The sequence below is a fragment of the Rhyacophila brunnea genome, unplaced genomic scaffold, assembly GCF_057557595.1.
Source record: "Rhyacophila brunnea isolate RB1 unplaced genomic scaffold, BYU_Rbru_1.0 scaffold_22, whole genome shotgun sequence".
In the NCBI taxonomy this organism is placed as follows: domain Eukaryota; kingdom Metazoa; phylum Arthropoda; class Insecta; order Trichoptera; family Rhyacophilidae; genus Rhyacophila; species Rhyacophila brunnea.
This window is the reverse complement of record NW_028232882.1, coordinates 9,815,755-9,887,843: the sequence shown is the minus strand read 5'-3', so window position 1 is coordinate 9,887,843 and position 72,089 is coordinate 9,815,755. Positions and strand designations below refer to the sequence as shown.

General features: G+C 35.0%; 2 protein-coding genes across 3 annotated transcripts in view; one reads left to right on the top strand and one right to left on the bottom strand.

Annotated features, from left to right (window-relative positions):
- Positions 1 to 8,933, bottom strand: part of LOC147070026 (uncharacterized) — a 259,354-nt gene extending 250,421 nt beyond the window's left edge. For both annotated transcript variants that reach the window (XM_085949958.1, XM_085949959.1), the window contains exon 1: positions 8,183 to 8,933. The gene's annotated coding sequence lies outside the window, so the exon portion shown is untranslated. The remainder of the gene's footprint in view (positions 1 to 8,182) is intronic.
- A 27,744-nt stretch (positions 8,934 to 36,677) lies between these two features.
- LOC147070025 (uncharacterized) lies at positions 36,678 to 66,379 on the top strand. Its single transcript, XM_085949964.1, has 3 exons — positions 36,678 to 37,010; positions 64,736 to 64,862; positions 65,885 to 66,379. The coding sequence occupies exons 1-3, from the start codon at positions 36,969 to 36,971 to the stop codon at positions 66,100 to 66,102; spliced, it is 387 nt and encodes a 128-aa protein (XP_085806090.1). The 5' UTR covers positions 36,678 to 36,968; the 3' UTR covers positions 66,103 to 66,379.
- The last annotated feature ends 5,710 nt before the right edge of the window (positions 66,380 to 72,089 follow it).

Here is a 72,089-nt window from a genome sequence, read left to right as displayed (position 1 = left end):
TATACGAGTATTATCTATATCAAGTTGGAGCTGACGACAATCGTCCAAGGTGACAACTTCCAAAAAGAGTTTCAAGTCATTAGCGAACAACAAAAATATAGCATTTTTACTAAACTAAATTTACGATAGAATCCTACAAACGTCAATGTCGTCATTAAACATAAGGACGCTTTAAGGAAATATTCTAAGGCGCTTGTTATTTATAGCACAATATACTCGTAAAATGGTGACGTTGAAAATCATGTAAAAATTAATAATTATGTGTTATACCTACTCTCCCACGTATAATTTAATTTAATTATTAATAGCCAATTATTAAATTGACCCAAATATTAAAATGTAAACCGGTAACAAAAAAAACCGACTTATTTGAAAAGTGATTCATAAGTTTCTTCATAATCCGTTGACAATATAATCAAAATGCTGCCAGAGATATTGTCGAAATGCGAATCCAAAACTCATAATAAATTGATTAGGCTTTGCAGCAGTTAATACACAACCGGGGAGAGAAAGTTTCCATTTTATTTAATCAGTTAATGATATTATGTACTGCAATTCTATTATCATTTTGTATAATCAATACCTATATAAATAACAGTATAACCAATACCTGTCCAAATAAATAACACTTAACTGTAATAAGTGAACAATTGCCCAGTTTACTGAATTCACATTGTGTCAAAATTTCAAAGTTTCCCAACAAACGATAATCCTGGACAATAATTTACATACTTAGCATAACGATACCAGATACTCTTGTAATATTAAACGTTTTTATGAGAAAATTAGATCTGTTAAAGTGTGAAAAGGCTAGATTCAACGCCTGCGATGTACTTATTAAAAAAAAAATGGTTCTGTGTAGAGATGGGAAAACTGGTCAATTTTGAAGACTCAGTATACTTACTACCAAAAAAAACATAGCATAGAAACTTGTTCCAAAATACTTACTAGTATTTGGAATACTATATAGAGCGTTTGGCGTGCGTATGCGACAAAAGTTACATACTCAACTGAAACTAAAACCAACTCCTTATTAGTATTTGAAATACATATCGGCTCAGGGAACTCAGACTGTGTATCGGCTTCAATAGAATCGCTAAAAATACGCTGAGCTCCGCTTGTCGAAAAGTCTCATTCATTATAAAATTTTAAACACATTTTAAATTTATGAGTTGTTTTTCTGTTAGGTTACAATATTCTTGTTAACAAAAATTAATAACAGTGATTTTTTTAAATTTTAAACATGTTTTGAGCGGTCATATAACAAGCCTAAGCCTGTGCGTCATCTCACCACTGTGCTGCGACACAAAATTTATGACCTATTATTCATACATTCGAACGCAATAGACTAATAAATTAAAATAATATATATTCAAGTGCTATCTCGTTCGCGCGCATTTAATGTCAATAGTGTTGAAAGTCTACCAACTGGCGAGTGCACAGAACAGCGACTCGCGATGATACCATCACAAGTTTTTTGGAATAAGTTTATTGGGCCATACATACTGAGTATGGGTAGTTTCATCCGAAACTTGCGTACACAAACTGGTTTGTGTACGCAAGTACGCAAGTAGTGGTGGTAGTATTTCCAACTCACCTCTAGTTCTGTGTTAAAAAGATCGTGTTCAGAAACTTGTACGTATGTAGTTCACCGTATCACACTTCACCGTGGAATGTTGTATCGGTAATATATGGCCGTATATTAAAGACCGTCAAAACTCTTTGGGTCGTATGGTACCTACCTATTGACATAAAATTCATTTATAAATACAACACGGTTCTTGTCGGTTTACACTTTACAGGAAGCCAGCAGCAAACAATTTTTAAAGTAGCTGATATACTTACCGGATTATTTGTTAGGTTACGTTAGGTTAGGTTTTCATTCTTGAATTCATGAATTTTGCCAAAATCAACTATGAAAATTGAATTAATATTCATATTGAATCTAATAAAATTGGAAATCGTATCGTATACGGTCGTCTCTTTCCGATAAGAAAGCTCACAGAGAACTGTGCCACGGTGAAATGTTTTGCGTAACATACCTAACAGCTTTCGATTACAGATGTAATCATGAAGAGGAGCTTCATTTTGGTGGAACATGAACATTACTGCTTGCATTCTCCATCCTCAGATAATCTGCGCTTCGATTCTAACAATGAACGTTCACTGGTGGTAGGTATTTATAAGCAACTACACGTCATGTCACTTATTAGGTATGATGTGCGGTAGGCCTTAATCATTATTGTATTGCAAGGGCATACTTTAGCAAACTTGTAATAGGACCATTTTTCTTCCCATCCAGGATCTTGGTCTCTAAGTTTGAAATATGTAGGTACCTATGCATAACAATGTATCTATAATGATTATAAAACCATTGTTATAAATTAAACGTTTACAAAAAGCTACTAACAATGACATGAATATCCAATAAAAATAAAATATCTATAATATAAGGTACTTGCAATGAATAAATAATTGATGTCCACAATAATGAGGACAATCCACTGATGTTCGTGCATAGGACACAATTGAATTATTATTTTTTCTCCGTCATCAAACTGCCTTGCAAAATAAATAAATATAATTACCATATCGAATATTGCGGTTACTTTAGCACGCGATTGTCTATTGGCGAATCGCAGCTGCGTCCAACCGGTGATAACTGAGAGGGGTAAGTTACAATTTTACTACTACGTTCAACGTATGTTTTCGCGAACGCAAAGTCTGCATGTTAAGCGCGAATTATATTATGGTGCATGTCGCGGACTATCACGTGACGTCACAGTAACCTGCCGCTACTGGAAAAAGTGTGAATTGTCGTTTTTCTCGATGTTTAAAATGTTATCAGACTGACGCTCCCATCCCGTTGCACATTTTGAACCACTGCAACCACGAACTGCACTGCATCGACACCTGCATGACTCAATGAACGTTTTAATCATCTTCTACATGCCTACACTTTTCGACTGTCATGTCAAAATCACTTTTTTTTGTTTTTAGCTGTTGGCGCTATGTATTTTCTATAAGAATGTTGTCTTTTATCTATGGTCTGCAGGTTGGGTTCTTTTGAAAATATAATCTATGGATGTCATGTCGCAAATAATTTTAACGTACGCACACGTAGAAACTGTTAAAATAATTGAAATTAGCATGAATAATTAAACAATAATTCAAATTACTAATACATTATAGTTGGCACTCTTCATCAGTGTCATTCTTCAGTGAATTTACAGAGATGGTGATCGTTCATAATATTCTGCAAAATGAAGAAACCATAGACTAAATTTGTCGCTGCGACAGCGTGACAGTAGGCGTCATGTAGGTGACATGCACATCAATTTAATTCGCGCTTTAATGGGCATAAGTGCTTTATAAAGGTTGAAAAAGAAGAATATCGGGTAGGATAGGAGTCTGAACATTACGTACACTTTGTATGATAGGGTATTTAGGAAATTGTGATGCCGTATCTTTCCTCGTCACACGAAGTACACTCTCAGTAATCCGCCGCTCGATTATCCGACAACTACTATAATAATCCGCTGTTATTTTTACTAGTTGAAAACACAAAATCAAGCTCTATAATTCGCCGGTATTCGATAATCAAATTCAGTAGTCCGCCGCGTCCAAGTATACAACGCAGATGAGACGGATTTAGTTTGGAAACTTGTCCTTCGTAATGTACATCGCGAAGAAAGTAATGTACCAGGGAGGAAAGTGCCCAAGGACCGCATCACAATAATTACGCCGAGCTCCAATGCAACCGGGACACTTAATCTGAAGCTTTTGGTCATAGGGAAAGCCAGGAATCCTAAGCCATTCAATAATATCTGCCTCACTGAATAACTAACTGGTTGTGTCAAGTGATTTAATGTTTAATATTTAGTTAATAAACTTAGTTTATAAATATGTATAATTTAGTTAGTAGTTATAAATAAAACCGTAATTTTCTAGTTAGTACTAAACTATTTTTACGAAATACCTGTTTTAATTTTGACCATATTTTGTATGTTATGCACTGTAATCCGCCGCTTTCACTAATTGAACACTTGTCTGGTTTTTGGGGTGGCGGATTACTGAGGGAGTAAGTACTATATACTAATCACGTAGGTAACATAACTTCGAAGCTTGTATTATAGCTATTGTATTAAACATCTTCGTTCTAAAATTGAGAATAGAACCATATTTCATTTCCTAAAACACCCGCAGTTTTCAATCGTTTTTTTCATAATACATATAGGTACTTTGATGTGTGTTTAACATTACACTGTAAAATAAATTTGGTGAAATTTTTTAATATAATTTTCAAGTGAGTGTGTACTAATCTTGCGAAGTTACAAGATTTTACGATCAATATTTCCACTTACATATTTTTACAATGTTTTTATTATCTATTACAATCTCAAATTAGTACTTTTATTTGACATTCAATAAATGCCAAATAAAATCAGGCTGACACAAATATATTACCTGCATCTTATTTGTACTTATTTTCCACCTGTGTAATATGGGGCTTTTCAATTCTTAGAATTCAATCTGAATTTCATTTGAGTGTAAATCGCACGCAACACCCAAACTGCAGTAACGCAAATGAGAGAATGAATCTCAAAGTTTTTTTCTTTCTTAAAAATATACATGCAATAGCACCGAATTCAAAGCCCTGGAAATATAATCATGTGATTGATCTTAAAATGGATTAATAACAACATAATTAAATTGAATTCGACAACCTTAGAAAATATATAAATAAAGTCGACAATTACGCAATACGTAAAAAACAATCCTCAACTAGGACGATGGTGAATTAACAATATCTCAATCGTAGGATTTAATTTTAAATTATTGTTTCTAAATGTTAATTTAATTTATTTTAAATCGACTCAGTCAGCAAATATGTTCAGCAAAGTCAGCAAAGTCAGCAAAAAAAGTAATTTTTCACATAAGTCAGTTTTCATAAGAAACTTTTTAGAAAAGGGTTTATTTGATTTATATGGAGAGACTTAATTAGTTAACTTATTACGTAAAAGTTTTTCTCAAAATTAATAACTATTTAACACCCGGTGGAATAGGTAGTTTATTCCCTGGGCAGGTACCTAATTAAATGTTATATATTTCAGGTACACATTATAATATAATTACATTAATTAAATTACCTGTAGGGAAAGCTACTAACAGGTACGTATACTTACTTACCTCACTAGTGAGTAAAGCAGAAACCATAACCCCCGTTTCAGACGGGACACCGGTGTCGCGCTCGTATATAATAAGAAGGCCTTTGTATTCGAATAAAGGGCTCTTTGTATTATGTTTATGAACGCCCAGAACTAATGAGTCAACGCATAATTTCGCGATATAAATTAGAACATAAAACTGGCTGCGGTCATAAAAACATGTGTATCGTCGGCTTGAGAACGTAGCGACCGATGGAAAAGTGTACCGGACACGCTTTGACTCATTAGCTCTGGGCGTTCATAAACATAATACAAAGGCCTTCTTATTATATACGAACGCGACACCGGTGTCCCGTCTGCAACGGGCCTTATCGAATAAAATTAAGTTGAAAAAAACATGGAAGTAATTAATAGTTGAAGGCATTGTTTATCTAATAATCAGCGTGATTCATTCATTAGCTAGTATGGCGGTGGGTTTTAAAGGACACACAAATAAAAACGAAACCATATCGACTGTGGAAAGGCAAAAGGAGTTAATCCACACTAATCAAATTTTACAGGAGGCACAAAAAACGTTTTGATAATGATTTTGGGCCAAAGTCTAAATATAAAATAGACACAAACTTGAAGTGCATGATGATTAATAATTTGGTGTTTTTTTCCCCCAATCTATAATTAAATAATGAAGTTATTGAAGAAAAACTAATAAAAATGAGGGTTAAGTCATTTTACCTGACTAAAAATTAGGTAGGTATTAACATATTTGGAGTAAGACACATACATTTTACATGCTATTTATGTTATTACTATAATATATTAACATAAAACAGTGCATAATAATGATATTAGTCTATTACAATGATATTAATCGTAAATTAAAGCAAATTGAAAATAATTTCAATTGAGAAGTGTTTTTGACACATCACATAACCTATAAATCGCACGGCGGTGTTTTAAGTGAATTAGCAAATATTGTATTACTTTTCTCAGATATTATGAAATCGTCAAATCAATTAATCGATAATCGACAATTAAAACACAATATAAGTTGTAACAGGCCATTTCATACCGATATAGATAGAATTTACAATAGCTCTTCTCGTGTGTGATATAAAAACTTCAAGATGTAATTTTAAACACTAACAGTTCTTGTCGGGATTATTTGTTGCGTCCATATTAACACCACACATTTCAAGAATCATTTTGCTTCGTTCTGTTACCATTTTCACTCAATGCTTAAACTTTAAATGATTTTTTATGAAAAGACTGTCCAAATCCGTGTTAACTGTCAAACGACCGACCGAGAAATGTATGTGGCTTAAGTCTTCCTTCTGGTTCATAACTTACCTGGTCGGCCGGCAGAGTTAAGTAAAACTACCATTTTTTTCATACATTTGCAACGTAAGATGCATAACGCCTTTTTCCTTTCCGTAAAAGATTACTTGAATGACTAATAATGTCATTGATGTGGAATAAATCCTTTTACCTGGACGCAAATTTCAAACGCCCTTCTTTTTTAAAAATTAAAAGCTAAAATTTGATAATAATTTGGCATTTTGCAGCTTACATCCTTTAGACAGAACGTGTATTTAGTTGTGTGCAATGCTATTTTTCAATAAAACCTACTTTGCAAAAAGTGAGGGTTAAATCCTTTTGCCTTTCCACAGTCGATATGGATAAGGACTGGCGCAAAATCGCGTTCTCTGAATAGTTTGTTTTTTCACGACAGAATCGTACCGGCCAAGCGTCAATCCATACAGCGATCTCAGCGATATGCTCAGCGGTTTGAATTTATCTGCACTCACATAAGGGAAATGGATATCATCCACAATCATGACGAATGCATAATTATTATACAATTCTGTGTCTTTGACTAACAAAATCTTCAACGAATCATATTATTTACATTTAACAAACCTTCCAGATGGTAGATATTAATAGAAGATAGTGTATGGATCTGTGATTACACTGTATGACATTATGTTAGTAATAATAAGGTATGACAATATGACGTAACCTTTCTGTAATGTGGAAAAGAACACGTCTTTTCCTTGACTTACCATCACCTCTCCACATCCTAATTCAGGACGTATACCGTGGCGTAACGAACGTGCAGGTCCCTTCAAAGTTATGCAGGGTGGGGAGTATGCTAAGCAGTAAGTATTAGAATATTGTGATCTACAGTTGGCTACATATTTTTTCTAGCTTATACCTAGGTATGTGGAAATGAGAATTTCGCCATTCCACACTTGCGAAAAAGTGAATTTAGCTAGACGTTGTTTTAATAATTGTCATAATAGAATCTATTTAGCTCATTCGGTGAACTTCAATGAAAGTTTTTTTATTATTTTTCTACTTACTCTTCTGACTATACTGTTTAATTTATGATGTCCCCTACATTAAGTATGGAAAATAAATCAAATTGAATTTGAATTTTATTCAATGCAAAATGTTCTACATTGTATTGTTTTCTAGTTTGAGCAGGTAACAAAGATTTGGAGGGAGGCCGAGCGAGACAGTCCGATACGACAGGAGCGATTTAAACACTGTCAGCGATAGCGGTCAGACAAAGTATGGACCTTACTCAAATGTTCCGTGATACCACTACATTGTGAATGATTCCCAGTTTTATTAATTTTATTCTCAGCCTTTGTTGTATTTGGGACACAATTTGTCTCTTTTTTACTCACGTGATGATTAAAGAGATGCCATACCTACCTACCTAGATTAAACATATTTTTTCATTGACCACGAACAAGCAGCCTAGAGTCTCTGCTAATTCAAACAAAACAGTAAAATTTTGTGTCTGTTGCCAATATTTATTTATTGTACATATTGTTTATGATTCGCAATAATTCGCAACCCTCCTTTTGTCTATGCCACTGTTAACAATAATTATTCCCGCATAGTACCTACATAATTGAAATAACAATACATTTGTAACGTAAATGCAGAAACAGTAGGACAAATGTTAATAAAATAAACAGTAGATAGTGTTTTTTGTATAAACTTACCAGTGACAACACGAACTTAATCCAAGGGCTGCTGAACTGTCAGATTGAAAATAAATCCAACTGTCATCAAAACAATCACAAGCAATATTCAACAGCACAACTTCTCGCAATAAAATGGCTAATTCGATAACTTTTCAACTTCAGATTCTAAAATGTAATATAAATCGGTTCGGCAAATAATGCTAATGAATAAAGAAGTATTCTCGTTTTCACTGCAAATTACTGTCGTATTATTTTTGTAATCACGATTCACAGATTATTTCAATAATCATACTTAGATAATTTTTATTGTAGATGCATAAGTCTTTACACTGGACACAAAAAATACACAATTTTTTTTAATGATTCAACTCAAGGTTTATTATTTTATTACATTACTTATTAGTTTCCTCAATATATAATAATGCAGAAGTTTATCATTCACGTTATAAATTACTGCACCTAACTCATTTTATATTTTGATATGGTAATAAATTTAATAACCTAGAAACGTTAAATTTAATAAACATAAGACAATTAAAAAAAAAAAAAAACAATTGAGCTCGATCTTTGAAAACTATTATCGGTGGCAGTTCACGTCACATAAAAACTTTCTTTCACCGTTGTTTACTTCGATACGTCACATTGTGAATAGTTTATAACTTTTTCGAAAGGAATTATTGTTGTTTATTGAATTAATTCGCGTGTTTTGTCGATGGAAATGCTCGCAAATCGATTGTAGTACAACCACAAAGACAAACTTTTATAAACTGACAGCCGACGCGAACGAAGTTTTGATGGAAGGAATATTGCAAGCAAAAACAGCTGGTCGTGGTTGGATTGTGCTCCCCTTGCCCCCCTTTCACTGCTTCGCGGACGCGACTCGAACGGTATTGGAAGTAAATTAAATAATTATTATAAAATTTATTTGCTTCACAATGAAAAAAATAATTACTAATTAATGTTATCTACAAAAAAAAACTACAAACTAGGAAAGTACTAAAACACCATTGCAAACACGTATCGATTTTTTTTTAAATAGGTATACCTGTAGTAATAATATTCTTCAGTAAGGAATGTGAACGAGGTGCGATTCGATTTCATAACCAAATCATATTATGTATACAACATGGCCCCCACAAGGGAGGGGGGCTGACAGGGCTCTGGGGGGGGGGGCGGCGTGGCGGGTCGACCTGATAAGTAAGATAAACACACATCACTATTTTGCCCTAACGTGGAAAAAAGTCGCCTGCGGCGCTATTTTATTTGTATACTCTTATAATTTTAAAATGCCTAGTTGCGTGATGCAATTTTTGATTAATGTGTATCGATATTCGACAACTCCATAATTCAAGTGGATTTATTCAACAATAGAAATAAAACTCGCTAAAGATACACCGAATACCCTTAATTTTACCTGAAACAACATTTAGAAAACAATTCTGTAAAAAGTCCCACTGTCTTATACCCTAGCGATGGGCGGGGGGGGGGGGGGGGCGCCTAGGATCCTGGCCTGGGGGCCCGCTTCGAGATGTGGGGGCCATGGCATACAATAGTTATATACCTAATGAAATTGCCTAGCCAATATTCCAATTTTGAAACATACTATTTTCTTGTGAATACTCGATAAAGGATTTTCAAAACAAATTAATCTAGTGTTTGTTGATTCGCTTTACGCACTAAAAATAGCAAGACACACACATCATCAATTTTCTTTGAAGATTTAAAAATGACCCTCGAAACTGTTCAAAGATTCATACAATTTTATTATCAAATTATACCAAAGAAAATATATTTCTCACAAATTCAATATACAATATTACCCAAACCATAATAAAATCCCTGCAATTAACATAACATACGTCAGAGAGATACGTAGCTAATAACATTTTTAGTAGGATGTGATTTTTGGTTTTTATTTTATTTATTATTGTGGGCAAAATCAGTCAGCTCGTTGGCCTTCCACGTCCCTAAGCCCGCAACTGGTCCCACACCATATGGGCTCCCATAGTGAGCAATACCGGGCAGCTAATAGATTAATTATGATGTTTAGTCAACATGTCAACAACCATGACTACAGAAACACCCCAAGGGTAGACAATTCAGTGGTTAGGGGTCGTAGATAAAGGAAGGAAAAAAATAATACAACTTTTAAGAGCAGGTTTCGTGGAAAGGAAATTTTTTCGTCTGCGCAAGATGCCTCCAAGAATCCCTGTCGTTCGCCAGTCTTCTTGCATCGTTCCAGGTCAAACCATCATCCCGTAGCTCCGCCGTATACACGCCCTGCAAATTGAAAAATAAATGTCATAACAGTAGTGTGAAATTGCCTTTTTGTGCTTCAAATTCATACATTTAGTTTCAATATTTTCAATACAGTATAAAAGAAGGTTTTTTCAACATCTTCTCATTAATTCATTCATCATCATCATTATTTGGCTACTGACGTTTGGATTACTTCTAAAATAAACTGATAGTAGTAGATACTGATCACCAGTGTTACTATCAACCAATATCAATAAAATATTACGAGCGGTCAGGCCTATCAACATAGTTAGATATTTCATCCCTACGTTTCTATGGTTTTTATAAAATATATATGTGCTATCTATGAATTACTATAAGCTTTTAGGATCGGACATGGTCGAAAGAAAAGAAGAAAGAATCAGCGTAACATTTACCCAAAATATGTTATGTATTTTAAATGTTCAAAATCATAATTATTAACTAGTATTATGAACAACGATATATTTTTGTTTAGCATTCAAAGGGTTTTAAATCGCAAAACGGGCACTAATAATTCATATTTCCCGACTAATTACTACTACGAAAATGTAATCTGAATCACTGCAATAAAATTTATCTGTCAGATAATCTGTGTTTTTAGAATGGGAACTGTAAAAACGTATCGACTTAATTATGGATGGGCAAAAAATATTGGGAATACAATTCAATAATTATTAATTCTCGAATCTCGAGAGTCTTTATCGAAATATCAAAAGCTCGAATCGGAGATCTGATTTAAAATATTCGAATTTATTTCATGATATTATCATATTTATTATTTTCAGTTGGGAATCATCGGATAAATCCACCTGTAACAGTGTCTACAACCAGAGCGTTAACGCGGAGCTCGGAGCAAGAACACGCAGCAGTGGAGCAATGTGGTTTTACCCGGAGCAGAAGCAGAGCCGGAGCACCACAAATTTGCTGTGCTTCATTGCTCCGGATTTTTTATTATTATTATATTATCATCCTAAAATGCAATAGGTATACCTAAATATTATATTTGACACTTTGCAACGCACACAGCCGAGTGATAAATAACCTAACATTTTTTGAGACTTTGGAGACACTTAATGAAAACGACATAAGTATAATAAAACTACTTATTTTTTATTTTTTTTAACATTTATTGCATATTAAAACTTTTTACCCGGAGCGGAGCAGACCTTGGAGTGGAACTGGAACTAGTATTAGGTCCCAGAGCGGAGCTGGAGCGGAGCAAATCAAAAAAAGGTCTGCTCCAACCCTCTGTTTACAACCACATCGAGTATGAATCAGGCAATAGCCTCTGTGATTGATGCTTAGGTCCAAACGAAGAAGGAGAATAAAATATTTAGAAACAGCTAGATAATAAGATATACGATTAAATACCATGAACGGCATAATATTAAACCATACAAAATTGATTGTTATGACCATGGCCCCCACAAGGGGGGGGGGCTGACATGGCTCTAGCCTGGGAGCCTGGGCTCTGAGGGGGCCCCGCGTGGCGTGACTACCTTATAAATGAGATAAACACACATCACAAATTTGCTCTAATGGTCAAAAAGTCACCTGCGGCGCAGTTTTCCTTTAAGAATATTAACATTTAAAATATATGATTGTGTGATGCAAATTTTGATTATTGTATGTCGATATTCGAAAATTTGTGTAAAAAAATATATATGAAAATTCAAGTGGATATATTGAAAAATACAAAAAGTCGCCCTTAATTTTACCTGGAACACCATTTGGAAAAAGTTTTTGTAGAGCGTCACACTGCTTTTAACACTCGCGATAGGTAGGGGGCCCGACAAAGATCCTGGCTTGGGGGCCCGCTTCAGGATATGGGGGCCATTGTTATGACAGTTAAGCATAATCGTAAACTGAAATGCCTATATTTTCCAAAGATGTTGCTGAAACCCCGTTAAAATACTTGAATTGTTTATTATTATTATTGCACATAAGTAAAAAAAAAAAATATGACACAAAATCTGTAATATTTTATCTAGTATATATTATAATATATTCTGGCCTTTATTCAAGAGGGCAGTCATCTATTCGAGTAAGGTTTTAAAAATCGAATTTTATTTTTGTCGAACCAAGAAAACATCGTCACTTCTTAGAGGTAGGTATTTTTCTTTGGGAGGAAATGAAAATGCTGTCTTGTTTTTAGTATGTGCCGTAGAAGTGTGCCAACTTTTATTTTGGACGTATTTTTCTAGATAGGAAAACAGAGAAGGGAAAAAAATTTAAAGGAAAATACTATAATGTATAGAGCGAAAATAGGTACCTATCTAGGTACTAAATTTGAAAAAAAAATAGCCAACATTAATTTACAAAAGCCACGGGGAAAAAACGAGCCGTTTTTGATTGATTTACTTCAATTCTGGAGGGATCTTTAAAAATTCGAAGAGATTAAAAAATGGGCCTTGTTTGATTCTTGATGGGCTTTTTTTTATTTCGGTGAAAACACTATCTTAGTAAGTACAGTGCAACTTTTATAACAAGTCTTTTACGTCACCACGGTTGTTTCTGGAACTAACTTCTTCCCTCCATAGTTACTCTACGGCAGGGGAGGGCAAACTGCGGCCCGCCGAGTATTTTTTGCGGCCCGCCATCATTAGTTGTACTTCTGATTACAAATAACTTTTTTTATAATTTTTTAAAAAAAATATTGGCAATAGATTAAAATTTAAAGAATTTGTTGTTTCGTTAATGTATTATCTCAGTACGTCTTCCTTGCGTCTCGTCTCACACTATGTAACCATTATTTTCTATGTTGAACATCGTGACACATTTAAATACTTTTAACTCTGCGTTGCAAGGAAAAAAAATATATGCCCACGGTATGGTAAAGAGTTTGAATGGATTTCAATTAAAACTCAAGTTGTTCCTTCGACAAAAATATCGAATAACAACGTGGATCACTTTCCAACTTTTAAGTTGCTGAATATACCAGAATATAAATTTGAAGAATATGGTAAAATTATTAAAGCTCTGAATGACGATTTTTTACAAAGATTTGGTGACTTCCGAAAAATTGAGACAAGTTTAGCAACAGTACGCGATCCATTTTTTGATAGTGTACCTACTGACAGAGCTACAACTTGAGATAATTGGTCTGCAGTGTGACACTGATTTAAGAGAATTGCATCGTCGTGAAGATATCTCCAAATTTTACAATGCCCTTAATTCAGACAAATTCGACCAACTTAAAGATTATGCAAGAAAAATGTTCGTTGTTTTTGGATCAACCCATATATGTGAACAAACATTTTCGATCATGAACCTCAATAAAAATTCTTTACGATCAAATATCTCCGATGCCCATTTACAAGCAGTTTTAAAAATATCAACCACAAAATTAACACCTGAATTTGAAAAAATGTTGAAAAATGTACAACACTTTCATTCTTCTCATTAATTTTTTTGTAATGTTTATTTTTCGTGATAATAAATAGTGTATATCTAAAAATGGTATTTTACTTGCGGCTCGCCGCTCATTTTGAATTCTTGAATTTGGCCCTCCATCCAAAAAGTTTGCCCGCCCCTGCTCTACGCGCTACTAGATACGTTACCCGTGACTGTTATTCAGTGTGTGTTTGTTTCGCGCGAGTATTGATAACATTAAAATGTCTAAAACTTTACGGAAACAGACGAAGAACATTTTTAATTAGAATGTAGTGAAGTACCTACCTAATCTGAGGAGGAAAAACATATTAGAAAAACATATATTTCTCTGAATCAGAGATATCTGCTATGACATGTCAACACTCAAAAAATACGTGACGTATTGTTTTAGGGTTCAAAAATTACGTGACGTAACACTGTCAACATTTGCAAGCGCTGTGGCCTAGAATACTGAGATAATCATGGCCCCCAAATCCTGAAGCGGGCCCCTAGTATATGGTCTTTGGCGGGCCCCCTTACCTATCGTTAAGGATAAAGTCAGTGTGACGCTCTACAGCAGGGGGGGGCAAACTGCGGCCCGCGGGCCGCATGTGGCCCGCCGGGTATTTTTTTTCGGCCCGCCATCATTAATTGTACTTCTGATTACGAATAACTTTTTTATAATTTTTTAAAAAATATTATAATAATAATAATAATAAATATTATAAATATACCTATAGATTAAAATTTGAAGAATTTGTTGTTTCGTAAATGTATTATCTCAGTACGTTTTCCTTGCATCTCATCTCACGCTATGTAACCACTATTTTCTACGTTGAACATCGTGACACATTTAAATACTTTTAACTCCGCGTTGTATGAAAAAAAATATATGCCCATGATATATATGGTAAAAAGTTTGAATGGATTTCAATTAAAACTCAAGTTATTCCTTAGACAAATATCGAATAACAACGTGGACCACTTTCCAACTTTGAAGTTGCTGAATATACCAGAATATAAATTTGAAGAATATGGTAAAATTATTAAAGCTCTGAATGACGATTTTTCACAACGATTTGGCGACTTCCGAAAAATTGAGACAAGTTTAGCAATAGTACGCGATCCATGTTCAATAGATGTTGATAGTGTACCGACAGAGCTACAACTTGAGATTACTGATCTGCAGTGTGACACTGATTTAAGAGAATTGCATCGTCGTGAAGAAATCTCAAAATTTTACAATGCCCTTAATTCAGACAAATTCGACCAACTTAAAGATTATATGTGAACAAACATTTTCGATCATGAACCTCAATAAAAATTCTTTACGATCAAATATCTCCGATGCCCATTTACAAGCAGTTTTGAGAATATCAACTACAAAATTAACACCTGAATTTAATAAAAATGTTAAAAAATGTACCTACAGCAGTTTCATTCTTCTCATTATTTTTTTTGTAATGTTTATTTTTCGTGATAATAAATAGTGTATATTATCTAAAAATGGTATTTTACTTGCGGCCCGCCGCTCATTTTGAATTCTTGAATTTGGCCCTCCATCCAAAAAGTTTGCTCCCTCTGTCTACAGTATCTTTGTCTAAATATGAACGAGGTAAAAGTAATGTGTATTTTTAGCGATTTTAATACAACCATTGAAATTATGGAGTTGTTGAGTATCAACACACAATTAAAAATTGCATCGCACAACCACATATCTAAACATAATAACATTATTGAAGTAAAATAGTACCGCAAGCGACTTTTTTTTAAATATTAAGAGAAATTTGTGATGTGTATTTATCTCACTTATCTGGTCGACTCGGCATGCCGGGCCCCTCCTGAGCCAGGGCCCCCAGGCTAGAGCCCTGTCAGACCTCCCCTTGTGGGGACCATGGAGATAATAATATAGAAGTTGGTCTATATAAGTAACTTTTTAACAGGAAAATTTACGACATTTCCGAAACACCTGGAAAAGGTAAAAAAACACTAAGAAAATATGGTACCGTAATTATATCGGGTCTATAATGAATGACCAATTTCAAATGGCAAATGAATATGTATCCACATTTACTGTAAATATTTGTTATTTTATTAACGCTAATGAAATGGTGACCCATAAAACAATTATATTATTATGTCCCCCATCGGAGATAACATATTTCAAAATTATACAAACATAATTCAAATAGGTTATCGGAAATGTAAGTTATCTCATTTTGATGACAAATTGCATTGAATAGTTAAAATATTTTATAGCATCTACATTATATAACATAATGAAACCAGGCACATATTTTTGGAAAGATGTGTTTCACACGTTGAATTATCTACATTCTACATAATAATAATTATACTGTTTTGTAACGTTATCATTTTTTTATGAAAGTTTGGCAACCATTCCAATGACTGATTATTTTATATACATTTGACACTGGTGTGGCATCTATCGGACTTTATGAAAAACGTTTTCAACACGCGATAATAAAATTTTGTAATCTGAAGTTTTATACGCCAACTTTATTCATAAATAATTACAAACTGTTTTATGTTTAGTTCATAGATGTCATATTATTTTTTTATGAATGTGTCATATGAACAATGAAAAATTTCTACATACATAAGTACCTAACATAAAATATTTTACAGAGCCAATTCGTATTTTGAGTACCTATTCAAACGCAAACCTCAAATTTCTAAAACAAAAAATTCTATATTATAAAAAGCAGCTGAAATGTTTTTAATTGCATTTTCGTTCGTTTTTGACATACGATAGGTACAATGGCTCGTGCGTGGTACAGATTTGTATTTTTCATTAATCTTTCTATTTTATAAAGTCGATTTCAACAGCTGTAACATCGATTCCGAGCTTTCAATTAATGTTATATGTTTGAAATGGAAAATTTAACGAACCGGAGCGCTTAACAATTTTCCGGAAATATTAATAAAATTGAAAATAAAAAGTGTGTTTTTCCTCTCAAAGACTCAATTGAATTGATAAATCTTAGCATAGAGGCGTAATACATTCTCAAAAATGTATGCGAAATTAAATAAATATTATATCAAAAAATACTACATAATTGATAACTATTCAATAAAAAAATATACCTACATATTTGGTTTTACATAAAATGTGTGATAAAAGTAGGGTTTGGAACTGTAGTCTGTATGGGCAACGGTGAAATAAGGTCGCCAAAGGTACCCAACCTTTTTGAGGTAGGGAGCTACTTTTTATCTTATTTTTCGTGGAGATCGACTTCTATTAAGAATATTATAAGACTTTTGTTGAGTGTGTGCTTTTTTTTATTTTATCAAAGTTCAAAATATTCATTTTAAAAACAAAATATCGTTAAATATCTACAAAAACAAAACAATTTTAATATTTTTGTATTTTTTATAGATATGGGGAAGTAAGGAAGAAGAATAAAAAAATCTCCATACGGTTTTTCATTAATTGAAATACATTTAATTAATAAGATATTTGACATTGTGTATCATTGGTGATCGTTAAAGCATTCGACTTATAATAATTAATTGTTGCAAAAACGTAAACAGTCATCAAGGTTGATCGTCAAACGTGTTTGATATTTTGATAGATTAAGATTAAATAAATTTCATATGAAAAAATGAAGATTCACATAATTATGTATTTCCAAAATGATGAAATTCGAAGATAAACATCCTTTAAATGTGAGTATTTTTCTCGATTCAGTACTTTCCATAGGTAGGTATATCAGAAGATTTCAATTGTGTCAACGTAACGTCATTTTGCAATTCAATCAACTGTAATTCTGATCGACCAAATGTTGCTTTGCGATCCACCCAGCGCACAAAATAGAAAATTTTACGAACCGGAGCGCTCGATCATTTTCCGAAAATATTAACACATACCTAAATTTTATAAAAATAAGATTTTTTGTTCTCAGACGGCCACATTATTTTTTCCACGAGATGGAGCGATATTTTTGCCGATTTCATGAACCGGAACGGTGCTCCGGTCATTTCGAGCCCTGGATCACCGGCTGGGAACCCTTGGGCTACATCGATGTACGCGCGAAAATTAAGGTTTGGGAAGACGCGGCCTGTGGGTCTATTCTATACTTTTATCGACAGCTTAAGTGAAAGTGATAAATACGACGGCTAACTAGGGTAGGTTTGTATCAAAGTATTAGCACTTATTGTAACAATTACAATAAGTTGGTTGTATTGTTGCAATAAGTGCAATATTTTTACAGCACCTCTCTTGGCTGTGATAAAATTTAGAGCGAGATAGACAGTTTTGACTGTTTAGTTTAGACGGCTAACTTATTGTAAAAATTATTATAAACTTCAATACAAATATGTAATAAATACCATCACTTTATCACAGCGGTCTATGGTCGCCGTGTGTATACAATTACAATTTAATCGATTAATCGTACCGATAAAACGGTTGTGAATCGCTGTTTGAAATGAATGAAAACATTTACATTCAATACCTACACGCCTGCTTTATAAAAGACGGCCACAAGGCCCCAAAATGATGCCATTTTTGCTTATTTCCAGCGAGTCGGGGCCATAGATAATATTATAATGTCGGGGCACACCTTCAAAATTCCGACAATCACAAGAAGATATCAGCTAACTTATTATTAGTTTTATTACGTGGGTACGAGGAAGTAGTAATAAAACTATTAATTAGTATGTTTATCTTGCGTAAATACATAGTTTATTATAGTAATGTAATATGAAATATGAACGATGGCCGATGAGTGATTAATCTATGATTTTATGACATAATTTTTATTATTTATGGTTGTGACTCTATTTTGTCACGAGGCATCGTTATCAATTTGTTATGATTTATGATGCTATTATTGTTTATTAATATTTTACAAATTACAGTTTTAACGCTCACCAAATGTAAAATATATAATATAACTAGCTGACCCGGCAAACGTTGTTCTGCCATATAAATTATTTCTAGTGAATATTTTGGTTGTTAAATAAAAAATAACGAATGTATCGTGTGTGTGGGGATGGGATCTATGACAGAAAGAGGAATAGAGCGCTGTAGACGATGACCGCCGATAAAAACAAAAAAACATCAACCATTCATTTTCTCAATTCAAAATGAGTAATGATGTTCATAATGAATGAATTACCTGTGACAGGATCTCGTTGTTTAATGTTTATGCAATATCCGTCTTGTCCCTTCCCGAAAATTAGCGGATATTGGAGAGCGTCGTATGAACGGTGTGTGTCAGCGATGAACTCCAGATTATTGTTTCTTCTTCCAATCACGATTTCTCGCGTCGATGTGCGGTCGCCAACCATGATTCCAGCAATGTCGTCAACAACAGGCGCATTGAATCGAAGCACGTGCTCTCCAGCTGGTGTTTTATCAGGATTCATGACAATAGCGTGATTGTCACTTTGCAATTCGTGCATGTGTGCTTTGAAGAATTTCAATAATTCATTGTGCTCATTCAACAGGGCGTCCAGTTCGCCGATGATGCGCCTGGCATTAGGCGAATTGAGGCTATTGTAGCCGCAACGTGCATCCACATGATTGATGTCCTCACCGCCCATGAAGTAGATTTGTAAAAATTTATGTGGTTCGTTTGGCATTGGCAGCAATGAGCCTACTTTGTGGTATACTTGGCCTTTGATTTTGAACGTAGAATGGAATTGTTGACCATTTGCCGCAGTATTGTGAACTATTTCTGTTGCTCCGAACGAAGTCTTTTGGAAGCATGAATTGAATGTGCGAATGGACTTCAGGAACAGGTTTGAATCTGGAACCGTGCCGATGAGCAAGCCGTTCAATGGTTCTGGTGGTATCTTAATTTCTGGTAGTTGCACTTTTCCTGATGCGCAACACATCCCGGCTGACTCATGTTTGAATTTGAGCGCATGACAATGGGGACATTCTTTGTCCATAGCACCAATCAGTACTTTCGGATGAGCGGAATATTCAATATCTGGCTCGTACTCGAATGCGAGACGAAAGAACGAAGCGGATGTAAATGTTCGATGTACTTGTTGGCGTTGTCGGTCATTTGCTCTGCGTGTGTTAACTACGAACCGGCGCGCTTGGCTCCGTTCCAAATGTCGTTGTTGATTTCGTTCAGCTCGTGCATCTTGTGATTGGGATGCACGCAATTGCGACATGCTTACACGCACGTTTTTGTTATCTTGTTGGATTTGTTCGTCTGTTCTTTCTGCTCTACTATTTCGCATATTTGTTGCTTAATTCGTTCGACGGCCCAAATGGCCCCCCTTGCGTCTTGATGGCATTGTGCACTGTAATACACGCACATAAAAAATAGATAAATTAAAATAAATCGTACAAAATTTTGCACGCACTGCGTTGTGATATGCCGAATGAAATTTCAAAATGACGCGACGCTTCTCTTGAATTCTTCTCGGACGTAGCGCCATCTGTCATTCAACAACATAAATAATTTCGTTCTGTTTGAAATACGAACGACGGTTAAATTTGTTCATACAAAAATAATAAAATCACGATTAAAAAAGAAAAAAAATTCTGGATAGAGATACCCTAATCACCTATCGGTATGAAATATACTTGTTGACCTATTCTCAAACAAATATACATAAAAAAATTCATAAAAATCGATCGAGCCATTTCGGAGGAGTTCGACCACAAACATCGTGACACGAGATTTTTATATATATAGAGATAATACATTATTATATTTGATTTAGTTGACCTATTATTAACCCATAGTTATCGAAATCCTAGAATAAATTACAAAACATCATAGTCCACTGACATCCGGTGGGAGTAGGCAGATTGAGCGTCGCTTGGGGGCGGCAGTTACTCGAAGGACGGAAAATCGAGGAGAATCATTAAATTTGGTATATTATATTATCGAAATAGCTACCCACCTAAACTTAGTAATATGTAACGAAAATATCTTCCAATTAAAAAAATCACCTCACTGGTTGGAAAGAAAATGTATTAATTAACATAAAAGGTTTAACAGTACTGTTTTTTTTGTCGAGTTCGCGATGTCTAGTTTACATCCGTTGCCATTCGACGTCCATGGTGACCAGAAACAACATGTGGACGGATGATAAAAAATACAGTAAGTATAAAATGATTACAAGATAAAAAGAACTTTTTATATGCCACGTTTTTAAATTTTCTGTTGAATCATACAAACTTGACAATTCTATGTATTAATAAAAACTTTTTATTGTAAGTACTTGATAGAAATACTGAATAAATATAGAATACTGATATGTCATTTTGACATTTCATATTGATTTCCATAGTAACGCACGTATATATTAATAATTTAGTCGCTAGGACCTCCTTAGCAACCAACAATAATAACTTTCCATACAAAACAGAATTAACTGAAAATGAATTCAATTCTGCTGAAAGATGGGCAAAAGCATTAAAAGAATGCATTGTCGTCGTGTTCTGATATATTCTAAAAGTTTCAAAAAATGTCTAGCTAGTCGGAAAGTTAGTTAAAAATCTTCAATCGTCCAATACAAATCTTGGACAAACAAGAAAAAAAAGGTAGGTACTGACACAAGAAAAAATTAATACTGGACAAACAAGAATCCGAGCTGATAAAAACGTGGTAAAAATGGGGCGGCATTTTGTCTTTGCGTCATACCTAATGTGACCATTTATTTTTTTCCTCAAAACGGGACACCTACTAATTTTAGGTAATAGTGAGTTGGTATACGAATACAAAAATACGCATATTTCTTAATATTTTTTATTTATTAAGACGATACATCAGTGAAACGGCAAATAATTTTACTTTTAATAACTATAGGTGCGACGAAATTTTGGACTCGGAGAACGAACGTCGAGTTGTGAATACGTCAATTTTTTTCGTGATGGCGACGGGGGTATTAATTCTTAAATCGTGTAAAGATGACTAAAAACGTTACCTATTTACTTAAAAAAAGAAAAAATGTCAATGGATATATTATTATTGTTACTAATAGAACATAGTGCCCACCACCACCCGTCATATATGCACAACCGTGGATATGCACGGCCGCTTTCTATGACGCTTTAAACGTGTCTGAAAGAAGTGATTTTAAGTGCTCATTCCGTCCCGAGACGGAGCCGCACGGGACTGATGCTGCAACCATGCACCTTAGTGCTTAAAGAAGAAAGTTAAGAGAGAAAATGTTTGTTTTTTGGACTGGCTCTGCTGTCCGCTGACGTTAGGCGCTTTGTGTACCCGCATACTGAGTGTCACGAATTGAAATGGATGAGTCTACAAAAGAGTCGGGACTATCCCGCTCCCCATACGACGCTGAAAATTTCTCAAATGCCGCAAAGTTGGCCTCGGTTGCTACCAGATCTCCATGACCAATTGGGCCCATGTGAGGACGGACCCTGGCAAATAGCTCCGCTCGTTCGAATTCCATAATCGGGCAATCCCAGAGGATGTGTTCAACATCTTGGTGGTCATGCCCGCAGGTACAACCCGGCCCATCTACTATCAAGCCAAACTCGTGGAGTCTGGCGGCGAAGTTGCCATGGCCAGTGAGGAACTGGCTAATCCAGTGCGAAGGTTGGAGTCTTCTAGTTTGGTGCCTGCAGAATACGTCTGGAAAAAAACGGTAAGTGTGCCGCCCCTTGGAGGAGGCGGTCCACCTCGCCTGCCATGCCGCAAATGCGGTTTTGTACACACAGTCAACGGAACATTAAATGGACGCATGTTGGATTTATATGACAAATTATATTTCGGTCGGCATGCGTCATTTGCACCCGCGACCCGCAATCCGCGCATCGCCTAGCCGCGATCTTTTTAGACCATGCCTCAACTGAGGTATAGCCATGAACACGTGCAAATAAATAATTTATGTGGTCTAATATTATTTTTCTGAAACATCACGTCAATCATACCACTTGAGGTTCATATCTTGAAAAGTATGTACCTACCAACCTACCTATAACCACATTCATCATAGCGTGTAGAATTATGTGTGTAGGTATCTAAGTTAGGTACTAGCTACCTATCGAATAAAACTGTTTTAAATAATCACACGTCGACGCGATTCTAACACCGAACTTCCGGCCAATCGAGAAAATGTTAAATTTAATCTTTTCGTCTAGTCTTAAGCGAAACAGAATACCTATATTATATTTGTATATGTTACGCTGAATGTGCGAAATTGACTATTACATGAAATGGGCTAAATTTTGGCTAATTCATGTAATAATCAAGCCTGTTGCCTTATTCATGAATTGGGTAAATTTTCTGCCGAGTACGTGAATTCGCCAGGGTATGGAATTCTGAAACTGTCAACATGACAGTAGAAAAAGTTAATTTAATACGGATGGTTTTATTAGTTATAATTGGACATAATATAATATTATTATTATTAGGTTAGGTTAGGTTAGGTTTTGTAATTCTGAATTATCTAACTGAATGTCCATTTTGAGGTTAGCTAACAAGACGTGTCAACAAACTATCACAAACATACAATCGACCATTGCACGATTGATACCCAAGCACGAATCAAATCGCGAATATAGGTACCTTTTAATAAAATTCTTCCGTTATCATATTATAGTTCAAGATTTTTTTGCGCATAGTAAATGGATATGAACGTCATTGTAGTTGTATTATATTATATTGGTATATTTTTATATTATAATCAATGACATTTGACACATTTGGTCAGTTTGATTAGTTGCAAAAAACACCACCGGAGCGCGATCATCTATTTTGACCATAGATAATATACGTACATTTTGACCAATGCATGAGCATTTGACACATTTAGTTTAGTTGAAAGAAATACCACCGTAGCGCTACTATCTAATTTTTCCAATGCATGAACTAGGCAGAAAAATTACTGCCGAATTCACGCACTCGCCAGATATTTTGTCTAATTCATGAATAAGGTAACGGGCTTGCATTTTTGATGATTTAGGCAAAATTTTGCCCATTTCATGTAATAGTCAATTTCGCACATTCGGCGTAACATATATATTATGTATTCATTATATTTTAGCCATATCTAAATCGACGGCTACGGTGACATTTTTGCTCGATAAAGTAACCCCCATTTCCCATGCAGCGAATAATATTATCTGATCTATTATGATGTGACCATTTTCCCGATGAGCACGGTCGCTGCGACTTTATATCGTGCATTAATATTCTCTGCGCATCTATTCTATACATACACAATGCTGTTATCGGCCGCTATCGGCAGCTATCGAGGGAAGTTTTTCATATATTTATATCGAAGTATTATCATTAGGTACTGTAACAATTTTAGAGCGAGATAGGCAGTTTTGACTATTTAGACGGTGAACTTATTGTAACAATTATAATAATTCGATACAAACATACGAAAAACTACCATCGATAGCTGCCGATAGCAATCTTGTATACAGGATAGATGCGCTGGTTATGCTAGTCACACATTACTATGGCTAGCTAGACGTAACTAGTTACAACTCGCAGGACATAGCAGTTTGGTGTACATTTCAGGAACGGTTTGGTCGGTTTGAATATAGGTATATCGGGTGGGGGGGGGGTCGGAGGTGTCGCACTGGAAGGCGCGAAAACTGATATTTGTGATACCTAATGCCGGGTCCACACTGGCAACATGTCGCGCGACAACCTCGTTAAATTTTTAAGAGGTTGTCGCACGACATGTTACCAGTGTGGACCCGGCATAACAGTCACAATTTACGACGAGCCTTAATATTGTCACCAGGATTGTCACTTTAACGTTTGCCTTTATGATGACGAGTATGACGACCATATGACGACATTTCCCCGCACCCTGAGAATAATACATGGCCTGCGACCTGTCGCAACACATAATGGTTGTCGCCAGGACTATTTCCATAATGTTCGTTCAATGTCCATCTGATCTGATATACTGATAGTCTTTGGAAACTTTTAACTCGCGAACCAGCATTGAAAAATAAATAATAACAATAATATATATATATACATTGCAAACGATAGCATGTAATACAAAATGTATGTAAGCTGGGAACTACGAGTTATAATATTATAAGATGTGATAAGATTTATAAGATTAAAATACTTGGTAAATGTGATATAATTACATTGAATTAGAGTAATATCGATAAACTCAATTATAAATTATTATTACCTCCACATTGAGATTACTTAAGTCGGTAGAGGGTCATATCAAATTATCGATATGTAATCGTATTGAATTAAACTAAAATACATACATCACTATACCCAAGGACAGCGGTAGAAAACTTATGGAACGTGTGCCACGTTTTGTACGCGGAACGTCCCTGTAGGCGAAGTCAGGCCTTCGTAAGCCCTGGGCACCTTTATTTTTAGAGGCCCTTGGTCTGATGTCTATGTTTACTTTTTTATGAAATTGTTATCGTCATACTTTCTAGTACCTAATACGTTTTTTGTTTCTGTGTGTCTTTCAAATCAATCGTTCACGAAAGTGCACTCTTTCCATCGAGCTCTTTTATATGAATTTCACCGATTTCTCATTCTAAAGGGGCATATTCAAAAATGTGTAAATTATTTCTCTGTGTCATCATCATCATCATCATCATCAGCCTGAATCTATCCACTGCTGGATGAAGGCCTCTTCAAGCTGCTTCCACTTCTCTCGGTCCTGTGCAGTGCGTTGCCACGTACTTCCGCAAAACTTTATAATTTCATCGATCCAGCGGCCTCTAGGTCTACCTTGCGGACGTTTTGTACTTCTTGGATACCACTGGATACCATTGGATACCACTAGATTTGTCCAACGATTGTCTCTTCTTCGACCTATGTGTCCAGCCCATCTCCGTTTAAGGCTTTCAATAAACTCTATTACATCGCAGACCCTTGTCTGCTTCCTTATCCACTCATTGTACTCTGTGTACTAAAAAGTATATTTTTCCGATTTATTCAATTTCTTGAAATTGAACAGCATGCTGTGAAGTGTGGACTCTTAATGTACCTAAGAAAAATCCAAAAATTACGTGTAGCGCAACGTTGAAAGGAATGTGCACATTGGGCATAACGCGGAAAGATCACAAAAAAACCAATGGATAAGGAAGAAGACAAGAGTTCTTGACATGATTGAGGTCGCTAAGTAGATTCAGTGCCAATATGCTGGACATGTCGCTCGGTGAGTGGACAACCGATTGACAAAAATACCATCATACGGATAGACGAACATATAAAGTTCAGTGGATGTACGTGGCAGCGAAGAACTATGTACCGAGAAGAGTTGAGGGAACTATGGTAAAGCCTTCATCCAGCAGTGGATCGACCACGGCTGATGACGATTCGGTAAACTTTTCATTGGATCGTGATTTCGGAAGAATTGCAGCAACTTTTCTTCATTGGTGAAAAATGAAAAATCGCAGAAAATATTTTTAACTAACTCTATTACCAAAATGGTGTCAAGCTCTTGCGGACCGGTTGGGAATCACTGTACATTAAATGTGGATAGATTATAGAACAGTGATGGCGAACCTATGACACGCGTGTCACCAGTGGCACACGAGATGATTTTGCATGGCACGCGAATGTTTTATTTTGAAGAGAAAAAATGCATATACTTACCTATTTCTAATAATTGAAAAAATATTTGTTTTACAAAAAAGTTTTACAAATAAATAATAATATACTGAATATTAAAACATAATAACAACATAGCCATGTGTATTTTCGTCGGTTTTTAATATTATTTTTACGAATATTATCTACCAATCGATGCGGAAATTGAAACGACGAAATTCATGCATAATTGACAGATCGCTTTGTAGTAGAAAAAATAGCAGGCAAATACTCTTCAAGAATAAGCATTACATTTAATTGCATCACACGTAATATTATTTCACTGACCTCATCAGGCGGCGAGAAGTGTGGTTAAAATGCTACGACGATCTCTTTGAATTTTTTTAAAACAAGTAAAATATATTCAAAGAATATGTTATACATATGCCTTCGGCTAGAAACACTGTGAAAGATAGAACTCAATAATTGTGATTTTTAAACTTTTTTAATGGGATTCCTAAAAACATTTTTTCCCTATGAAGTAGTGCTCGGCACAACAGACTGTCGAAATATAATATTTGGGAAATTTTGGCACGCGTACGTAAAAAGGTTCGCCAACTCTGTTATAGAACCTCATTTTTCTCATATAATTTCTTTATATTTATGTTATTCTTACTCTCTATCTTGTTAGGCTTAACTATATTATAATGTATACATGGAAACTTTGCTGGTTGCAATAACTTTTCATTATTATATTTAAAAAAATTGTAATCAATATGTAACTGTTTGTTTCCTTAATAAATAAAATAGAAAGATAAAAAAATATAACATTTATGGTACCTCCCTGGGGAGCCGCAGACTAGGGCAAAAGGAGGCGCGATCAAGATGATGAATAGAATTTGGAGTGACTACTAATGAAAAGTAAAAAAATGATAGAATTATCAAGCGATACTTCATTGAAACAAAAAATTCAAAGTGAAACCCTTGTTCAATTTTAGTTGAATCGAAGTGAAGAATATAATCTATAACAAACTATATTATATAACTCTGTCAAGCAATGCTATGCAAGTAATGTTGCCATTCGTAACATCATATTTTTGCAAAACGGGATTTGCTGAATTAAGTATCTGCAATTTGATAAACTTTGTGCTAATATAATAAACAAGCATCATCCATCCCTTTAAAAAATAATTTATATAATTATATACTTATAGTAAATTCTTGTTATTATTCTGTGAATTACGATTTTTTGTATTACTTAATACATTCTTTATCATTTAAAAATGTGTGTAATATTTTATGAAATAAGAGGGGAGGCGCCAAGTTAAGATTTTTTTAAAGGGGGGCGTAGTAACATAACATTTGGAAACCACTGACGTCCGGTATCGGAGCCATTTCTTTTCAGAGACCGAAGTCTCCCGATCGCTTGTTCACAAAGTCACAAGGCTATGGTTACGTAATATTCGGATGATATCATGGTGTAGGTAGGCACAACTACATATTATTTTGAATTACGTCACTTTCGAAATGATGCATTATTTTATTGGAGGCCAGAAAACAAAACAAATTATTGACATCATTGCGGTATCTAGTACATTCCATTATTTAATTTGTTTGAATTACATACTATGTTATTTTATTCGCGAAGCTATCATTGACTTACTAATGGACGCATCATTTAAATTTTAAATAAGCGTAAGGCATAAAGCCCATTGACGCAGCGAGTGCGGCGCTCGCGCAAAATTTCTACAAGTGGCGCGTAAATCATCAAAATTACAACGTAATCAAATACGCCAGCGCCCACCGGACTTGACGATGCCTTGCGCCCCGCTTGCCGCATGAGTCACCGTTTTTCGCTTCTCGGCGATACGATTTAATGAAAATACAAAGAAGTCCATTCATTGAACACGGCTACCAAAATTACGATGCTCGAGGCGTCGTCGATCGACGGACGAAAAGCAATTATTTAATAACAGGGAACTCTTTGTTGCGTGTCCTATATTTCGCTGGTTGAATAATGTCGTCGTAAATATTTATTACAAGCCCCGAAATAATATAATATTTTTATTGCTTTGTTATGAGAGACGCTGTAAAAATAATTATTTTGTGCTGCTTGGGCCGCTTATTACATAGGTGAAGGGTAATGCGTGGCGAGAGACGTGTGATTATGGTTATGAATAAACACTTAATACGCCGACTTCGCCCGCTCGACGCGTTCTATGGGCACCATCGCTAAGGCGTAAAACCCACTTAACGGAGCGAGTGGGGCTCTCGCGCGAAAATACAACGTAATCAAATACGCCAGCGCACACTGGGTTTGACGACGCATTGTGCCCGCCTGCCCCATGAGTCACCGTTTTTTGGCTTCTCAGCGATACGACTTAACGAAAATACAACGTAGTCCATTTATTGAACACGGAAAGCAAAATCACGCTCCTCGAAGCGTCGTCGATAGACGGGCGAGAAGCCATTATTTAAGAACAGTGAACTCTTTATTTAGTTATTGCGTGTCCGATATAAATTACAAGCCCCGAGAAATTTAATAATATTTTTATTGCTTTGTGATGAGAGACGCTGATAATAATAATTATTTTGTGCTCCTTGAGCCCCTTATTACATAGGTGAAGGGTAATGCGCGGGTGGGAGGGGGCCTACTCAGTAGTGAGCGCACCGAACGCTTTTTTGGTGGGCTTTATGCCTAAGACTAAGACTTCTCGTCAGAGTATTGCCAACCGTACTATAATTAATTAAGTATAGTAGGTATTTGCACTATAATTTTCGTCTGCGTACTATGTACGATATAAAACAGGTATAGTACCTACGCCTAAAATATTGTAATTTTCAAAATTCGGAAAAAAAACGTTGGCAATAGATAATAAATATGTAGCTCTAAAGCTGCTCCGGAGACCTTAAATACATATCTTTTGAATTTTTGTCTAAATAAAGCTGACGTTAATTACTTTACGTGGATTTTTTGAAAATGCATAAAAGTATTGGTCATTCAACGCGTACTATATTTTTTGCCAAAATATTATAATTTTGAAGGCTCGGTACTATAATTCCACTTTGGAAATATGGCAACACTGCTTCTCGTAAACAAGTGTAGTCGTATGAATCAACTGGGTCTGTGGATACCTCGCTTATCAGTAAATCCGGATATTGTGTGAATAACTTATATACGGTAGAACTTTAAATTGTAAAAAATAACACAAAGAATTAACTTTTAATAATATAATATTAAGATCATTATTTGAAAATGATTTTGGGCATTTGGCCACCGCCCCTGTTCTTGACAAAGCGCAATTTGAAGTCCAATTTTGGAAACTTTTTCAAGCACTACTGCCATTTATCACGAACAATGTTAGCTTCGAAGGCGTTGCTGGTTTATCAACAGAAACCAGTGACTTCACGTAGCCCCACAGGAAATAATCCGGAAGTGTCAAATCACATGACCTTGGTGGCCAACTCACATATATATGAAACGCGTTATATGGACGCAGCATACATTTGGTAAGGCCTTGCCCACATGGCGCGTGTCTCGCCGCGATTGCATGTGGACACCTTGATGAGGTCACCTGTAACTCGATCGCGCGTGGCAGTCATCAGGCCGCGAGTGCATGTGGACGGCTCAATGAATCACATGTATCTGAAATGCGCGCGAGTCAAAACGCGCCATGTGGTCAAGGCCTAACAAAGCACGGTGAGACACGCGCCATCTGGACAAGGCATATCCCAGTGTTGCCATGTCTACTGAAATTTCAGTAGATCTACTGATATTTTTTGCCAATATACTGAATTATTGATTTTTTTCGAAATTCAAGAAATCTACTGATATTTCTGATTTTGTCGATAGGATTTTTTTTGTCTAAAAAGAAGAAAAAAGGAGACGTCAATTATCTTTGGTGCTGTAAAAATGGAATTATTTGGCTTTGTCGATATGGATTTGTCTAAATAAAAGGATATGTAAAAACGGAATTACTTGACTTTGCCGATATGAATTTTTGTCTAAAAAAAGGAGACGTTAATTGCGCTTCGTGTAAAAACGGAATTTATCTGAAAAAAGATCTCATTTATCACTTTTTCCAAAATCTACTGATATTTTATGGAATCTACTGAATTTTTTTTCAAAATCTACTGAAATTTAAAATTTTGACTTGGCAACACTGGCATATCCGTCTAGACGTCTAGAGCCAAAGGGTGGGTTGCTAGTAGTTACCACACTTTGGGAAATACTGTACCTACCAGTTTATAAACAAGAATAATAAAATAATATAGCGAATGAATTAAGCTGCTAATGTTACACGAACTACTTAGTAGACATTGATTTTCTTATAAAAATGAATCACTAACACTTTCCTTAGAAATGCTATAATAAACTCAAGCGAAAGCGTGACACATGAAAAACATGAAAAGCTGAGAAATGTGAGTATTGATTATACAAAGATTTTGAAGAGAAAAATAACATTATTTTATTCCATGCAGTCGTCACTTCGATTCTGACTTGTTGGATATCGACTTCTTAACTTGCAAACCGGCTAACTCCATTTGGGAAAATTGTTCAGGAAGGAGAAAAAACTTAATAATCTAACTATCGACCGGAATTTAACAATATGTAATTCCAAAAACACTTTTTTCACAAATACCTAATCCATACCATAGATCAGTGATCGCCAAACGGTCGCTAACGAGTTATCGGTAGCTCGCGGCGGCATTTTCGGTAGCTCGCGTAGGATATTTTATCATATCAATAAATTTGACATGACATTGGAAAACTATCCAGCTGTACCCACTTATCGTCGAAAATTTTCAAGAAGATGGAATCCCATCAGAAATGGAGTTGATAGAATTTCAATTTGATTTGGCTATAAGTACCTCAGTTGAGGCATGGTCTAAAAAGATCGTGGCTAGGCGATGCGCGGATTGCGGGTCGCGGGTGCAAATGACGCATGCCGAACGAAATATAAGTTGTCATATAAATCCAACATGCGTCCATTTAATGTTCTGTTTATTGTTCGACAGGGGAGCCAGTCCAAAAACAAACATTTTCTTTCTTAACTTTCTTCTTTAAGCACTACGGTGCATGGTTGAGCATCAGTCCCGTGCGGCTCCGTCTCGGGACGGAATGAGTACTTAAAATCACTTCTTTCAGACACGTTTAAAGTGTCATAGAAAGCGGCCGTGCACTTTAACGTTTTTTTTTTTGTACTATTAGTAACAATAATAATTAATATATTCATTGACATGTTTTCTTTTTCTAGTAAATGGGTAACGTTTTTAGTCATCTTTACATGATTTAAGAATTAATACCCCCGTCGCCATCACGAAACAAATTGACGTATTCACACCTCGATGTTCGCTCTCCGATTGCCGGCGAGTCCAAAATTTCGTCGCGCCTATAGTTGAAAATTATTTGCCGTTTCACTGAAGTATCGTCTTAAGTTAAGAGTGTTGCCTCAACTATAAAATCTGTATGGCCTTTTGTCCCAACAGAAAAGTATCCAATTTTAGTTCGAATTGCGCTCAAAACGAAGGCATTTTTTTCTTCTACCTACTTATGTGAATCAACGTTTTCCACTATGATGGTGGTTAAAAGTAAACATAGAAACAGACTCACAGATGTAAATCAATAATTGCATTCTGATGGGAGTGACAATTCTCATCGAGAATTGAAAAAAATGTGGAGGAAAGGGAATGCCATTGTTTTCACTAATTATTTTAACTTTACTCACACTTATTTCAAGATATTTTTCAATTATCATGTTGTTTATAAATAAATATGTATTTAAAGTAAGCATTTTATGCTTTATTGGAAGTCCGATGTACTAATTTATTTTAAGTAATATGATAATATTATGTATGGTATGATCATGGCCCCCACTCCCCCCACATCCTGAAGCGGGCCCCCTGGCTTGGAACTTTGGCGGGCCCCATTGCCTATCGCTAATGATAAAGGCAGTGTGACGTTCTACATTAGCGTTTTCCAAATGGTGTACGCGATAAAATTAATGTGTACTTATATATATATATTTATATATATATTTTTTGTATATTTTAATACATACATCGAGTATTGATACACAATTCAAAATTATGTCGTACAACCATATAATTTTTAATAAAAATAATATTGAAGGAAAATTACGACTTTTTTTTTACTATTAAAGCAAATTATTTGTTATGTGTGTTTATCTCACTTATCTGGTCGACTCGCTTCGGCGGTCCCCTCCTGAGCCCGGGCCCCCAGGCTAGAGCCCTGTCAGCAACCCCCCCTTATGGGGGCCATGGGTAGGATAAAGGACGATGATAAAAAAATATAAAGATGGAATCATAAGTAGCTCACCAGACAATTTCAATTTCTGAAAGTAGCTCACATCCTTATTGAGTTTGGAGACCACTGCCATTGATAGTATGAATAATTAATACTTACACTATTTTAGCTTCAATTTTAAAAGAAAATTTATATAGGGATAGAGCGGAGTTGTTCCATTTATGCGCATCTATTATATACCTACACAAGACTGATATCGGTAGCTATCGAGGGTGGTTTTTATAATATTATGTTTGTATCGAAGTATGTATTATAATTGTTACAATTAGGCGGGTGATTGCGAGAAAACTTAAAAGCGGACGCTAAAGGACGATTCACGTACAGTGACGTCTCGTGGGGGTAGGCAGATTGAGCATTGCTTGGGGGCGGCAGTTACTCGAAGGGCGGGAATTCGAGAAGAATCATTATGTATATAATATAGAAATAGGTACCTAAACTTAGTAATAACGGAAATATATTTCCATTAAAAAATTCACCTTACTGGTAGCAAACAAAGTGTATTAATCAACATGAAAGGTTTAACAGGGCTGTATTTATTGTCGGGTTTGCGATATCTAGTTTACTTCCGTTTTCCTTGGACGTAGCGTCCTTGATGACCAGCAATGACACATGCAGAATTGCGAATTATATTAAATATCATCATCATCAGCCGGGGTCAATCCACTGCTGGATGAAGGCCTCCCCAAGCTTTCTCCAACTCTCTCGGTCCTGTGTCGTTCGCTGCCACGTATTTCCGCCGAACTTTACCAGTTCGTCAATCCAGCGGCTTTTAGGGCGACCTTGTGGCCGTTTCGTACCCCTTGGGTACCATTGGATGACGGCATTTGTCCAGCGGCCATCCTTTCGGCGAGCAATGTGCCCCGCCCATCTCCATTTCAGCTGTTTAGCAACGTCTATTACATCGCGTACTCTTGTCTGCTTCCTAACCCATTCGTTTCTCTTACGGTCCTTTCGCGTGATGCCCAACATGCACCTCTCCATGCCTCGCTGTGTGACTCTTAACTTTTGGACATCTCTCGTGTTGAGGGTCCACGTCTCGCAGCCATACGTGAGCACGGGTAGCACACATTGGTTGAACACCCTACGCTTAAGACATAATGGTAGGTCACTCTTGAAGATACTATTCAGACATCCGAAAGCACTCCATCCCAGCTTTGTTCTTCGAGCAATTTCATCGTGCATGCTTCCGTCTATGGACACCTGCTGTCCGAGATAGATGTAGCTGCTGACTTGCTCGAGTTGCTTACATACTTACCTAATTAATTTATCCGAATATTTTTTCCAGTCACTCGCGTGTTTTGAAAGTTGTCAGGTGTATTTTTTAATGTACCTATCTGAAACCGTGGACTCTTAATATTGTCTATTTAAGTAGAGATAGTATAATTAAATTGGATTAAGTGGTATATATTTTGTTAGTAATGTATCCACACGACCCATTTCTTAGATATTGGTGTCATGAAAGGATGATAAAAAATACTGTATAAAAAAATAGGGTGGCATTTTGGCGCTGCCTAGGGGCGGCATTTTGTCTAGGGACGTCACTGTTCACGTACATACCTCTACATATTTGCTCCGTTTCTATAGAAGGTCTTTTCAACGCATTTGGGTCAGCGTGCAAATTGCATTATATTGATGCAATGTTGTATGGGCATGTCGTAATTCATTACAGTGATAATAATATGGTCTTCCGAATCCCATTTTAAAAAAGCAATCCGGTATACCTACCAGATTGCCAAAATTGAAAGAAAAACAGTTATTCCGGAATAAATAAATACATAATTACTGTGTTTTATTATGCAACGCTCACCTTCTGAATGTCGCTAAAATGGACGACGTTATTTTCTAGCGATGACGCCATGCAGTGAAAAGTAGCCTTAGATCGCTCCACAAATAAGAAACTACGATATCTTCGAGTATATGCTATACAAAAGGCTGCTTTCGTCCGCTAAAACCGCTAACTAGGGTATGTTTGTATCAAATTATTAACACGTATTGTAACAATTATAATTAGCCGGTATTAATTGTTGCAATAAATGATATATTTTAACGGCATGCCACCTGCCTGTGCTAAAATTTAGAGCATGAGCGATAGAGAGAGAACGAGAGAGAGAGACAGTTTCGACTGATTAACTGATTACAATACAATTACAATTATAATATTTCAATATAAAATGTATGTAACAAATACTAACACATCATCACGTTAGCACGTTAGCGGTCGATAGTCGCCTTTTGTATAGAATAGACCCGCTTATATTTTAAAAATATATAATTTTTTTATACTGCATCTCCAATGGATGAAGCATGAAAGCTTGAAAAAAAATGACACTCACTTTTTTGTCGGCTCTGCCGAATGGTATAATCTGTTCTAACGCCATTACAATAAAGGTGACATTGTTATATATATTCCCGATGCTTTTTGTCGGGTCTGTCTAATGGTTCGGTTCGAACGGGTTCGCTCAAATAAATGTTGACACTAGAAACACTGTTCTAACGCCATTACAATAAAGGTGATATTGCTATAAAGTCTACCTATACATGTGCGAATGTCGCTATTTGCGAATTTACTTGCTAGCTACTGTATTGAGTGCGTTGTCCAATTGTGCATCTCCAATAAGTGTGCAGTTAAACCTTTTAATTTATAATTTTATATTTTCTCTTCCTGGTGGATATTTTTAGTGTGGATGTGTCCTACCTAATTCTTCGCGGAATATTTACGATTATAAGATGATATCAAATCGCTCAATCTACTTCTTTCATAAGTGCGAATCTAAAAAAACTATTTAATTTTGTGGAGTAAAATTACTAAAATGAATACCAATTTGTTTTTATGTCGGATTGAAATTTAAACATGGCGCCTTTTTATAGCCGCCATTGATACTTTAATACGAATGAATATTATTTAATATCTCGTATTATTATAATATGACAAGTTGAAGTACCCAGTTTCGTACAAGGTCTCTTTGTTGATCTATATACATTTATCTGACTGGATGAATCAATAATAATTAATAATCACTTTCTTCAATATCAAAATATATGGTTAATCTAGGAATGCAATATGCCAAACTGGGCGGCTCTCGTTGTGCAGTGTATAAAGCGCTGGGCTTCCATCCGGGAGTCCTGGGTTCGATTCCCATAATATATGTAAGTATATGATTTTCTCAAAGCCTGTGTGTTTGTGGTTGTTCAAAATTACTAACAAACACCTTGTACGAAAAAGCAAAGACATGGTTATTAATATTTTAAAAAAAAATATGCCAAACTGAAAATACTTTTGACAGCAGAAAAAGCAAAATACACCAATTTAAAATCGAATAAATAATATGCAATAGATTTGAAGGAACTAACAAACAAACATACTTTGTATCATATATATAATTGTATATACATAATATAATATATTGTATAGATCTGTATTTTTGCTGACAAGATATAGTATTTTATTTAATAAGGAAAAATATATTCGAAAACAAAACAAAATCACAGAATTAGTCATATTTAAGGCATCAATCCACACAGTATTTTCGGTTTTGCTGAAGTTCGGAACTTTGCATAGGGACGTTACTGTGCATGATTACAATAAGGCGAAAGAAAATACCTTCTAATAAACAATTTATGCGATGTAATAAAGTTCGATATAGGTACACCGTAAACGACATATAACTCGATTAAAAAACTATCGCTGGACAAATATAGCCATCCAGTGATATCTAAGAGGTATGGTAATCCATAGGCTGAAGAGATCGACGAGATAGTTGTGTTCGGCGGAGTAACGTGACAACGCAATAAAAGATCTACATCCAGCAGTGGGCTGAACCAAGCTGATCATTATGATGATACCTCATTCATACAATTATAATAAGATGATTTTGTTAAAAGTTGGCTTATAACTTAACAACGATATTTTTAAATTATATAATATAAAATATTTGAGTTGTGTCGCCGTGTATTAAAGCAGCGATTTGTGCGTAAATCCACGAAGAACGAAAGTTGTTGAGCGTGCCATGTTTACAAAGCAGAAAAACAAAATGTCAGTCAGTTACTTTTCTGTCTGCGAGTGAGTCGGTTCTCTGCCGAAAATATCACTAGGGAGACGCCCTTTTCGATTTTTTGTGAATAATCTTCAACGAAAATACTTTAATTCGGTAATTTTTTTACGGTTATCAGTTGAATTGGTACCAGTTTTGTGTGAAGCGACGAGGTTATTCTGGATAACAATATTTTCCTGACAGTTGTTTCCTGTCTTGTCAGTTTGCGCGGCAGTCGTGAGCGTCATTTGTAAAGAAGACTAGTTAATTGTTTTGGAGGAATAAAATAACACAAGATGGCTATTAGCAGACTTTCAATCATCAAATTCTTGGAGCTGGTATGTACTAATAATATTAAATTAACATTATTTTATTACTTTAATATTTTAGTTTTCTCCTCGTGATTTTGATTTTAATTATACTCGACCACGTGCGTTATTTTCTTTGTTGTTTAACTTTTTTCCCTGCCATAACGAGTTACGAGCCGAGCGGGGTAGGGGTAGAACACTTAAGACAGGTTTCAGATAATTTTAAAAATGTTTTACATAACTCGGTCACGTATTTAGGTATTCTTTTTCTCATTTTTAGTTGAACAGCTTGTGACGTATCCAAGGTCAAAAAGCATTTCTGTTAAATACCTAGAATTTATTACACAAGGGTGTTCAATGAAGAATCACGAAAGGGTTGTGAATATTTTTCGGTGTCGTATATAGGTATACGAATATAGGGGTGACACCAGTTGCGAAGGGTGACTTCGTGACTTTTGGAAAGACGTAGGCTGTGGTGAAATCACACAAAAGATAATCCGATATTACTACCGATAAATATGTGTACAGTAGGTGTGTTCTTTAAAAAATGCTACGTTCTTAAGTTTTAGTTATTATTCATTAAATTAATTAAAAAGTAAAAAACGTGGGAAGTTTACATAAAAATAATTACGAGATAAAAAGAACTTTTTATATAAGTACAACGTTTTTAAGTTTTCCGTTGAATTATTATGCTCAACATGCTCAAACTCGTACTTAATATGAAGTAAATAAAGAAACAAACAAACAAAAAATATAGAATACTGAAATGTCATTTTGATTTTCATAGTAACGCACGTATATATTAATAATTTAGTTGCTAGGACCACCCTCTTAGCAACCAATAATAGTGGATTGGATTACGGATTTCTTCCGAAATAACTTTTCACACAAAACAGAATTAACTGAAAATAAATTCAATTTTACTTAAATATGGCTAAAAGTATTAAAAGAATGCATTGGCATCATGTTACGATATATACTAAAAGTTTCAAATGTCTAGCTAGACGGGAAGTTTGTTAAAAATCGATTGCAAGATTTGTACTGGATAAACAACTACCGGACAAACAAAAATACGAGCTAATAAAAACGTTGTAGGTAATATGACTAGAATAATGTTGGATTCATGGAAAATTATTCGTGAACGTATTTCAATTTAATAAAATAATTGATTAACTATTTTTATTTAATTTGTGAAGTATACTCAGATTTACGAATGCATATCCATTACCTCATTCAACCTGACTCAAAATTAGATTACATTTACGTTCTCTTTTTATTTAATTATACATAAAATGATGTCATTGCTATTATTGGAACGATATCATCTAGCACTGCCTGGTAAATAAATAAATTTATTTCTTTTTGATAAAATTTAATGATTTCATTTGCTAAATATCACTTCAATGAGTCATTCACCAAACTAATATGTACCTAGGTTAAAACGTGCTTATTTGACATTGTGAGAAATCGTACATCTTTTTTGATAAAAGATCTAGCCGTCCTTGGGCAGGTATTTAGACTATAAAAAATCTCTAACAAATGCATAGATGTTGCGTGTCCTGTATTTTTTTATAAAATTGAATTTTAAATAAGGCGATCTACCTACAATATAAGTGTAAGAGGCCATCCATGGACTGAAACCGTATGTGGTTTAGATCCGTGTCATACTAAACTTAATATATGTCCATGAACAGAAAAGATAAGCTTAGTACTTATGGCACACGGTTCGAAACCGCATACGGTCAGGGATGGCCTATAAGTAGGTAACAGTCTGTTTAATGTTTAAAAGAGACAATAACTTTTCGAATAAAATAATATCCTATTGAGAGCCGGCTTATATGTGCACGAATCGGGAGTGTACCATGTTTTTTTGTTACAATTTAATTAGTAACATAAGTAGTATAGATACAAATATTATATTTTTTTGATTATTCTAAGTAATGGGTAATTTTTACAACGTTTTTATTAGCTCGTATTCTTGTTTGTCCGGTGGTTGTTTATCCTACAATCGATTTTAAACTCTAGCCAGACATTTGAAACTTTTAGAATCCTATATCAGAACACGATGCCAATGCATTCGTTTAATACTTTTAGCCATCTTTAAGTAGAATTGAATTCATTTTCAGTTAATTCTGTTTTGTATGAAAAGTTATTTCGGAAGAAATCCGTAATCCAATCCACTATTATTGGTTGCTAAGGGGGTGGTCCTAGCAACTAAATTATTAATATATACGTGCGTTACTATGGAAATCAAATGACATTTCAGTATTCTATATTTTGTTTGTTTGTTGCATAATAGCAAAAAAATGATTTGTTGACAATTGCCTTATTTGTCCTATACATAGAATTGTCAAGTTTATATGATTCAACAGAAAATTTAAAAACGTATATAAAAAGTTCTTTTTATCTTGTAATTATTATTTACTAGTAAATAAATAACTGCCAAAATTTCGAAATATTGAAATACATTTTCGTGTCCAAAATAACCTTGACAGCACGATGCCCAAATCCACCATCTCAAAGTATGCTTATTGTGCCTACTCGAAAGTCCATAATTGTGGAGAATATACATGTACAAATTTACTATGTAGGTAATGCAGGTATTTTTAGAAAATAGTGAAAAATATACGGCGATGAGTGGAGTGGCCTAAATATGTCACTCAATTTAGGGGAGCGGCTCATTACGCGAGTCAATAAAGAACCTTCTGCAGCGCTCGCGGGGTATGTTGTACTATCCACAATGAAAAAAGAAACACTCCATTAAAAAACAATACGAAATTGGGTGTATTCTGAAGATATTAGTATAACACAGTACCTATGTGGAATTAATGGACAATGGACGTGTCGTCGTGAGACTAGGACTATATAAAACTAATTGGATGATTTTAAAACAATTACACCCTAGACCAATGTTTCCTAAACTTTCGACATCTGTGTACCCCTTCGATAATTTTCGTAACACTGAGTACCCCTCGTCAAAATAAAAATGCATATACTTTAATAACAATCAAAATATATTTATTTTTTCCTTTTTTAGTAAGTACCTACCTACATAAACAAAATAATAATAAACGAAAATTTCATTCATTCATTCATAGTAAAATAAAATAAATAAAAGTTATATTATAAATAACATTCATTATAATCAATGAGAAGAATGAAATTGTTTATGTTGAGATAAAATATAGATCATCATAATTTGGTTCCTTGGTTTTGTTATTTTAATCTGAGATGCGGTTCCACATCCAAAAGCCTGTTCCCTTTTTTGACTTAATGTGTACAAAATGTTGAAAAAGCAACTTCACATAGATATGAACTTGGAAAAGGCAAGATGTATTTTAGGACTTTCTCTGTTAAAACTGGATACACATGTTGCATTTGACACTCCTTATATTTATTTTTCAAGAATCCGTCTGAAGCTAATTCCAACAGTTGCTCTTCTTCCGCATGCGATAAACTTTCTAGCATGGATGTTGTATTAATGTCGTATTAATGCTTGAATGACCAAGCGCAGCCAAAGCCCGGTGCAGCGCGTACCACCACCAAACTCTTCCTGTATCCCAGGGGGTACGCGTAGGTATCACACTTTGAGAAACACTACCCTAGACAAACCCACTCTTTAAAAAACCCGTGAATAATAAACCCCTTGTGTAAAAGAAAAATTCTATTGACATTAACGTATTAAAATAAAAAAACTTTTGACACAACAAAGAATATTTAAAAATATTTGTTTAGCCCTTAATTGCTCGATGTTGCCTTTCAGTAACAAACTGTATTATTATGTATATTTTTTGAGTGAATGAAATTTTATTTAAAAACGTTTTTTGCAGTTGAATAAGTGTGCTGACAAAATAGTTATAATTTTTATTCACATGTGCCACTGTTAAGTTATAATAATATTAAACATTACTTACTTAAATGTGATCGATTGATTAACAATATAATAATATGTACCTACCTACATTGAAGGGTTGTCATCAGGCATTTAAGGGTTAAAATGAGTTTAGATATCGCACAACCCTCGCATGATTTGTAAGTTTATTAGTGGGTATGGTGTAATTAGTGTCAGTAATTATTAATCGTAGCAGTGTTGCAACTTTTGTAATGTTAATTTTTATAGTTAACATTGTAGGAATAGCTTATTTCAGTAAAAAATACTTTATCATAAGGCTAGTTTTTCGTTTTGAAGCCTTCTTTATACAGATTACTATATCTGCCTACGATTGGCAATACGAATCGTAGATGCATTGTTTAACATTTAAAATGTTGTTTTTCAAATTCGGCGGCTCATTAACTTACCTACCTACATAATAATGCTTTTTGTTTTGTTTTTAAGAATAATAATATTATGTAACGGAAACGGTACGCCTTCTTTGTGATACGGTGCCCAATTAAATTTATTCGGCTTCCTTCGACTCGTTGATTGTCAAACACGGCACGCGTACCATTAGTCTGCGTTCAGGGGCCCTATGTTAGAACTTGCGAGTGCCAGCTGCCCGGTCGACATGACGTCATGTGACATCATTGTGACGTACTACCGGAGTGATAATAGCACTCGAGAAAATAACGCTACTCAGACAGCGGCGCTATTCATTGTCACCATACACATATAGGTATTTCATCGTAATAATATCTACGGTGAGCACTGCGCGCTGGGCGGCATGCCTCGAGCGTGTATTGGCTGACGTCACAATTACGTCATGTCGTCTGGTGCCACACGAGTCGATAGTTAGGAAATCGCAGTGCAGACAGGACACACGAGTGTCGCTCGTTTATAATATATGAGCCCTTTGTATTCAAACAAAGGGCCTTTTTATTATGTTTATGAACGCCAGTGAGATTTAATATTTATGAACGCCGCTAATGAGTTAACGAGAACATAAAACTGGCTGCGGTAATAAAAACAAGTGTATCGGCGGCTTGAAAATGTAGCGGCCGACGGAAAAGTGTACCGGACACGCGTTGACTCATTAGCTCTGGGCGTTTATAAACATAATACAAAGGCCCCTTTATTCGAATACAAAGGCCTCCTACGTTATAACAAACGCGTCACCGGTGTCCCGTCTGAAACGGGCCTTAATGTCAGAGCACATTATTATTTTTTTAATTAAGTACTTACCTTATTATTCATCATATAACTTATCATCACTCATCATCACCATCGGCTGGAGTCGATTCCTGCTAGATAATAGATTTCGTAACCACATTCTACTTCTTTCGGTGCGTATGACTGTAAATTATTATGTAGCCAATTCGCGACGAGCTGGGTTGTCACACATTCCAACGATATCTCAATTCACTTCAATGTAGGTCAACATAAAAAAACGTTGGACCGAGTGGGGCTCGAGCTCACATCTTTTACTTTCCGGGTGTGTGCTTCTAATCTTGCGAATTATTTCCAATAATTACATTTTATCCCAGGTAATTCAAATTCCGCCAAACGATAAGCTATGCCACATTATATTTTTTTTTTTGTTTTGTGATTTTATGTAGTTTTTACACATCTACTTGAATCATGGAGTTGTCGAGTTTCAACACGAAACACTCAAATTGCATCTTAGAACCTCATTTTTGATGTAATTTGTGATGTGTTTATCTCACATATCTGATCTCCCCCCCCTTGTGCCTTAATTTAGAGAGCGCTTATGAGCAGGCATTAATAAGGCCAATAATTTAAAATTGACGCAATTAAGCATGGTAGTCGTTTATAAGCACCGGGTGACGGCCCATCACTGACGGGTGACACAAACCCTAGTTACGCCACTGCTCAGATGCGTTGATGATCCGCACACACAATAGAAAAATTAGAGGGAACGTTGAAGCGGTAGCGTGGAACTAAGGACCGAGAAGAGTGTAGAGATCTAGGGGAGGCATCCAGCAGTGAATCAACTCCGGCTGAAGATGATGATAAATAATTAATGTGTTTTCTGGTTATTTTCAAAAGGTTCACTTTGGATGGACTATGTATGTACTTATTTATATTTTCATTATCAGTTATATCATATAAAAAAAAAGTTCATTCATACATTAAAATCATGGCCGCATTTAGTGTGACGTAATTTAAAAAACGTAAAAATATTACCTATGCCGCTCTTGCGGTTGGCAGAACACTGCTCGGATATGGATGGATATTGTATACCAGTGGTCGTGAGCCTATGGCATGGAGATGATTTTGCATGACACGCGAATGTTTTATTTTGAAGAGAAAACTAATACCTATAGTACTTAATAATAAATGACAGATCGCATTGTATAAAAAATACCATGCAAATACTCTTCAGGAATAAGCATTACGTATAATGTAAATATATAATTACGTAGGTCAGTAATTAGACTTTATGCGTCACATATAATATTATCACACTGACCTCACACCCACGATGGCCGCGTGGCTTAAGCGCCTGTCTATAATGTCGAGGATCCCAGGTTCGAATCCTGGGTCTGGCAAGTAGACATATTGTTTTTCAATTTGTGTATGAGTCAGAGTATGGACCTAATAGGTTGAGCAAGTGGCTGACATCCATTTCTCGTAAAAATAAAATCTGTTAGTACAAACCACCACTCTTTGGAGGCCCATATGATCGTATTAGGATCGGACATGGCCAAAAGAAAGACCTCATCAGGCGGCGGAAGATGCCGCGCCATGAACCTCTAATTTTGATCGATTTACGATGCTTGGCACCATTGTAGCGAGAGAATGCCTCATCTGATCGGAGCGATTCTGATGTCAATTTGTGCGTAAATAACCAAACTAATTCAAACATCACCTAATAAACAACCTCATTTCTACCCACAACAAAATGACTGCACCAAATAAGAAACAAACACTAGATAATGCTAGTAGTAGTAATTCTGGCAGACAGTTTTAAAATTGGTGGACCGAAATGTATGGCGTATTGAAAAAAGTGATAATGTGTGCTATGTTATGTTCTGTGAGTGGTATCTTGAACATCATCATTTCTAATTAGAAGAAGAAAGAATTTCTAATTAGAGAAAACTATGTTTTCCTTATAACCAGGGAACTCAGAAATAATGGGAACTGAAATACCCAACGGGTAAGGCGATAGCAGGTAACCGTCTCGAGTAAGGAAGAATCCGGGTTAAACTTACACACGTGTCAAGAATACGTTGTACGTCTAATGCTGAAAACTGCTCTCGGTTTATGCATTTAGGCTCATTTAATGTTGGTGTATTACACATACTATTGCACGTGCATAATGCGTGCTTCATTTTCGTAGGACACTCACACATTCAAAAACCCTGCTTCAACGTGCGGCGTATTGAATATGGCCAATCGGTATTATATTTATTATCTGTTCTGTGGTTATAACTGCTCGGCACGTCAGACAGTTGAAAAATAATATTTGTGAAATTTTGGCACGCGTACTTAAAAAGGTTGGCCAACCCTGTTCTATAATGAATACTCATATTATGCGAACAAATCAAATTTTAAATTCTCAACATTGCCCATGACCACACCATCGTGACGTAATAATTCTTTCGAGAAGTTTTGAATCAGCGTTTCTCAAACTTGACATAGCGACCAGTATAATAAATTTTCTCGCGGACCGGTAGGTATTGACACCAACTACTTGTGAAAACAATCCCCGTATTTCTGCTGTAGGTAGGTAATACGTCCGAATACATCACTTCCACGTGAACCGGTATTTATATCACCAGAGTAATTATTATACTACTCACCAACAACTAGAGGCGAGGGGTGGAGCTAGGCTGTTAAGATTCGACATAAATTGTGCATATTATCCTTTGTCTGTCATACGTATTTGTTTTCATTGAAATAATACTGCAATTTATAGATGGTGTTGGTTAGTTTTTACAATTCAATTAAACCCTGCGAAATCAAATCATAATTCTTCTTCTTCTTTTGACCATGTCCGATCCTAATAGGATCATATGGGTCTCCACAGAGTGGAGGTTTGTATTAACAGATTTTTATTTTTACGAGAAATGGATGTCAGCCACTTGCTCAACCTATTAGGTCCATACTCTGACTCATACACAAATTGAAAAACAATTTGTGTACTTGCCAGACCCAGGATTCGAACCTGAGACCCTCGACACTATAGACCGGCCCTTAAGCCACGCGGCCATCGTACCTAGATATTAATCAAAAAATACTGGTCTATCTATAAAATATCTAAAATTATGCAATTAAATCATACATAACTTTGAATATTTTATAGATACAATAATATTTTGTATCTATTATTGTTTGGTTTAGGCAGAATTTAATGAATTAAAAAAAATGAACCAACAATATGACGTGTAATATGACGTATTCTTAATCCAACAAAAACAAATAAGTATGAATGAAAAAGCGTGCACAATTTTGTGGTATCGCCCAAAATTTTATTTACAATATCTGTAAATAAAATTGTTATTTAGGTTCAAAAAAATAAATATGTATGACTAAAAATATATAATAATATGCACTATTTATGGCGGATCGTAACAGCCTACCTCCACCCTTCGGTGCTGGTAGGCAGATTCTACGTCCGAATACATCACTTCCAAGTGAAACGGTGTTTATATCACCAGAGTAATAATTATTATACTCTCACCAACACCCTCCCCCAAAAGATCATTTCCCAGCCCTCACTTCCGCGATTCCTCCTTCACCCCGTATTCGTCCACTTTCTTAACAAAATAAAAACAATCAAATGAAATCTAACTCATATAATAAGAATGATGTTTGTTATAGTTGTTACGCCGAATGTGCGAAATTGACTATTACATGAAATGGGCAAAATTTTGCCTAATTCATGTAATAGTCAAGCCCGTTGCCTTATTCATGAATTAGGTAAATAATCTTCCGAGTGCGTGAATTCGCCAGGGTATGGAATTCTAAAACTGTCAACATGACAGTAGAAAAAGTAAATTTAATACGGATGGTTTTATTAGTTATAATTGGACATAATATAATATTATTATTATTAGGTTAGGTTAGGTTAGGTTTTGTTATTCTGAATTCAACTGAATGTCCATTTTGAGGTTAGCTAACAAGTGTCATCAAACTATCAAATCATACTATCCGAAACAAACAATCAACCATTGCACGATTGATTCCCAAGCACGAATCAAATCGCGAAAATACCTTTTAATAAAACTCTTCCGTTATCATATTATAGTTCTAGATTTTTTTTGGGCATAGTAAATGGTTCAGTGGGTCTATTCTATACTTATCGAACACTAAATTGATAAATAGTATCAAACTTAGGGTAGGTTTGTATCAAAATATTAGCACTTATTGTAACAATTACACGAAGCCGGTTTTTATTGTTGCAATAAGTGCGATATTTTAACAGCAGCAAGATAGGTGCTGTTAAAATATAGCACTTATTGCAACAATAAAAACCTGCTTCGTGTAATTGTTACAATAAGTGCTAATATTTTGATACAAACCTACCCTAAGTTTGATAATATTTTTCACTTTATCACTTTAGCGGTCGATAAGCATAGAATAGACCCAATGAACGCCATTGTAGTTATTGATTGGTATATTTTTATATAATCAATGACGTTTGACACATTTGGTTAGTTTGATTAGTTGCAAAAAACACCACCGGAGCGCGACCATCTATTTTGACCAATGCATGAGCATTTGACACATTTGGTTTAGTTGCAAAAAAACACCACCGTAGCGCTACTATCTATCTTGCCCAATGCATGAACTAGGCAGAAAAATTACTGTCGAATTCACGCACTTGGCATATATTTTGCCTAATTCATGAATAAGTCAACGGGCTTGCATTTTTCATGATTTAGGCAAAATTTAGCCCATTTCATGTAATAGTCAATTTCGCACATTCGGCGTAACATAGTCATCAAGTATCATTAGGTACTTTCTACCAAGAAAAAGCAGTAATTAATTCGATAATTTCATAGTTTCGGTACGATCCGCTGCGACTAGTACCTAATAGGTATAATTTACTATCAGTACTGGTGGCAACTCACCTATTGGGAAACGCTGTTGTATATTACATTACAATCAAATCATAGCTTGTGTTAGCACCTTAGTACATTTTATCTACCTTTTAAAATGAAACAGTTTTATTTTTAGACATGCTCTCATTCTAAATTAACGGTTATAATTTTATATAACACGACTGTTTATTTATACGTCAAACCAATATACACCATTATTATATTATGTTCTTTGCATTAATGAAAGATGAATGTAAATATTGTGGATGATTTATAGTAGTATTCATGATCATCAGTTCCCTTATGCTAGAATTAGCTAGAGACATAGTAATTAGAGGTGAGTTGGAAATACTGTCACCAGTTTGTGTACTCAAGTTTCGAATGAAACTACCCATACTCAGTATGTGTGGCCCAATAAACTTATTCCAAAAAACTTGTGATGATATCATCGCGAGTCGCTGTTCTGTGCACTCGCCAGTTGGTAGACTTTCAACACTATCGACATTAAATGCGCGCGAACGAGATAGCACTCGAATATAGGTATATTTTAATTTATTAGTCTATTGCGTTCGAATGTATGAATAATATGTCATTAATTTGAATTAAAAGAACGCAGCACAGTGGTGAGATGACGCACAGGCTTAGGCCTGTTATATGACCGCTCAAAACATGTTTAAAATTTAAAAAAAATCACTCTTATTCATTTTTGTTAACAATAATATTGTAACCTAACAGAAAAACAACTCATGAATTTAAAATGTGTTTAAAATTTTATAATAAATGGAACTTCGACAAGCGGAGCTCAGCGTATTTTTAGCGATTCTATTGAAGCCGATACACAGTATTAGTTCCCTGAGCCGATAAGTATTTCAAATACTAATATGGAGTTGGTTTTAGTTTCAGTTGAGTATGAAACTTTTGTCGCATACGCACGCCAAACGCTCTATATAGTATTCCAAATACTAGTAAGTATTTTGGAGCAAGTTTATATACTAAGCATGTTTTTATACTGGTAGTAAGTATACTTAGTCCTCAAAATCGACCAGTTTTACTATCTCTATTAGTAATTCAATATTATGTAATGGCCTTTTTTTGCCAAACCATTTCTAGCAATATTGGCACGCCTATTATAAATCTTTCCCTAACCAAAATGTCAGCGTTGTTCTCCTTAAGTATTTGGCATACAAAGGAGTGGCTTCCGGTCACTTCAAGTGAACTCACGACAACCAGCTCATCCATTACGAAGTTGACAACGCGTTGGAGTTGCCATTGTAATTCATATAACGTTGATCTAATAAAATACTTATTTGTACATACTTCGTAAATCAGGGCTTCCCAACGTGTGCACCGCAAGTATTTCTTTATAAATCAGGTGTAAAATTTTATTTTATGATTATCGTGAATGTGACGATGTCACCGTCTCATTAGCAATGCCCTTTTTATGCAAACGTGGTGCCACGTCATGGTACGTGACCATTGCTACTTGGGGTGTTATAAGATATTATTAGATACCTATATTAAGACATGAATCAATAAATTAGTTAATAACTTACCAAATTCCTGCAGTAATATGTTTTTTTTAGAATTATTAATAACCATGTCCTTACTTTTTCGTACAAGGTGGTTAGTAATTTTTAACAATCACAAATACCCAGGCTTTGATAAAATCACATAAATATTGTGTCCTCATCGGGATCAAATCCAGAACGCTCGGGTGGAAGGCCGCGCCTTAGGCCCGTTTCAGACGGGACACCGGTGTCGCACTCGTATATAATAAGGAGGCCTTTGTATTCGAATAAAGGGGTATTTGTATTATGTTTATGACCTCTCCAGAGCTAATGAGTCAACGCGTGTCCGGTACACTTTTCCGTTGGCCGCTACATTCTCAAGCCGCAGATACACTTGTTTTTATTACCGCAGCCAGTTTTATGTTCTAATTTATAACGCGAAATTATGCGTTGACTCATTAGCTCTGGGGCGTTCATAAACATAATACAATGGCGCCTTTATTCGAATACAATGGCCTCCTATTTTATACCGTCTGAAACGGGCCTTACGCACGCACTGCACCACGAGAGCCACAGTAATATATTATATTATTAGATATTATTGTAACGAATGTTTTTTATATCAATAAATAAGAGATACATTTAGAATAAGTACCTACTGAATAGATTAAGTCAAGATTTATTGTGTAAATCTAAGAACTAGCTAGGTATATTCCTACACTATTATATTATCGATGTATTATTACATTATTACACAAGGAATAATAAAAATCAATAAAATAAGAAATCCCTTTAGAAATAAAAATATTATATTAAATTTATAGATTATAGTATCGACTACGAATTGTAACGTTCACAACATTAAAACCTATATTTTATGATGTTTCTTTTGTCCGTTGGAACTATCATTTAATTTAGGCCCCTACTCAGTGTTTAACCTATATATTGCGTATGTAGTAAATGTAAGAATTACTTTTGTACCTTACTCCATAGCGCCAAGTTATGTTAAATACCCGACTATCAGCGCTCGGAATGGAGCGGAACGCCCCGGAGCGCCGTTCCTGTTCGTGGGATTCTTAAGGATGGCGTTCCGTTAAAACCTCGAAAATGGCGTACCGGTTCGTTAAATATCCGACGGACAGCGAGTCGTCTAGTAAAATCCTCAAGCGTCATACTTAATATTATTACGTTCCGGGTTAGATTTAAAATTTACGAAAATGAATTGATATGTACAAAGGTACAAAAACATAAATATTTTTTTTATTAAAAAATAATTTTACTGGTTTAGAACCACTGGATTTTCTATGACCCGTACATAATTTACTTAAGTTTTTTTGAAATAGTGATAGAGTAAGTGTAAGACAGCGTATTTGAGAAATAACCTTTTTTCAAGACAATACTTTTTTCAACGAATTTGGCCTTGAATGCACCAATAGACATTTATTACTCTTTTGCGTCAATGGTGATAAAACAATAAAATTGTATACAAAGAAATGCACTGGGGTAAGTAAGATTTATTGCATTGTCGTATGGGACAATAATGTATTTTGAAAAAAAAGGTTTTTATGATTGTAAGGAAATGTTGGAAGCTATTTTACATTGGAATGTAGATTTACTGTATTAATAATTTATAAAACGAGACACTTACTTTTTTGCAAGTTCAAACATATTATTTTAATACAGTTGAGGTTAAGTTACATGCCTAAATATAGTGAGTTAATAACGTAATAGTTATAATGCACACTGGAACTTTTAAATTTTTAAATGAAACACATTCAATACATATATTATCTTTACTGTAGTGGTAGGCAATTGTTTTTTGTAATGAAACTTTAAATTTTGTATCGAGACAACCATAATTGGCCGAATTGTCCATTTATCATATTATTATGTTAGCGAAATTTACATGGGTTTGACGCGTTCATAGTTTTTGTATTTCATAATGCAATCGAGGTCGTTCATTGGTCGTTTATCAATATTAAGTTGTATGCAGCCAATGATAAGCGTTTTCATCAGAGGAAGCGACAAAATTAGACTCCTTATTTTTCCAAATTTAATAATTTTAAGGTGTGTTTTTTATCTTCTATCATATATTTTTATTGTTTTAATTTTATATGGATATTTTTCGGGTTGAATGAACTGTGTTTTTGATGGTTAAACTAATATTATAATAGATTTAATAACTTAAATCAAATAATTCCATAATTAATATAGATACATATTCGTGAACATCGTATGCATGTTAAAAAAATTTGTATTGTTTAAGGTACAATACGAAATAAATCGTATGCATGTTAAAAAAATTTGTATTGTTTAAGGTACAATACGAAATAAAAATATTTAAATAAATCAATCAGAATCCAATGAGATAAACATATGAAAAATTTCCCTGTATATAACAATTTCTATAACATTGGAAACCTATTAGAATAAATTATCCTACATGTCCACATGATGTAAATATTTTTTTTCTAATAATATGTACCTACACTTCTGAGGTTGTTTAAAATGATTCATATTTAATAAATAATGCTACATTTGTAAATCTTGCGTATTACATACTTTTTTAATTAATTTATTAAAAACCATGCCCTTGCTTTTTCGTATACGATGGATTTTGATTTGATTAAAAAATAGTTTACCATAATCAAAATATTTCGAATTTACGAAAAATCAGAGCTTTGAAAAAAGCGGCATGTATTTTGTTTAAACCGAAGTATCTTCACTCATATTTCTATCCACTCTTAGTTGCATATTTTTATTCAAACTACTAACGAAACCAATGGGAAATTGTAATTAGTTTGTCTATTGTTTCGTGTATTTTAATAATGTTTCCCACTCCAATTAGATTCATATACGTTTAGTTATTTATATTTGTATAATTATCAATGTATTTTTTAGAAAACGATTTCGTAAACTAAAATGACTCTATATTTGTATGTTACCACTAATTGTTATAGCCGATAGCGTATTGGGAGAAGATGATGATAAAAAAAAGTACATCATGTAAAAGTAAAAGATATTTTTATATTACAGATATTATTATATCTAATATCACACATTTTTGGAAAATTGTCGAGCGTTCCTGTTCGTGAAATTTTTCATTTCGAGCACTGCCGACTATGAATTGTAATGTTCACATCACAAAATCCATAGTTTATGATTGTTTTCGTGGAACATCTGCTCTATAGGGGATCTTAATAATATTCTCACTGTTACCCTAGTCTGTGCGTAGAAATCGCAAATAGCATATTGCAGTGAATCTAAAAGGGACTCAAGAGATTCAGACGCCATACCGATTAAGCTATGTTAAATACCTGATTTTTTGAATTGTCAATTGAATCTAATAAAATATTTTAATAAGATAAACTCGTTAATTACTATTTTTAGATAATTATAGCAGCTTGGTTAAACCGTGCTACAGGGGACCTACTTTAGTGTCTGAATTATCGCGAGTTATATTCGTATGTATGCTAAATTTGTGACTTCAAAAAATTGACACTTCAAAAAATAAATAATTATATTGATGTACTTATGCAATAATATTAATTATGTAAAATAGAAGTTTTGCAAGAGTATTATGTCATCCGCAGACCCGTTTCTTGTGAAGTTTTAGCGCATCAAGGCCTCACCAGTTGTCGAAAACCTTGGCATGTCACGTTTGCATTGCCGTTATTTATTTTCGCGTCACGTATGATAATTGATTGATCCCTGAATTGGGTAATGCTGAAATGATCTATAAATAAAATGTTTTTCTTGGCCAAACTGGCCATTAAATTTTAATCAAAAAAAAACTCTGGAGATAATTTATTGACTTATGTAACTTCTACTTTGGTCAATTTGATTCTAATATCGAGCTATAATATACTCATTATTGATAAGGACATTTCTTTGAATTTTAAATCCCGCAGGTACCTACATACATAACATAATATATAGAACGTATCATATTATGACCTTTTGATTGTAATAATTGACCCGAAAATTCGGCTTCATGACCTTGAGAAATTCCGACCTAGTTTACATTAAGGTTCATAAGTATTTACTAATAATTATTAGCGGTGCATTTCTTTGACACGAATGGCATAACCGATTCGTCAGAAATTTGAAAAGGGGCTTCCGAATGTTCGAAAAGTTAAAATCAGTAACAAAGTTATTAAATTATATAGAAATTTAAATAAAAATGCGCATTTCTCACAAATTGATAAGAATGTCATTGTGTATCATAAGGGGCGTACCATAGAGGTATTAAATAAAAAGAGGGGCAAGGAATCGACTTTCTCATACAACTGAATGAAGCAGGCCAACAATAGCCGATAACTTACGAGAAATAGCGATGCGATAAAAAAAAATGCAGGGCATCACGGAGGATTTGCTTTGGTCATTATAACGTACCCGTATAATATAATATTAACGTGGAAATTTTGCCGCAAATTGATTACCAGCCTGCCTCATCATACTTGCCTGCTTCACCATACTTTCATATAACCTGCCGCCCCTAGGGGTGTACCTAAGTCAGTGCGTCGGGCCCACAGAACAGACTAATAAATATAATTCCGATATGCTATATCCCAATACATTATATGTTGACGCAGAGTTTTGGATGTGTGTATAGAAATATAGAAAATCTTCATTATTGCGAACAGGTTATCGCATTGCATTCGAAGATAATCAATAACTAGGACTATCATCGTAATTCACAATTCAGTGCCACGGCCTGAATATTGCCGGCCTTGCGTGATAATATATACGGCAGTGGCGAGGAGTGGGTGTAGGCTGTTAAAATTCAACATAAATACTGCACACTAAACTTTTTCAATCATACTTATTTGTTTTCATTGAGCCATGAATACAATTATTTGCAGATGGTGCTGGTTAGTTTTTAAAATTCAATTAAACCCTGCCTAAACCAAACCATACTAGTTTACGTATGTTATGCGCTATCCGACAAAAATAGTGCCCTCTTTTTCAGTCATACTTATTTGTTTTCGTTGGATTAATAATACATAATATTATTAGATATTATTATAGGTGGTGTTGATTAGTTATTTTTAAATTCATTAAGCCCTGCCTCTCCAAACCATAATCGATAACAAATATTCTTCTATCAATAAAATATCAGAAATTATATGTGGTTGAATGGCATTATTTTGATATTTTATAGATAAACGAATATTTTTTACTATTTTCCACTATGGCTTGGATTAGGCAGCGTTTAATTGATTTTTAAAAACTAACCAATGCCATCTGTAAAGTGTAGTCTTAGTTCAATAAAAACAAATACGAATGACTGACAAAGTTTAATGTGCACTATTTACTGTACACTACACTACTTCATTGAAACGGCAAATATAGGCGCGACGAAATTTTGGACTCGCTGGCAGTCTGAGAGCGAACGTCGAGGTGTCAATACATCAATTTGTTTCGTGATGGCGACGGGGGTATCAATTCTTAAATCGTGTAAAGATGACTAAAAACGTTACCCATTTACTTTAAAAAGAAAACATGTCAATGAATATATTATTATTGTTACTAATAGAACATACGTTAAAGTGCCCACCACCACCCGTCATATATGCACAACCGTGGATATGCACGGCCGCTTTCTATGACGCTTTAAACGTGTCTGAAAGAAGTGATTTTAAGTGCTCATTCCGTCCCGAGACGGAGCCGCACGGGACTGGTGCTGCAACCATGCACCGTAGTGCTTAAAGAAGAAAGTTAAGAAAGAAAATTTTTGTTTTTTGGACTGGCTCTGCTGTCCGCTGACGTTAAGCGCCTTGTGTATCCGCACACTGAGTGTCACGAATTGAAATGGATGAGTCTACAGAAGAGTCGATAAACAGAACATTAAATGGACGCATGTTGGATTTATATGACAAATTATATTTCGGTCGTGCGTCATTTGCACCCGCGACCCGCAATCCGCGCATCGCGTAGCCACGATCTTTTTAGACCATACCTCAACTGAGGTATAGCCTTAACAGCCTACCTCCACCCTCTCCTATTGATATACGGCGAACTGCATATTACCTACTTACACATTACCGCACACGGTGGGGGCAGGGCTGGTTTTGAGGGGTCTATGTTTGTGTTGACGTGTATTTAAATTTTATTAAATACTTAGTAATTCTTTGATATCTGCAATCCCTGGATTGGGAGCATAACCATAACCATTTCGAAGAGAATTGAGTTAATTGGCGAGACGAGCGCTTAATGATAATATTATCTGGATGTTTAAGAACAGCGGATGCTGTCGTCCATGCTACTCTTGACTTGATGGTGCACGAGATATTTTTAACCCACAGCGGTGCAATGTTTAACTACTGGAATTAGGTACCTACTCAGTTTTGGATACGCGCCAAGTGATTTAAGTTTATTAACTCATGTAAGTAAATGCGTATTGTCTTGATCGGAATTTTGAGGAAGCGATTGAATGTAGTTATCCAGAGTAATTCTGGTCCAGTGGTCCACGGTGGCAGCGCGGCTTAAGCGTTGGACTATAACGCCGTGGGTCCCAGGTTCGAATCCTGGGTCTGGCAAGTACACATATCGTTTTTCAATATGTGTGTGGGTCAGGGTATGGACCTAATAGGTTGAGCAAGTGGCTGACATCCATTTCTCGTAAAAAACAAAATCTGTTAATACAAACCTCTACTCTGTGGAGGCCCATATGATCCTATTAGGATCGGACATGGTCGAAAGAAGAAGATTCCCAAACTATGTTTGTTTGCCTAACCCTAGCAACATTTTGTCCAATAACTGTTTGACACGTCATTATTATTAATGTCCTGGGATTAAATAACTACAAAATAGATGTGCTTGAATACATTGAGAATACGAGGCATGCAATTTAAGATTATTGTGTGATAATTTACATTTTAAAGTATTACAATTACTAAGTAATAAATTCGTACCTAACTAAACACATTAAAGAGAAAATTATATTTTTATTTAAAGTCAAAGATAAACTTACAAATTAAAAATATATCTTATTATTACCTACATAATATTTTATTATCATGTTTATTCTTAAAAGTTAGTTTATGAAGTTTTCTCTAACGCACATAAACGACTTTAGACTAATTCATAGTTTTAATGTGTTTTTATATTTATTAAAAAAAACATTGATTGAATTAAAAATATAAACAATTTATAACAATAGTTTATAACAATAATTTGATCAAACCAAAATTAATGTCTTTTATTTTGTTAACTGTCAATTCATGGTGGAACTGCATTGTATTGTTGTTTGATTTAATAAAACGCAATTTTTTTGTAGTACTTATTTCACTTTTAATCAATAAATTAGGACCGGTTTCGTCCGCCTCAGAGGGACATTTTCAACTGCCCTGAAAATGTCCCTCTGAGGCGAACGAAACCGCTCCTAATTTATTGATTAAAAGTGGAATAAGTACTACAAAAAAAATGCGTTTTATTAAATCAAACAACAACAAAATTAATGTACCTAAATTATCAACAAAAAATGTCTCAAATTGCAAGCTTCTTATTTTCCCACTACATAATAATTATGTGCCTCTGGTCGGTGGAGTATTCGCCGTAAGCAGACTTCAAATAATGTAATTTCTAACTATTTTAAACTCAAATATCATGCAAGTTCATTAGATACTAACTTGAAATTCCTTTAGAAATAAATATTGTATAGATTATAGTATGGACTTACACATTGTAAAGGCTTATTTACATTGGCAGACGCGCAGACCCAACCCGATCCAACAACCGTCGTGGCCAACGTTTCGACACTATTTTCAATTACACGCAACGATTCAATCGCGTTGATCCTTGCTTTTAATTGGTTTAAAATAAACATAGTGTTGCTATTATTAAAAATATAGGTTGACCGAAAACTAGATATTTCTTAGATTGATGGCTACACTGAACGTATTTCCGCGCAATTTTACGTCAAAAATACTAAGCTGTCAAATCTAGCGAGCATCTGTTGAAATTTGCGCGGCCCTTTGACTTTTATAGAAAGTTTTGTATAGGTACTTATTGTTAATTTACATCATGAATAACTGAGGGAGCTTGAATCTCCAAGCCAATCGATTAAGACTAATTGTAGCGAGTATGGCTATACTTCAACTGGCATGTATTAATTCGACGAGGACCATGTCCTCAGCGCTAGTCCATACATTTTTTTGAGATTTCACCATCTTGTAGTTGTTGAAATCGAGCAGTAGAATGAACGACCGTTTGCGTGGCTAGCGGGCGCGTATTCGGCTACTTTCGTACGCTTTCGGCAATCTTCGCTTGCTAATGAATGGATCGCACGACGGAATAATAGAAAATTTTCCACTTTTGTCCCGATCGCTCACTATCCTTGAAAACCATAGAGAATAGAGTTTGACAGTCGTGGTAGACGATCGGGCCAGACGCAATATGCCAATGTAATTTGAGCTTTACGTTCACATCATAAAACCTATATTTTATGATGACCTATTGTCCGTGGAAACTATCAAAGTCACAATAGATCCCATTTCTGTGTTCAACCTATATATTGCGCATTTAGTCAATGTGAGAACCACTTTTGTACCAGACTCCATAGCGCTAAGTTATGTTAAATACCCGATTTAAATTCAATTACTTAAAATATTTTAATGGGATAAACTCGATAATTACTAATTTTGAATAATTATAGAAGCCTTGTTAAACCGTGCTGTTGCAGGGTACCTTTTTATAGTGCCGGGATTATCGCGTGTTATATTCGTATGATATAGATATGGGGTAAAATAAATAGTGCAGAATCCTGGAATTGGGGATTCCAATATTGCAAATCCGCACTCAATGAGGTTTTATTATTTCACTACAATCATGGAGACGTTCTTACAAACAAAAATCATATATTACACGCCTTCAGTTTGGGCAAACCCAATGTAAAATCTCATTAGTTGAAAACCGCTGTATAATAATTAGGCAATACCTCACTGGCTGCATACCGCTTAATTTAATGCCAATACGCCGACCAATGAATGGCTCTGAATGCTTTACGAACTATTAGAAAATGTGTATGCATCAAATCTATGTGAATTTGGTTACATGCTTATCAATATTATACAGTAAATCAATGTCTGTACCACAGAACAGATAATAAATAGAATTTCGATAGGCTATGTAAAAATACAGTAAATTTTGACGCAATTGTGTGCATTGCTATGACCAAAATCCCATTCATAACATTCTGTCAAATAATTTCTATAATAAATTAATGAAAATAACACCTGTTACAATAATAGTGTTATCTAGACCGCTAAAGACAATGACAGTTGTTAGTACACAAGCATAATATTATGTACAAATATTTAATGTTTCATACACACAAATGACAGGTAAGCAGTAAATGATAAGATAAAACACCAAACTCTATGTCAGGTGATAAAAAAATACTGCATTAAGTACTGCAAACTTATGCTAAACTAATAGACAGGTAAGTTAATACATTATTCCAGTAATTATTGCTAATGGATGATAATCCTGATGTAATGTAATAAAATGACTTAATAATAATTGATGTGAGTTACATACGGTACGGACCAGGTAACTAATAAATAATGGGAACTGAAATACCTAACGGGTATGGAGAAGCAGGCAACCGATTGCGAATAAGGAAGATAAATTTAAACACGTGTCAAGAATATGTCATACGTCGAATACTGATGACTGCTCTCGGTTTATGCATTGATGCTCATTTAATATTGGTGTATGTATTACACACACTATTGCACGTCTATAATGCGTGCTTTATTTTCGTAGGACATTCACACTTTCAAAACGTTGTGTATTGGGGTATAGAATATCTGGATTATATTTATTAATCTGTCCTGTGATACCTACCCATTATTAAAAATGGCGATGTGACCCATACTGACAGATAAAAAAATGATAATTTTACAAACATAACGTCCGTGAACTGTTTTAGCAAAATTGCGAATGTCTTTAATTTACTATTGTAGCGTATTGCTAATTGACATTCTGGGAAAATTTTAATTAAGCCACTTGTTTTTTAATTAATACGTATAGAAGAGAGTACTCAGTTAAGTGATTCAGTACACGCATTTTATTTCTGGAGACCAGTGGAAAAACGTCATAATTTCAGAAGCTGATATCTTTAGTGAAATCGAGTAACAAAATCCTTGCGTCGTTTTCTTTCGTCATTGATTGGTTTGGTTGGGTGTTGGCCATTCGGTCAACCGGCTCAACCCACTAACGCGCTGTAGCCCTATGTTGTAACTTGTGACATGAAGTCATCCGGTGACATGACGTCATATGACATCATTGTGACATACTACCGGAGTGAGTCAATAGTCTTCGAGAAATTAACGCTACTCTAATACTGGCGTTTAATTTTTATTAATTGTCCCCATACACAAATAGGTGTTTCACCATAATAATATCTATGGTGAGCCGTGTGCATTGGGTGGCTCGCCTCGATGCGTGTATTGAGCATACGTCACAATTATGTCATGTCGTCGGGTGACTTCATGTCACAAGTTACAACATAGGGCTGCTGCGGCCCTATGTTAGAACTTGCGAGTGCAAGCTTCCCGGTCGACATGACGTCATATGACATCATTGTGACGCACTACCGGAGTGATAATAGCACTCGAGAAAATACTCGAGAAAAAATTCAGACAGCGGCACTATTCATTGTCACCATACACATATAGGTGTTTCATCGTAATAATATCTACGGTGAGCACTGCGCGCGGGCGGCATGCCTCGAGCGTGTATTGGCTGACGTCACAATTACGTCATGTCGTCTGGTGCCACACGAGTCGATAGTTAGGAAATCGCGGTGCTGGGTCCAAACTTTTTCGTGTCACGACTAGGGTTGTCATATAGAATGACAATATGGATATCAATGTATCAAAACTTCAGATTTACAAAAATGCAACATTTTCTTTGTAAAGTATTTATACAAAAAAATTGTAGTCACGCGGCATGATTGTTTAGCAAAATTTGAGGCTTAAAACAACAAAACGTTTTGAAAATAGCATTGGTTTCGACTCAAAACATAATATCGACTCAAAACAACTGTCATATTATTAACTTAAAAACAATGAACAAATAATAATAAAACAAAACACTATAATATAGTATATTATATTTACCATATTGCTCATGAGAAAACAATACTTCGTATACCATATTACACTATTTTTGTGCATGAGATGAAAAAAATATATTATATTATCTCTATGATTCCATCAAATTTATCACGTATTTTTCGTATTCTACTATTAATCTTAATAGTGAAATACAATAAATGAAGAATTTTTATGCCTTGATAGTAACTAGAGAGAGTTTTCTTCATCTCGTGTTTTGTGGCATACCTACGTGGTATTGTTTTCTCATGAGCGATAATTATATAATATGCTCCATTTGGAGCAAAAATTAAAAAAAAATAACTACATTTTAAACAATAACTAAAATATTGCACATATTCCAATGCATTATAATCGTCAATATGCTTTTTTATCGAATGATTCGATGCCAGGGAACTCGGATATAATGGGAACTGAAATACCTAACGGGTGTGGAGAAACAGGCAACCGATCTTGAATGTCGAAGAATATGGGACAAACTTATACATGTATGAAAAATACACTTGTAATTCGTTCTGACAACACTGCTCTCGTTTTATGAACTGACTGACGCTTATTCAATATTGGTTGCAACACACACTATTGCACGTCTATAATGTGTGATTCATTTTCATAGGACACTCACACATTCAATACCATGTGTCAAAATGTAATGTATTAGAATATAGGTATTTATTAACCTGTCCCGTGTTCGATACTGACGAAAAAGTAGGTATCTATCAGTAGTATAAAATAATTACAAGATAAAAATAACTTTTTATATACAACGTTTTTAAATTTTCTGTTGAACCATATAAACTTGACTTGACTAGCTTAAGCGATCAAAAAAATATGTACTTGATAGAAATAATACTGAAATGTCATATTGATTTCCATAGTAACGCACGTATATATTAATATTAATAGTTTAGTTGCTAGGACCCATTTAGCAACCAATAATAGTTTTACTTTTTACGGATTTCTTCCGAAATAACTTTTCATACAAAACCAGAATTAACTGAAAATGAAATCAATACTACTTAAATATGGCTAAAAGTATTAAAAAATTCATTGGCATCGTGTTCTGATATATTCTAAAAGTTTCAAATGTCTAGCTAGTCGGGAAGTTAGTTAAAAATCGATTGCAAGATTTGTACCGGACAAAGAACCACCGGACAAATAAGAATACGAGCTAAGAAAAACGTTGTAATAAAATACGATAAATTAAATATACTATCCGGTCATACAATTTGTATATTTTACACAGTTTGGTAGACGTATAAATACTTTATTTCAATTGATTAGATAATATTTTATTTGCCGTGTTATCAATAATTTGTTAAGCGCTTTTGTTAAACTATATTATATCCAGGGCCGGTATAGAAAGAGGTCCCCAGCTAAGTATGAACTGCAAACATTATTATGTCCATAGATAAGATTATGATGATTATGTCTTATTTCAAAAAACCGTTGATGGCAACGTCTGTAGTGGAAAGTGTTGCCAATTGTCGTTGACAAAAACATTCCAAATGCTTTTTATGCCTATCGAAAAAAGGTGCCCACTATTCGGATAAAAAGCACACGAAATTTTCCCAGAAACTCATTTCAAAATTTACAAAAAATAATTAATTTATCTAACTACCTACGATAAGTACCTAATACAAGTGAGTGGAATCACCGATAATCGTCAATCCGGTGCCACATGCCTAAGCCATAGCCCCCATAAGGGGGGGGGGGGGGGGCTGACAGGACTCTAGCCTAGGGGCCCGGCGTGGCGGGTCGATCAGATAAATGAGATAAACATAAATCTTAGATTTTTTGGTCTAATAGTAAAAAAAATTCACGGATGCAAATCCAAACACCCAATTGTTCAGGAGAGCCAAAAAATAATTTTTATTTTAAACGAATACTCATAACTTCTAAGAAAATATACATAAAATGATCATTATTTTTTTTATTCTAATTCAATTAAAGTACTTCTGGAATATGTAAGAAAGGAATAAATATAATACAATTTTATATCAAAAAATAAAATAAAATAAAAAACGTAGTGTGGATTTGCATCCTTCTGCCTCTAAAGATATTTTGTTAATGTGGATTTGTATTACCTAGCCAAAATAAAACAATTTATAAGTTAAAAAAATTTATAGGTATAAATATAACAAAGCAAAACAATTTTTTTTTAATTTTTATTATGTCATCATCATCATCACCAGCCTGAATCCATCATCCACCATCTCTCTGCCACTAATAGATAAAGCCTTTAGCATGACGATTCTTAAAAAAACTCATTTTCCCCAAAAACGGAGTTGCATCCGTCTGCCTCTGAGGTACAGATATATATATCTGATGTGCAAGAAAATAAATTAACTAAATATTTAGTTTATTTTCAGCACATTTAAAGCTGTTCAAGCCGTCAAAAACGCTAATAAAAATGCCATAAGCTAGGTGCATCTTTTACAGTTGGCAACGCTGGTAATGGGAGAGAGGTTATTGGATTTTTTTTAAAAATGTACCTAAAAACTTAAGTATACGGTTATTATGTTTGACAGACTGTTCAAATCTCGGCTTTAGACCAGTTGAGTGGTTCTCATGTGTGGCCCTGGTGGTCGCATGCGGCCACTAGAGGATTTTGCTGTGGCCACCAGCGCTTGACAGAATAATATTTCAAAAATTTATTTATAAAATTGGTTGAATACGACTTGTTTTAAATTTCTTTTCAATCATAAGAAAAGTGAAATTTGGTGCAGGCACCAGACGTTTCCATAGAACTGTCAATATCAATTGTGCCGCCACAGTTAAATTTCACGTGAGAATCACTGCTCTAGACACTACATAGCCTGTTCTATGACCTCTGAATACTGCTATCGTTTTTGTAACCATGTATACGAAATTTGTAGGGACGAAGTCCAGCACTGTACCTATAGTGTACCAACATTTAAAATTTACGTATGACTTCATATTTTTAATCTTATCTATATTTCAGATAGTTTTGTTAAAAAGGCATGAGGTCAGTGGTTGTTTACAGTGAACCCAAATAGATCTAAATAATTATTGTAACGTTGACTTGAAAGTACCCATTACAAATTTTAACTAGGACCGCAAGGGATACAGCTGCTAATGGGGGGAAAAATGCCTACTGCGATACATTTAATAACGCTTAGCGTTGACGCTACTCATAAAATTCAAATTTCGTTTATAACTATTTACTAAAACACATGGCTTGAAGAAAGGACAATCGTTGGACAAATCTTGTCATCCAAACGTCCGCAAGGTAGACAGACCTAGAGGGCGCTGGATCGATGAAATTATTAAGTTCTGCAGACATACATAGCAACGCAACGCAAAAGACCGAGAGAAGTGGAATCAACTTGGAGAGACCTTCATCCAGAAGTGGATAGATTCAGGCTGATGCTGATTAAAACTGGCATCAAATACAACAAAATCAAATACTTATGTCCAAATAATAATACGAGTAACATAACGTAAAAGTAGATTTTTAGAATTTTCTAGATTCTATTATATTTGCTTCGCAATTCGGGTAATAGATGTCTCTATGAAATCACAACTTTTGATGTAATCCCCCATAAGTCGAGAATTTTCTAAAAAATAATAGATCCAACCAACCATCAATAATTATTTAATACTATAATTTTTTGTCAAGTCTGTAATCGTAACTAATCATTCATAGATGTCACAAAATTTTTGGTATTTGACCCCCCGTCTCCCTATCTTCACATCTATCGTTACAACCCCCTCCTCCCATTTGTCAAAAAGCAAACCCGTTCAAAATCGCAGTAAAATTATTGTTCTCATGGAATCTTTTATTGAAAAAAATGTTTATATTTAGTTAGTTTTTTGATGTCGATTTTCTACAGCCCTCCTATCCCCTTCGTCACTGATCGTCACCTTATATCAAGCCCTTTCACTTCTTAGTGTATGATGCCATATATGAACGACCCCTTAGCGTCGCAGCTCAGTAAACGGTTGCTTTGAGCCTTTGCGATAGATACTGGGTGTGCGGGTGGTATGACTTTAGGAGCAACGAGGAGATAAGAGATTGCATCAACCAGCCTCTCATCACGCTGAGAGTGAAGAAGCTACGTTGGGCCTGGCTTAGCCACGTGCTGCGGATGCCAGAAGAGAACCTCAACCTGGCTTGCCTGTTCTTCAAGCCGACCGGATTCGGGCGTTCTGGAAGGCCGTTAAATACTATCTATAGAGTCTATACGGCGGAGCTACAGGATGCTGGCTTGATCTGGAACGAAACAAGAACACTGGCGAGCGACAAGGATACTTCTTGGTGGCGCCGCGTGGTGTGGCAGAAGAAGACTATGTACAAAAATAATATTTAAAATAAACTAAACATGTTCCGTTCGTTTCGAGATTTTCGTGTTGTGCTGAATATTATGAATGATGGAATATTCTGCAGGTCTATAACAATACCTTTATCATCGTCTAAGATGCACTGAACATGGTCATAAATCATAACTGTGCGTAATGTTGCAAGTCTTTCCACGCGCACAGCCGTGACTGTGACGCGACCTACTGTCAAAACAGATAAACGTCATTGTACATCCGAGAAAAGAACAGCTATTGTATATTAATGTATAAGAAAATAAAAAGGCGAAAATGTTGCGTACATTAATTATCAATTAGAAATATAGGTACAAATGCACGGTGTTCCAATTATTGCAAGGATATTTTGTAACCTGAAATGTCATGTCTGTTATGATTGTCACCTTTATCATTTTTGCTCTCCCGTGATCTGATACTAACAGATCACAACGGTTGCGCAGCGATCATGTGTACTACCTAGAAAAGAGACTGGCACACTGTAAGATAGTATGTACTCTATGTGGCATGGTTTTGAATTGCACAGAAGCAACATTCATGCGGTGTGCTTCGAAATTTGTTGCATGCAATAACAGATTTTTTTGTCAACTAAAAATGTTGCATGGACGCTGTATGCGGGGGAGGTATGATAGGTTACATTATGGATATGTGAATGGCAGCAGAATGACATTGACAGATTCGATGTGTTGCAATCGAGACGAGTTTGTATGTGTGACCCGACTATATGTGTAGTTCAATCGTTATATTCGTTTACTTCCATGTAACAGACAGCCTTCAGCATTGCTATATTGAATATCCTTTGAGAGAAACCCATACTAATGAATCTTCCTTCTTGTTTTTCCAGGCGCTGACATGTATCTGCATTGGCATCCATTACTACAGCTTTGACTGCTCATCCGACATCAACTTGGCGATGCTCACCACAGGCACGTTCATCGGCTACATCATCATTCTCATCGGATGCGCCGCAGGTTAGTACCTACAAATATATTATGATATCATCTTGTCAGTTAATGTATGTTCCTTAGTTGGAACATATAGATCAAAGCGGTGCTCCCAGGAATGTCTGTCGTCTGCCAGTCTTCTTGCATCTTCTCAGGGCATGTCGGCATATTGAAGCTCTGCAGTATGCACCCTGTGGATGGTAATTAGTTGCCTTCCAGCACACCATTATTGGGTTAAAACTCTCATGAGGGATCCATAATACGTGGCTGTGTCAGGTATAATTTTTGATGACATTGTTCGCCTTATCTCTTCATTAACACCACACATCCTTAGTAAAGCAACTGAGTCAGAATACAAGCGTTGAACAGATGGCGTTTTGTTTAACCCAAGTACATCCAGCCATGGACATGGCCCACACAAGGGGGGCTGACGGGGCTCTAGTCTGGGGGCCCGGCGTAGTGGGTCGACCACTTACTTAAGTGAGATAAACACACACCACAAATTTGCTCTAATAGTAAAAATTTCACGAGTAGAATTTTATTTTATAATTAGATATTATTAGTGTGTTTCTTGACTAATAAAAAAATAAAAATGACTCCAATATGGCGAAGGATCGTATGTTACTTGGCTAAAATTAAAGGGGGATCCGACCAGTGCTTCATAATAATAAAGGATACTTAGTGCCGACAATACAAGTGAATTTATTTAAAAATGCCAAAAATCTCAAAAAATACACCGATACCCTTTATTTTACACGGAACTCTGGAGTTTATGTTATATAACCTTACACTGCTCTTAACCTTAGCGATAGGTTGGGGGGCCTGCCAAACATCGTGGCCTGGGAGCTCGCTTCATGATGTGGGGGTCATGATCATGAGTCCCAGATATTCCTCATTGAATTCAGTAATGCTCTCACCGTTCTCGTTATCACAGCGGGTTCTTTTTGTAAGTGTAAGTGAGAAGATCAATCGGACATGGCGTCTAGTCAAACTAAATGTGATTCTGAGTTATGTGATGGTAAATAATAATTTGTTGTTATGGGTTTCAGGTTACCTGCTGCAAACACCAATCAACCGTCGCATCGACATATTCTTCTCGCTTGCTGGTTGCGCCCTCTTCGTAGCAGCTGGAGCTCTCCTGATCGACAGATACCAGCACATCAGCCGGGGGGACTACAAAGACAAGCAGCTGGCCAAGGGATCCATGTCCATCATCAATGGAGGACTGTTCCTTATTGACGCCTTCCTCACTTACCGCGGAGAATAAGTCGTTGCCGTGTAACTGTTAACATTTTCAGTCTCTCAGTGCTTTAATGTATCGTGTCATTGTTGTAATTGTAATAGTGTAAGTATATGTGAGGATGAAATTGATGTAATATTTTGCTGCAGTGCAGAACTAGTCCAGTTGCAAATTTTTACAGAGGAAATATCGAATGTAAGAATGGTCAGGTTATACTGAAAATATGTTTTAAATTTAACTGTTCTAAGTTCATTGTGGACTTTAAATAATTCTTATATGTCTATCTATATTCAATATTATAAAATCTCACACAAATCTTGTAATATTCCATAGTAAAGCACACCTATCATCTGTCAAATTTAATATCAGAAACACCATAGTAACTTGTAATCACAGACAAGAAAATAAGTACCATTCATATTAATTAGATTCTGATATTTTTGAAGCATAGTTTATGTTTATTATAATATACAAAGTAGCTATGGATGGATGTTTGTTTGACTTTTTCTGTTATCAGAATTATTTATAGAACTTAACTCGACATCCTAATACGCTGAATGCTTAAAATGTATCAGGCCTTCATGATGTGCGAGAAGGTATTCGATTTGATTCAATTGTCAAGGCTCAAGTATACAATAAAAGTAATATTGACAAATAAAAGATCAAATGGTGGCAATATTAGCAGCTTTAACAGATATGCCAATTTTTATAAACAATTACCTATGGTTGCATCTCAGATTATGTTAAATAAACAGATGGACTGTTTCTATACAGAAATACTACTTACTTAATAGTTTGCCAGATAATTATTTCTAATTTCAACAATAGACAATGCTGGACACATTGTGCTACTATTATTATTTTTTCAAAAGAGACGAACCGTCCTGTGACTGTGGATGATGTGTGTGATGGGTGAACATTATCACATTTTTAAATAATCTATATTCAAGACTTTGATTGAAGTAGAGGTGGGAAAACTGGTTGATTTTGAAGACTAAGTATACTTATTACCAGTATAAAAAAATATTTAGTACCTATCGAAATTTGTTCCAAAATACTTACTAGTATTTTGGATATTATATAGAGCGTTTGGCGTACAAAGCTGTGTCAGTGCTTTTTAGAAGCCATTTTTACACAAATTGTTTATTTAATTATTATCCATTTACACAATCACGCATAAAATTTGAATTCAGTTTATAAGTTCCAATTATAACACTAAAAACCGAGAAACTCGAGGTGACGAAACCAGATAGACGCGTAAATACTTATCAGTCTCATACTCAACTGGAACTAAAACTAACTCCATATTATTACTGTAAAACGAACACGTCACCATTTCTGTCCTTCACTATACCAACTTTACAAATGGGAGAAAGGGAGAGCAATGGTGCCAATGACAGTTAAGTATATCATGGCTCGACATACGCATATTATGCTATCTAGCTCGCGCGCATTTAATGTCAATAGTATTGAAAGTCTACCAACAGTACCAACTAACGAGTCGCGGCGATGATCTCATTGCATGCGTTCGAACAAGTTTCTTGGAACAAGTTTATTGGGCCACACGTACTGAGTATGGGTAGTAGCATGCCGAGACTTGAGTACGCAAACTGGTGACAGTATTTCTAACTCACCTCTAGTAAGTAATCAATGGTGTGCTTTTCTGACTAATTTGTAATCACCCTAATTGGATTAGTTCTGCATTACGTTACGAATTTATTGCTAGATTTAACGAGATATCACTACCCGTCGTTGTAATATTATTAATTGATGACTGTTCCGCCTTAGCTCTGTGCCGTTACTACAAAATATCTATCAACATAAGATTGTATTTTTCTAAAAATCTTAATATTCTGGACGAAACCAATGATTATTTTTATAACATCGACCATGAAAATTATATAAATATTATCTTTTCTACCAAATAGCATTTAATGTAATACGAATAGTTTATATTTTTTACATTTTTATAATAATGTCTAAGCAGAAGACATGAAAATTTTGCTTATACCATGACAGACAGATTGGTTTGGAAATATTTTGTGTATATTAAGTATGTACATCTTTTCTATAAGTATTTTCTTCTGCTTCGAAACAATAAAAACATTAATTTACGTGGGGTACTGCCATAAGTTGGTAAGTCTCGAAATCATGTTATGGAGTTTAACATGCGATATAAAATATAATCTTAAATTTTTTATGTAGCATACATATTTATATATAGACACAAAATCCGATGTTAAATCTGAACACCTAAATTATCGACTTAAAAACTTTTGGCAGCAACCCACGATATATTCATTGTAATCCTAATGATACTATCTGACATTCCTTCAAAACAATGGTATTGTGTGAATTAATATAAAAACAATTCAAGGTCTTGATGAATTGGATGCCACGCATTATCTTGATAGCCCTTTACTATCCATCACCTTGTCCTTGTTGACTGTATTTGAATATAATACGACTGTTATTAACCGAAGGCTAGTAGCCACTGGCCTATTGGGTCAATAACCCCAATCTAGAGGTACTTCTTGGCTTTGCTCGCTCGCTAAGCCTTTATTTGTATTAAACTTTACTTCTTGGAACCGATTCCTTTCATCCAAGCCATCAACCACTGAAATCGGTTCAGTGGTTTTCGCAGAGTTATTTGTAGCGTTCGGAATTATAATATATTATATAGCTAATAAAATACCTAATGTTATTATTATGTGTTCATATTACAAATCCCAAGATCAAACATCAAAGAATATTAATCTATTTTGTTGTTTATAGAGTTTATCGTTGTACATAATATTAAATTTATATCTATATAGTAAATAATCCGTGTTGTTACTGTTGGTAAAAGTTGGTAAATCTCGAAATCATATGTAGTAATTTCAACTTAAAAGTTTGACATCTCCTTTAAAATCAGGCATAATGCTAATTTCTTTGTGTTTTATGTGCGTGTTTTATATATCGGATGACCTTGAATTTTTTTTCTAGTATACATTTACATAATTATAGACACTATCGACTTTCCAACTTTTGGCAGCAACTCCACGAATTATTAATGTACCTATCTGTTATAAAATTAATATACTTTTTATTTTAATAATCTGTTACCTGGGATATTCAGATATTTTATACAGATTATTTCAATTGCTGTAATGGATATGCTTAGTTCTATACAGTAACACGAAAATACTAATATATTTTTGTTATTTTTAGTTATTTCGTTTTTGCTGTCCAAAATGGCGCATGATTTTGTTTATTATCTCTTTAGTACCTATTCAAGAGTTCAACTTTTGTAAAATGTAATTAACGGTAACAATTAAAATGTCCAGTAACAAAATCAACCTATGTGATCGAGTGTAATGATTTATTTGACAGTTGTTACATAGTTGAAATAAATCATTCTTCCCAAAAATCTTCCAATATTATGTACAATGCTTATGTAGTATAAATTTATATTTTTCTAAAATGTCATGCTTATAGTTTATTGCATTTTTTGTTGTGTACTGGCATAATGTAATATTATCTCTAAACTACTAATAATTCTTATTGTATGCGAAGCACAAAACTTTAATTAACATTTTAGTTAACTTGATGGAAATATTTTCGACACGAATTGAAATATTTTTCTCGAATAGCCATAACATTATCGATGTGTAAATTTAAAAACATTCTGTATTTTTCGTAAATCTTTTATTTGTAATAAATATTTATAAAAAAATGACGTTTATTATTTACCACAATAAGCAATTATATATCCAGGATGGTATCTATTAGTTGGTGCTGGATCCACTGAGGGAATGTATCTTCCATACAGCGATCGTGATCACTTAATACATCAGAAATACTCAGTCATGATAATAGATGACAGTAGGGTACAAGGCCAATTCAATGACCAATCAGAGCTCACCCATGGCCCAGCCAATCAACACTCGAACTACAAGACTATTTGTCACTGATGTCATGTCATTATTTTCAAATTTCATATCAATCCTACATGATATTTTCAAAACAAAAGCAATCGTGCCATATTTTTCCAAGTTGACATTGATGTAAATAAAATAAAATATTATATAATAGTGTCAGAATAATATTGATGTTCGGCCTTTTTAAACCATAATGATTAAAAAGTTTTGCAATTCGTACAGCTGATAATAAAATAAATTATTGGGTAAGTCTACTTTTATTATATGAGTCGTATAGTATCAAAAGTAGATCTGTGTGTTATTTATAATTTCGAGAAAATGACAAAAAACGTTTCAACACAATTTTATACCACACGGATATGATTTTGATTCGAATATTATATTGCTAGTCGTACATTATGGTCAAGAATAATTTGGCATACTTAGTTAAATTTCGATATATTTGTGACAGTTCTACTTTTGATACTGATACCAGATGAAGGTCTCCCACAGGAGACCACCTCAAAGGGCGGACCGAACCATCATATTTCCCAAAATACCACAGCCTACGTCCACTCTTCGCGGTTATCGCAACCCTAGGCCAAGCGAAGCCCGCCTCAAAGAATCGTAAATTCAAATTCGTCAGAATCCCGCCAAAACAGACGCGGCCTGTCAAAAAACGGTCGCTCGCACCTCCACTAGTCAATTCGTCGGTAAAACAGAGAGCGCATTAATGCCGGCAATCTGACAGTGGGACGCGCGCGAAAAGCTCTCTCTTAAAAAAAAACGCCGAACCAACAGCATCGACCGCACAAGCTCTCTCTCGTATCAGACGTCGACCAGCCAGGATCTCTTCTCTCTCGCCTCGGACGCGGAGCCACAAGCGTCGGCAGCCCAGCCAACATCCCCCGCCAAAAAAAGACTGCATCGCCACGCCGCAAGCACTGACTTGCCTCGGATGCCAAGCATCAATCAGCCAGCCCAGCCGCGACACCACGTTTGTAGCCCGCCAAAGCGCCAATTACCAACCGACCGCCAACGACAATACCCTGTATCTGCGACAATATAAAATATACCAGCCTCGACACTGTACACCGTGCGTTTCTGTCTCCCACCCCCGCTTTGGCCTTGATGTTATCACAGCCTGATATCTCTGCTTTACACGCAGAAGGCCGGTGAAAATTCTTTGCAGTCATGGCATCGAATTAATGATGGTACGTATTGTAATTTTAACATTTGCAAATCCACCAATGCAAACATAAATATGTAAAGAAGTTTATGTTTTAGTAAATTACATATAAAATATCTATACTTATTATATTTGCACATTCTTACAAAAGTGAAAGTGGCGATCATTGTCATTTTATTTTTTAACATTACATTTTTAAATTATTGTTTCAGAATCTACATTAATAAATGATGTCGATCATTCGGTTTTTGACTACGCAGAATAACAGCAAGTGATGAAAATGTACATTGAAATCTTACACATAGGAAATATAATGAAGTCATCAATCTCATCAATCAAAATTCATAGTAAAGCCGATAGATGGCGCTAATTATAGGGGGCATCCGCTTGTATGGAACTTACGAATCTATATGTATAATATACGTCAGTTATATATCGTCTCTGTTCTAACAGAACACACTAACTGGAGAATACTAGTTTAGAGTAATTTGACTTTGAAGTTGTTAAAATGTTTGAAATAATGGTCTATCATGTGAGTTTATTAAGTAATCGTAAAAAGGATGACTTTAAAATAAAGACTGTTTATTTATTAAGAAGGTTTCCAGACGGTAAAGTTTGAAATAAGGAACATTTTGGTACTAACTCAATATGTCATTTTTTCGAATTAGTGTCTTCTGCCAGAACAGTGACGATATGATGCTTGTGTCGGAGGTGGCCATAGCCAACTATGGGGGTTAAATCAAAATTACTATTTGTGTACTGCCATCGCAAAATTTATTTTTGGGTTATTCAATATTACACTGTCAAAAAAACGTAACAGAAAAGCTATGGAACGAATGGGTGTGTGAGTTTAGTTAATAAAAAAAAAACTATCGAAGTACTAAATTTCATACAACGTCACGTGCTGCAGATGTCTAAAGAGAATT

Coding starts and splice junctions, on each gene's coding strand:
- LOC147070025 (XM_085949964.1), top strand. CDS start 36,969: ATGGCTATTAGCAGACTTTCAATCATCAAATTCTTGGAGCTG. Junction 37,011..64,735: donor TCATCAAATTCTTGGAGCTG/GTATGTACTAAT, acceptor TTGTTTTTCCAG/GCGCTGACATGTATCTGCAT. Junction 64,863..65,884: donor TCTCATCGGATGCGCCGCAG/GTTAGTACCTAC, acceptor TATGGGTTTCAG/GTTACCTGCTGCAAACACCA.